Source organism: Martes martes (genome assembly GCF_963455335.1).
Source record: "Martes martes genome assembly, chromosome: 6".
Taxonomy (NCBI): domain Eukaryota; kingdom Metazoa; phylum Chordata; class Mammalia; order Carnivora; family Mustelidae; genus Martes; species Martes martes.
The window spans coordinates 70,626,949-70,699,037 of record NC_137893.1 but is presented as its reverse complement, the minus strand read 5'-3'; the positions used below and the strand labels follow the sequence as shown (position 1 = coordinate 70,699,037).

General features: G+C 37.4%; 1 protein-coding gene across 1 annotated transcript; it reads right to left on the bottom strand.

Moving 5' to 3' along the window:
- Window positions 1-29,342: 29,342 nt before the first annotated feature.
- On the bottom strand, window positions 29,343-54,185 carry TMEM244 (transmembrane protein 244; the record flags this gene model as incomplete). Its single annotated transcript, XM_080806881.1, has 6 exons — window positions 29,343-29,437; window positions 31,233-31,277; window positions 32,849-32,974; window positions 36,496-36,569; window positions 38,355-38,440; window positions 54,153-54,185. 6 exons carry the CDS (start codon window positions 54,183-54,185, stop codon window positions 29,343-29,345), a joined length of 459 nt encoding a protein of 152 aa, XP_080663007.1.
- Window positions 54,186-72,089: the final 17,904 nt, after the last annotated feature.

Sequence of the window (72,089 nt, the reverse complement as noted above, 5' to 3'; positions counted from 1 at the left end):
AAAGTCATAGCACCTGAAAATCACTTAAATGTGGTTGTCTCTCTAGCTGGGGAGAAGGAAGCATCCAGGATGGCTACTCGGTAGCTGGCTTGAGCACCTGGGTGGCTGGAGGTACCATTTGCTGAAGGAGAGGATCGAGAGGGAGAAGCAAATTTTAGGAGAGAAAATAATGAGTTTGTTTCTTAGGAACTGTTTAATTTCCTTATATATTAAAAAAAAAGAAAGAAATAAAAAAGGTAGGGCTACAAAGTTGTTGGATATGAAGTTCTGGAGTTTAAGACCCATAAAGCTAGAAATAGAGGCAGGAAAATTACTGACAAAAAATGATAAGGTAATGGGTGTGTATTTTGTTTTCTAGACTACTGTCTCTTCCCTTTCCTCAGAGGAACTGTGAGGACACTCAAGTGTTTTGGCTGGGACTCACTCTGCCCTATACCTCCCATAAGCGTGGGACCCAGACTGACTGTCTAAGTACCCCATCCCTCTGGCCACAGTACTTGGTTCAGGGTGAGCATGTGCCAAAGTGAGTTCATCAGAACTCTCTTGGGAAGAGCGGGAATAGATACGAGAAGAACGTAGGTCTCTTCCCTTCTAGAATCCTGGGCCATGTAAGTCTGGAGCTGCCAGTGCCTCGCCTGAGAAAGAGAGAAAGCCTGGCTGAGAATGAAGACAACATTGTGGAAACCAGGGCCAAAGAATGGAGAAAACAGGGCAGTTTCTTGCTGTCACTAGTCACCCTCCTGGATAAAGCTAAGTTTCATCCTTGGAAATCCCCAGGCGTGTGAGCTGATGATTTCCCTTCCTAAGAAGGTTTGGTTTGCCCCTGACAGTGTCTTGCCTTGGGGGCAGGAGTTGGTAAGGTTGCTGTATAAGAACGTGAGGGGTAAAGTAGACACATTATCGAGAAGAGCACCCCAAAAACCTTGGAACCGAGTAGATGAGGAGTTGCCAGGGGCGACAGAATAGACACTGCTGGGTAGATGACAAAGAAGGCAAGGCAATTCCATGAGAGTCATGAGAAGACTGTTTTTTTTTTTTTTAAAGATTTTATTTATTTGGGGCGCCTGGGTGGCTCAGTGGGTTAAAGCCTCTGCCTTCGGCTCAGGTCATGATCCCAGGGTCCTGGGATCGAGCCCCGCATCGGGCTCTCTGCTCAGCAGGGAGCCTGCTTCCTCCCTTCTCTCTCTGCCTGCCTCTCTGCCTACTTGTGATCTGTCAAATAAATAAATAAAATCTTTAAAAAAAAAGATTTTATTTATTTATCTGAGAGAGAGAGAGAGAGAGCAGGAGCAGGGGAGGGGCTGAGGGGGAGGGAGAGACAAGCAGACGCCCTGCTGAGTGAGGAGCCAGATGTGGGGTGCCATACCAGGACCCGAGATTATGAACAGAGCTGAAGTTAGACACTTACCCGACTGAGACCCTCAGGAACCCCAGAGAAGACACTGTTCTAAGAAGCAGAGAGAGATCAACAGTATTAAATGCTGCCCCAAGTCAAATCAACACCTTGAAAAATTAGCTTTGGCACCATGGAGCTGCCTTGAAGATGTTGATGAGAACAGTTTCGATAACGTGGAACCTGATGGAAATGGTTTGAGGAATGTGGAGGAGATGGAGAAATTGAGACAATGAATAGAGACAACTCATTTAAGAAGTAGATTTGTAGAAGAGAGATCACATAGAGGCTAGCAGATGACAGATCTAAGCAGTGTTTCTTCTTGTTGTTGTTTTTTTGTTCTAAGAAAAGAGAAGCATGAATATAATTAAATAGTGATGGGACAAACCTAATAAGAAGAGAGATACTGAAGTAAAGGGATCTAATAATTTGTGATGAGAAATCCATGAAACATCAGAAGTATGCTCAGGAGCACAAGTAGAAAGGGCACTTAGATAAGAAGTCAGAAGGTAGAGACATGGAAGGGTACAATGAAGTTAATTTTATAGGTTTGGTGAGAGAGTTCCTATCTTATGAATTTGTTTTCTCCATGAAGTAAGGCAGGGTAAGCTGCTGAGAATGAGGAGGGGTAGAACATCTGATTGAGGCAGACAAGATCTAAAATAGTCAGTGGGCTAACAAGAACCGTTGAGGTTATGTCAGAAAGAATCAATGGAGCATATTGGTTAAACAATGGGATAGAGAGTAGAAGGATAAATTTTATATCAGGAGAAATGAAAATAGGTATCAGACAGTGAGCAATTTATTTTATGATTCATCAACTCATTTAATCTTTATTACAACTCTAGAAAGTAGGTTTATTAAGCCCATTTTATGGCCGAAGAAATCAAGACTCAGAATTAGTGGCTTGCCTAAAGTCTCTCAGCAGAAAAATGGCCGACAGACTGTTGCATCATAATAGAGAAGCACAGTGTCTGGTATCAGACACATATGTAAATCCAGTTACTTCATGTTCTTTTCCCCATGGAAGAGCTATATTCGTCATTGTGTTTGGTCCCAAACACGCCTTGGCCTCCCCCTTCAGAGGGTCCCTCAGATCACAAACTTCTGTGAAGGAGGACATGGTCACCGCTTCTGTCACTGGCGATTTGTGAGCCACTCAGCGTTGACATGGTAGGACGCAGAATCCTAAACATCAGCTCTGGGGACTGACACTTTTCATCCTTGGATAAACACTTCACATCTCTTTTTTTTAATATCCTTGAGACAAATACTGATGCCACTGGATGCCATCAAGTTTTGTGCTTTGTGTCGCTGACACTGCTTCCCAGTGCACCGAAGACTGGGGATGTGGAAGCACTCAGGAAACAGAAAAGACAAATTAACCAGTTTGTTAAAACCTTCCTCTCAGATAAAAAGAAAATGGCATCAAATACCCTTATCTTTTCCTAGTCTTCTGCATTCATGGCGTTCATCAGTAATTCGTTGTTGCACGTGGCATGATGGCAACATTTTGCAGCAGTAAACAGTCTATATTACTCTTATATTCATGAGTGTATATATCTGTATCTACAACCACATATGAGTAAAGACATGAGTAAAGCATTATCTAAATTTTCTAAATGATGACTAGATGGACATTAAATGCAGGAATTGCAAAATAGTATTGTTCTTGTAAAAGTATTTAATGAGAGTTTATTAATTTTTGCCAAAATAAATAATCTAAGACTCATTTAAATAATTCACATTGAAGTTTCTATTGTTATAATTTTGTTCTGCATTTTAGTTTTTATAGACCATTCTGAATACTTTAGAACAGAACATTTTTAAAAAAGATTTTATTTATTTATTTATTTATTTGAGAGAGAGAGAGAAGGACAGAGAGCTTGAGCTGGGGGAGGGGCAGAGAGAGGGACAAGGGGAAGGAGAGATACAGACTCCTGACTGAACAGGAAGCCTAACACAGGGCTCAATCTCATCACCCTGAGATCCTGACCTGAACTGAAATCAAGAGTTGGATGCTTAACCAACTGAGCCACTCAGGCACCCCCATATAGACAAACTTTTATTTTACATTTTTAATGAAAATACATTCAAATTAAGTTCACTTTGAATATAATTGAATTTTATTTCTTAATCCTTTAGGTTAGTGAGAATGAGTTCATGCTGAGATCATAAGAGAAATAAAAAGTACCAAAGTAGAGCTCAGGGGGAAAAAGCTGAAAAACATAAAGAAATAGAAAATGTTCAAAGAGATAGCTTGCCTAAGTTTTTAAAAACTGGAAACAAAAGTGAAATTTATATTGATCATGACCCACATAAAATTTGCAAACAGGATATTATAAATTCTTTATTAGATTCAGATTTAATTATTGACCAAAATAATGCAAATGAACTAAAATGGTTTTTTTAATCTAAAAAATATATTTTATTTATTTGAGAGAGGAAAAGCATGCGAGAGAGCACAGCAGGCAGGCGGAGCAGAAGGCAGAGGGAAAGGGAGAAGCTGACTTCCTGCTGGGCAGGGAGCCTGATGCAGGACTGAATCGCAGGACCCTGAGATCATGACCTGAGCTGAAGGCAGCTGCTTAACCGACTGAGACACCCAGGTGCCCCTAAAATTGTTTTTATTAGACAAACAACTTGAACAAATCAAATGAAATCCTTGCAATTTTATATAAATTTGTGAAGATAGTACTCTAAGAGACAGTGAAAATCATTACGTAATGGATAGACATTTACACAATGAAAATATTTCATAAAATTTTCTTTAATAACATTTACATTTTGTAAAATTTTTGTTTCATTCCCAAACATATAGATTGCACATTTTATTAATAACTTTATTGGCGATTCCTCAGCCGAGCAGTTTCTAATTAAAAATAGTTTAAGAGCTACAATGACTTGATATGACATTACTGTTAATAGAACACAAATTATGAGAAAATCCTGATTTTAATAACTAAATGAAAATTTTTTTTCTGGAATGAAGGCAATAAATAAATTATATGGAATACTTAATAATGATTAATGAATAATGAAATGTTTTCATTTTGTTACTCACTCAAATATTTCCAGCAATCAACAAAGCACCCAAACTTGTATAATAACAATAAAATTACATTTTCGTGAAAGCTTATTCTCTTTCAGTTATATAAAATCATGGTTCACATATTTTGAAAAATTTTATTGTCAAGATAGGGAGTAAATATACTGAGCTTAACAGTTTGATACCTTGATTTTAACATTTAAATTAGTTACATTGTATATGGGTCTTCATTTGCACTATTTCCACAGATAGTTGAATAGTTAGCCTTGGGCTAGGGACCGGTCCACAGTTATTAAGTCAGAATCCATTAACTTAACCACATTAATTTAACCATCATTAATTTAACCAAGGGATTTGGGAGAACTACCCAATAACCACCCTTAATACCGCACCAGGATCATTTGGAAAGCAACAATGCAAGCAAATTAACCTAGGAGATTCAGCTAGGGTAAAAGAAATCGGAAAGGAAGGATGCATATAAGATGATCTCACAATCACTGGCTCACATCAAAACCTTCATGAAACACTGAATCAAGTTGACAGGACTCATTACAATTTTCACCTGGAAAAGGCTTAGGCAAATTATTTTTAGATCATATGCAAATCTGGAGTGGCAATAAGTTGCTTATTTATTTTTGTTATTATTTCCCCCTCCCCCCCAAAAAAAGAAAAGAGGGGTGCCAGGATGTGGAAGCAATTGTTCGAGGGCGTGCTAGATGTGACTTAGTGGTATCATCTTCTCATTGAAAAATTCCCCAACCTCATCCTATCTGTAATGGAAATAGAGTATTTCTTTAGTGTCTATAATGGAAAAAAATTACAGCTGTCAGAAATGATAGCCTGGACTACTCTTATAAAGCATTTCCTTAAAGCTGTAAATCACCAGCGTTAGCACAATGTCATAAATTTTCTTCTCATTCCTTTTCTATTCTTCTCCCTGTTTACATTTCCCCTCCTCTTTATTTCTTTTTATTGTTCTCCTTATGAATGTTTATCCATGCTGTCATTTTGAGTAATACTTCTCATTAAAAATTTAAACTTATTCCTCACATTTTGAACGCATTAGCCCTCAAAAATTTGGGGTCCTTGTGATATAGTAATTTCTGTTTGGATTTAAAACATGTTCAGGGGAAGGATACTTTCAGTTCTGGCATTTGAGAGAGTTTTTACCATGATTAAAACATGTGTGATGATATTTATTAGGATTTTTATATCAACATGAAAAAATAAGAACAAAGAAAACAAAAGAGCAGCCTCAGTGGAGAGCACTGGTTTAGGTCAAATAGACCTCAAGATGTGTGACACTGGACATTGGCTTAATCTTCATACGACTGAATCTTCTCGTCTGCCAAGTGGGTATAATAATGTTCCAATCTCATAAAGATGTGAGAATTAAGGAAATTATCTGTGTAATGTACTTAGAACTGTGTGAGCTGTGTCTGACCTTCTTTTGTAAAATAAAGGAGTACCTACCCACAATAGAAAATGTAGATAAAATAGTCTTCTTCCCTTTTCTCCGCCATCCCCCACTCCATTAATAGCTTCTCATGTGTCCTGTCCCCAAATTAGTTTGGGAACCAGTGTATATGCAGTCCTTTCTAAAACTACACAGAAAGATCCCATACCCTTAAACCCTATCTTGTACTTTTGTCACTTAGTATTTTATCTTTAATGTCTTTCTCCATCAACACCTATACATCACCCTCATTCTTTGTAATAACCGTGTCATGTTGCACTCCATAAATGTACTGTAAGTCATGTAACTGATCTCTTTTGCGTTTTTTTGTTTTTGCAATTGTTTTAAGGAAAAGTCCTAGCAGTAGAGTTTCTGAATTAGTCCCTGTGTGTTTTTTACTTAAGTGTATTTTGCTGAACTACTCTTCGAAAAAATTTGCACTAATTTACTTATTGATATTTTGTGTGTTTGGACACAGTCCTGAAAACATGTATATAAATATGTTGTTTGAAATAAATGTACCGGGGATATAGTTTATGTTTTCACAGTGTCCACGACCCTTTTTGATCATTTCAGAAAAATGTGGTTGATGTGCATTCAAGAAAATGGTCATGTGCATGCATGTTAGAGGAAACCCGTCTACGGTAGGCTGAACAGTAGTTCCCAAAGATGACCATATCCTCTCCTTGATTTTCACCTAATGAAACTTGTCTCTCTCTCTTGGACTTTTGACATCCCCAAAGAAGATACTGAATTTGTGTTGTGTTAAGCACTGTTGATGGTCATTTGTTACAGCAGCAATAGGAAACTAATAGACCATACATGTATCCCAGATGAGGCTCCAGCTCTGTGGGGCCTTGCAGTGTTGGAGTAGATGAGGGCATAGTGTTAGAAAGCAAAATAAAACAAAATCCTTTAATACACAAAGCAGTAGAAACTTGAGCGGGCCACTCCACTTCACCTGTCCTCCCACTGGCATAGCCCTAAGCATCTCCATGGAATCCCCAGTGTTCCAAGAAGCAGATTAAAAACTACTTCTTTAGAAAATTAAATAAGCTTTCCTCCATGATTTGAGAATGTATATATAAATCATATCTTTAAAAAAACATGTATTTTTCAATTAGTAAGTATTTATTGCCGGGTACTTCAGAGTAGCTACTGTGCTAGACCCCAGGACACAGCTCTGAACAAGACAGACTTAATCCTGCCCGCACAGGTTATAGTATAGTACTGAAGGTAGCCAGTTTCAATGTAATGTGACAAACGTTTTGATGGGGAAAGACTAGGGAGCTGTGTGGATGCACAGAAGAGGCACTATCGGTAGTCTGATATAAGGAAGCTGTAACATTTGGGGAGGGGACAAACAAGCTAAGAACAAGCAGAGTTACCCAGCCAAAGGAGGAGCCTGTGTAGCTGCAGAGGAAGGCATGGGGTAAAGATAAGAGGCATGGCATGTGGAAAATCATTCTTTTAGAAGGTACAGCGTTTCTAAAGATATAAAAGTGAGAGAGTGGGATAAATTTGGAAAACTACAGGTAGTTCAGCATGGATGAAACATAGAATACCATGGAAAAATGGAAGGAAATGAGGCTGAAGCTCTTGAGGGGTCTTGCTGTTCAATCTCTAGTCCAGGCAGACACACCCCAACAAGTCTAGGAGGGAGATCCATTCAAATTGATGAGACTTACCCTGGCCAGAATGTGGAGGACAGATGAGAAGGTGTAACACTGGAGGTTATTGTAGGCATCAGGGCCAGAGCCATAATGGCAATGGACATAGACCTAGGAGGATGAACTGAGATATTTAGGTCACCTGCTTGACAGGGCCTGGTGATGAGTGGATATGTGGGGGATGTGGCAAGAAGAGAGAGGGGACTGTAGAAAGATACTCGGATTCCTGGTTTGACGAAAAAGCCAGGAAGCCTCCGTCCTTAAGTGCTGAATTTGAGGACCAGTAAGGTTTGTCTTGGAGAGGTCTAGTAAATGGATGCATAAATAGATCTTGAGCCCCAGAAAGTAATTTGGGAAGAAGATAGAGATTTGTGAGTTACTACTTTATACTTGTTAAGTGTTAAGTAAAGTGAAGTGAGTGGATAAAATCTCCCAGGGAAAGGGTATGGGATGGAAGAAGGTTTAGGACAGGACCCAGAGGAAAACAAATCTTAAGCCAGGAATGAAAGAAGAGAAGTCCACCAAGAGGCTGAAGAGTTGCTGTCAGGGAGGGAGAACGAAAGGCAACCAAGTGTGAGGAAGTGGTCAGCCTTGCTGATGCAATGCCATGCAGGGTGTAAGTGAAATTGTTGCTAAAAATGTCTCTTGATTGTACGACCGTAGAGGGTCTTGAGCTTATTCATCAGAATAGTTCAGTAGTGTGATGACTGCAACAGACTGAAAAGTGACTGGGAACATGAAATCCAGACCCACGTGGAAGGAGGATCCTCAGATGAGACAAGGAAACCGGTCCCACTGCAGAAGAAAGAAAAAGATGGATGCATGTGTGTTTTCGTGAAGAGAACATTTAGGCGTGTCTTCAAGTATTAGAGAATGACTTTCTGATACCTAAGTTATAAGAAAGAGCAATTAGAACTCTTGAGTTGTCTCCCAGGACAGAAACAGGATGAATGAGGAAACAAAGGAGGAACTTGCCAATAATTATAGAGACTCAAAATGGAAGGCTGGTGTTGGTAAATTGTTAGTTCTCGGTCATCTGTATGATTGAAGTGGAGACAATAGCTACTGTGATAAAGAGTAAAGAATAAAATGGAGGGTAAAGGGAGGGTAGGAAAGAATTAACCACCTGCTTTCAAATACTCTCTTCTGTCCTTGGTATTCAACTCTGTAAACTACAGCAAATCTATTATATATTGAGTATTGCCCCTCCATTCCTTTTTGCTAGAGTACTGTCCAATTGATGTTGGTAAAAATTTCATACTGCAGACTCAGCTTCCAGATCCAGAGGCAGTTCCAAATATATCAGACCTAGGAACTGCACTGGCTCCAGAGGGGAGAATGGAATGGGTTTTTTGACCCATGCCTAGTTTTCAACGTGTCTGCATTGAGACATGTTGGTTCCTGAGTGGCCGTGACTCTCCTATTAATCATCATATGTGCCCATTACAACTAAGCATCTTTTCATTTGTTACTGAGCACTTGCTATGTTCCAGGCATCATGTTAGGTGCAGAATATATAACAATGAATGTACATTCCATAAAGGTAGAGTTTTGTCTGAAAACAGTTCACCAATGTATTCCTAGCACCTAAAACAGTACCTGGCACAATTCAAGTCTCAATAAATATTTGTTCAATGAATGGTGGGCTCTGTTTTTAAGTTGCTTGAATCTAATGTACAAACAAACATACAATATGACCATTTCAGGATGATGTTGCAAGTACAGTTATGGAAAATTGCACAGGAAGCACAGAAAAGGGCACCTTCCTTGGCCTGGAATACTTGATTTATTTTCTGATTCCCAATCAGCATTCAAGTTCAGCCTGACCTCAAATCTGTCAATATTTGCCATTCTTCTCTACCTCTAAAGCTGAACCATATCACTCTACCCCAAACCAATGGCAGGGACTCTAGTTCAATGAAGCTACTTCCACCATCATGACCTTGAATGGATATTTCTCCTAACAAGAGGTAGAAATTACATCTAGCAGGCCATAGTTTTTAGAGAGGTATATGTCAGTCACAATTGTACCTTATTAAACATTGTACCTTGAACAGCTAGACAAGGTCTCAGAGGCCGAGGCATGCTGCCAAGACAGTGCCTCTAGGACTATCTACACTTCTGCCCCCTATGCTGGCTGCCTTAGAATCCCAGTATGACTCACAAGGTGTTCAAGCAAGTTCTCTAGGAATTAACAACCCAGATGTTAGCCTAGATCATTCCCTCTCCCAAATGTATTACTACAGTACAGAAATGTCATCACAGAGAGTTGGAGAGAGATATGCTGGAAAGAGCATGACTCTGAGCCCCAGAAAGCTTCTTTGCTTCTTTTGTATAATTTTGGACAAGTCACTTAAATTCTCTGATTATCCATCTCTCTTTTCTTTTTTAATTTTTCTCTATTTTTAAAAAGATTTTATTTTTAAATCTCTACACCCAACATGGGGCTCATACAACACTGAGATTAAGAGTTGTATGCTCTACTGATTAAGGCAGCCAGGTGCCCCCCATATTTTTCTCTGTTTTTACATATCAGATTCACAGAAAATTTGCAAAATAGTGCAAAGTGTTTCCATATGCTCTTCATCTAGATTCCCCCAATGTTAACAGTTTCTAGTTGCTTTACCCTTTTCTCAGTCTCTGTGTGTGTACTTGTATATGCACATATCATACATACAAAATTTTCTGAAACAGTTAAGAATAATTTGCAGGTACTATGCTCTCTTTCCCATAAATACTTTAGTGAGTATTTTCTACAAACAGGGAATACTTTGTTTTCAAACAAGGAATTCTTTAATTATAGCACAATGATCAAAATCAGGAAATTAACATTGAAACACTAGTTATTATATAATCTACGGACCTTAGTGAGATTTTGTCAATTGTCCCGGTAATGTTCTTTATAACAAAAGAAAATCCCAGATTATGTCTTTTATTTATTTTTTAAAAGTGAAGCATAATTGAGATCTAACATGATAGTACAGCATAATGATTCAACATTTGTACGTATTGTGAAACATTCACCACATTAACTATTTACCATCTGTCACCACACACATTTACAACATTATTTCTTGTGATGAGAACTTTTAAGATTTATTTTCTTAGAAGCTTTCAAAATTTGTGACACAATAGTATTGACTATAGTCACCATGTTGTACGTTACATCTCCGTGACTTACTTATTTTACAATTGGAAGTTTGTACCTCTTGATCTCCTTCAACCATTTCCCCCACCCATCAACTCTCCTTCTCTCTGGCGATAACCAATCTGTTCTCTGCATGTATAGGTGTTGTTTTGTTTTGTTTGCTCCTTTTTTTTTTTTTTAAGATTCTAGATAGAAGTGAAATATGGTACTTGTCGTTCTTTGACTTACTTCACTTAGCAGAGTAACCTCAAGTCCATCCATGGTGTGACAAAAGAAAAGATCTCATCATTTTCTATAGCTGAGTGATCTTCAATTGTATATGTATATCATATCTTCTTTTTAAAAAAGATTTTATTTATTTATTTGACAGACAGAGATCACAAGTAGGCAGAGAGGCAGGCAGAGAGAGGGGGAAGCAGGCTCCCTGCTGAGCAGAGAGTCTGATGCCAGGACCCTGGGATCATGACCTGAGCCAAAGGCAGAGGCTTTAACCCACTGAGCCACCCAAGCACCCCTGTATATCATATCTTCTTTATCCATTCAACTATCAATGGATGGTTGGATTGTTTCCATATCTTGGCTATTGTAAGAATATGGCAATAAACATGGAGAACATAGATCTCAGATTACTGTTTTTGTTTTCTTCAGATAAATGCCCAGAAGTGGAATTGTTAGGCAATATTGTTATTTATATTTTTAATTTTTTGAGGAAACTCCATACTGTTTGCCATAGAGACCACATCAACTTACATTCCCCTCAATAGTACATGAAGGGAACTCCCTTTTCTCTACATCTTCACAACACTTTTTATTTCTTCTCGTTTTGATAATAGCCATTCCAGATGTGAGGTGATATTTCATTGTGTTTTCAATTTGCATTTCCCTAGTGATTAGGGATGTTGAGCATTTTTTTATGTGTCTGTTGGTCATCTGTATGTCTTCTCTGGGAGTATGTCTATTCAGATCCTCTGCCAATTTTTAAATCAGATATCTTTTTAAAAAAATATTGAGTTGTATGAGTTCTTCATATATTTTGAATATTAACCCCTTGTTGGATATATGATTTGCAGATATCTTTTCCCATTCAGTGAGTTGTCTTTTTATTTTGTTGATGGCTTCCTTCTCTGTGAAGAACCTTTCTAGGCTGATGCAGTCCCATTTGTTTTAGGCTGATGCAGTCCCATCTGCTTTTTCTGGAGCCAGATCCAACAAAATATCATTAAGACCAATGTCAAGGAGATTACCACCTAACTTTTCTTCTAGGAGGTTTATGGTTTCAGGTCTTACATTCAAGTCTTTAATCCATTTTGAGTTAATTTTTGTATAAGGTGTTAGATAGTGATCTAGTTTCTTTCTTTTGTATGTGGTTGTCCAATTTTCCCAAAACCATTTATTAGAGAGACCGTCTTTCCCCCGTTGTGTTTTGTTGGCCCCGTTGTTGTAAATTCATTGACCATATGTGCATGGGTTTCTTTCTGGGCTCCCTATTCTATTCCATTAATCTATGTATCTGCTTTTGTGTAAATACCACACTGTTTTGAATACTGTATCTTTTTAGTATAGTTTTAAACCAGTGAATGTGATGCCTCCAGCTCCCCTCCTCCCTGTCCCTGCCCAGGACTGCTTTCACTATCTGGGACCTACAACAGTTCCATACAAATTTTAGATTGTTACATTTCTGTGAGAAATACCATTGGAGGTTTGATAGAAATTGCATTGCATCTGTAGATTGCTTTGGGTAATAAAATATCAACATTTTAACAATATTAATTCTTTCAAATCATCTTTTCAGTATCTTTCCATTTATGTGTGTCTTCAAATTCTTTCCTCAGTGTCTGGTAGTATACCAGGCTTTCAGTGTACAGGTCTTTCATCAGCTTGGTTAAATTTATTCCCAGGTATTTTATTCTTTTTGATGCAATAATAAAGGGAATTTGTTTTCTTAATTTCTCCTTCTGACAATTCATTGTTGGGATACAAAAATACAATAGATTTTGTACCCTACAACTTTACTGAACTCATTGATTAGTTCTAACTAATTTTTGGTGAAGTCCTCAGGGTTTTCTAGATTTAAAATCTTGTCTTCACAAATAGTGACAATTTTACTCCTTCTTTTTCAATTTAGATCTCTTTTGCTTCTTTTCCCTGCCGGATTGCCCACATCATGTCTTTTAAATCTCTTGTAATCTGTAAACATTTCTGAGGATTTCTTTGAATTTTATGAAATTGGCATTTCTGAAAAATACAGCCCAGTTATTTTATAGAATGTGTCTAAATTTTGGGTTTGACTCTTGTAACCTTAAGATTAAATCCAGATTATTCATTTGTGGCAGGAATGCCGCAGATGTGGTGCTGGTTTCTTCCTGGTGCATTGTAAAGGAAGTACATGCTATTAATTAGTCCCATTACTAGTAATGTTAACTTGGATCTCTTGTCTAAGGTGGTATCTGCCAGTTTTCTGTATTTTAATTATATTATACCCTTTGCAATTAAAGAATGATCTTGTGGGGATATCTTTTTCTCCTTAAACTAGATGAATCAATTATTTTTATGATGGCTGGCAATGGCAATTTAAAAATTCTATCAATCCTTCTAGATTTATGAGTTGGCTTTTTCCTGTGAAGAAGAGTTTTGCTTTTTTTCCCCAGTTTGCTTGCTTGTTTGTTTGTTGATTTTACTCATGGAATCTTATTTTATTAAGAGTGTATAACCCCGGGGTGCCTGGATGCCTCAGTGGGTTAAGCGGCTGCCTTCAGTTCAGGTCATGATCCCAGGGTCCTGGGATCAAGCCCTGCATCACTGTCTCTGCTCAGCTGTCAGAGAACCTGCTTCTCCCTCTCTCCCTCTGCCACTCCCCCTATTTATGTTCTCTCTCTCTCTCTGTGTCAAATAAATAAATGAATACAATCTTTTTTTTTAAGAGTGTATAATCCTTAAATCTACTATCTTTATTTTGATACTCAAATTGTCCTGGATTTGGACAGTGGGGGCCCCTTCAGGCTGGTTCTTGTGTCTTTCTGATATCCCCATTCTCTTTTGGTTATTTTCTTATATTTTGGCACCACAAAATGTTTCAGGCTTATCTTATTCTTTCTCTGATCCAGTCCTTAATCAACCATTTCCCCAAAGAACACTGTTTTCTTTTAGTGAAGAATGGTATTTAGAAAACAAGATCTGGGGAGTGCCTGGATGGCTCAGTCAGTGAAGCTTCTGCCTTTTGCTTAAGTCATGATATCAGGCCCCTGGGATCAAGCCCCACATTGGGCTCCCTGTTCAGCAGGAAGTCTGCTTCTCCCTCTCCCCCCTATTCCTGCTCTTTCTCTCTCTCACTCAAATAAAATAAAATCTTAAAAAGAAAGAAAGAAAGAAAGAAAACAAGATCTGGTGCTAAGTGTTCTCATTGCTATTACAGTTTTGTTGCTTCTAGGCATCTTAGAGGATAGAACTGGGAGATATACACATACACATCACACACACACATATGCATGCACAGTTTATCATATCATATATACATACAGTGTGCATTTATATGCACAAGACATGCACATATACATGTACAGACCCATACATAGCTATACTCATTCATATCTATTTATATCCCCATGAGTTCACACTAATATCTACAGTTCCAGTTCCACACATCAGGGTTTATTCTATCATTTCCCTTCTGTATTTATCGTTATCTTCTACAACAGTGAGAAATCTGGCTTTCACTATCAAAAATGTGTGTGTGTATGTATATATGTATGTGTTTAATCCTAGAATATATAAAAAATAATTTCAGAATTACTAACCTATGTTTCTGGGGAAAAAAGCAGCAACTCTGGTCATTAATTAGAGTTTAATATCTTGCATGTTTATTTTTATATATGAAGTTTATTGATATATTTTATTGAGATTGAGTTCCACTTATGAATTTGCATAGGGGACTGACATTTTCATAATGGTGAGACTTACCATCCAAGAATAAGATTGTTTCTCCACTTTTTCAAATTTACATTTATGTCTTTCTTTTTAAAAAAAAATTTTTTTAAAGATTTTATTTATTTACTTGACAGAGATCACAAGTAGGCAGAGAGGCAGGCAGAGAGAGAGGGGGAAGCAGGCTCCCTGCTGAGCAGAGAGTCAGAAGTGGGGCTCCATACCAGGACCCTGGGATCATGACCCGAGCTGAAGGCAGAGGCTTTAACCCACTGAGCCACCCAGGCACCCCTACATTTATGTCTTTCAAGAGTGTTTAAAGTTTTGCTCATGTAGGTTTTGAACATGTGTTTTTAACTAGAGGGTATTATGCTGAGCGAAATAAGTCAATCAGAGAAAGACAATTATCATATGATCTCTCTGATATGAGGAATTTGCGAGGCAAGGCAGGGAGTTGTGGCATTAGGGAAGGCAAAAAATGAAACAAGATGGGATCGGGAGGGAGACAAACCATAAGAGACTTTTAATCTCACAAAACAAACTGAGGGTTGCTGGGGTTGGGGGGGTAGGGATAGGGTGGTTGGATTATGGACACTGAGGAGGGTATGTGCTATGGTGAATGCTGTGAAATGTGTAAGCCTGACGATTCACACACCTGTACCCTGGGGCAAACAATACATTTTATGTTAATAAATAATTTTAAAAATCTATTCTTAAGTATTTTATCTTCTTTGTTCTATTGTAAATGAGGTTTTCCCTAATAATACCTTCTCTTCCTGACTGTCATTTTTATAAATAATTGTTATTGATTTCTATGTGTTAATTTCATAGCCTGCTAAATTCTTTGATTGTTTATCATTAGTTGTCTAGGGTTTTCTGGTTATAGGATTGTAACACATGCAAGTAGAGATAACTTTTTTTCTTCTTCAATTCTTATACCTCTGATTTCTCTATCTAATTGCTTGACTGACATTGCTGGCACAATATTGGTAGCAGTGGAAACTAGCCAACTTCTCTTTGTTCCTCTTCTATAGTGTTTCCCCTTAAGTAAGATGCTAGCTTTGGGACCAAGGAATGTATATTTTATCATCTTAAGAAGGTATTTATCAAATCCTATTTTTTTTTTACTATTTTTATCAGGAAAAGGTGTCAATGGTTTTCAAGAGCTTTTTTTTTTGACATTTATGGACATAATGATACAATTTTTCTTCTTAAAAATTTTGAGTGGCACATTATACTAATAAATTTTCTACTTTTGAAACAACCTTGTATTCCCCCAGATAAATTTTATTTGGTTGTGTTGTATTTTTTAAAATGTGTTTTAGATTCTTTTTGCTAATATCTAGAACTTGTGTATCAATATTCATAAGTCATATTGGGTTGCAATTTTCTCTTTTTGTACTGTCCTTCTTAAGGTTAAGTGTTAATGTTATACTTGCTTCATAAAAATTAGGCTGTTTTCCTTCATTTTCTTTTTTTTAAAAGATTTTTATTTATTTGACAGAGAGAGAGAGAGATCACAAGTAGGCAGAGAGAAGAGGGGAAGCAGGCTCCCTGAGGAGCAGAGAGCCCAATACAGAGTTCGATCCCAGGACCCTGAGATCATGACCTGAGCCAAAGGCAGAGGCTTAACCCACTGAGCCACCCAGGTGCCCCTGTTTTCCTTCATTTTCAATGCTCTGTAACATGTAACAATGGAGCATTGGGACTATGTGATCTCTGAAGTTTTGGTGGTGTTTTTCAGCTCTCTAGCACAAAATGAGATCCGTTATAATATTTCCTTCCAGAGAGTTATGAAATCAATTGTTTTGATGAACTTGGAAATGCTTTGCAAATAGCACATCACTAGCCATATGTTAATTATTATAATATGGGTAAGAACAAAGTGTAATGCAGAATGGGTAATTGAATCTGGCTCGGTTGGGAAAGAGATAGATACTTAAGAAGGTTTCATAGAAATTGTGTCTTAGTTCAGTTTTGAAATAGGATTTTGTTGAACAAAGAAGTAAATAGTCTAGGCAAAAGAAAGAGCATAAGAAAAGACATTGAGTTTTATGACTGTAAAATTTACCAATTTTATGATATATAGCAGTGATACAACAGTTGACACTTTTACATATCGTTTCTTTGATTCTAAGTAGGAGATAGGGTGGGTGTTATTTCGGTCTTAAGGTCACAGAGAGCAATGACTTTATGAGTAAGCGACAGAACCTAGCACAGGTCCTGGCACAGAATGGGTGTTTAATAAATATTTGGAGCATTTTCTGATGATACGGAATTACAATAGAATGTTCTGGGGATTTTTTTTTTGGTACTTCCTTCTGTTCCTCTATTATTATACATTTCATAATTAAACAATTATTACCAACATGTAGTATTGTTTTATAATACCATATTGTCCATTCATTGTTTCATTTATGTTTAATTTATATTTACAATAAACCTGTAGCTCCCTTTGCTAGGTAGGCTACATATTAGCTATTTAAACTTCTTATTTACAAAAACCCAATTTTCATTCTTGTATTCTATTTCCATCAAGTAGCTCATGAGTTTCAAGGGAAGCTGACACTCTTCTTCAACTCCCCTATTCTCCAATGGTGAGCTCAGATTGTCTGATGCCAAACAATGCATCCCATTGCTCCGGCCACAGTGATTGGTTCAAGACACAATGTGAGCCAATAAGACTAGAGATTTCTGGGAAAGAAACACCCTTGCTCTGTTCCACTGTGTCTAACAAGGAAGAACAGCCAAATAGGAAACATGAGGTGAAACCTGACAGGAATGGATCCTCTACAAGGGAGCAGATGAGAAAATAGAGAACAGTAAACTAAATGTTGAGCTACAATTTTAAGCCTTACCTGAAGCCAGCATAGTTTTAGATTTTTCAAACATGTAAGTGAGTAAATAACAATTTCCTTTGTGACCAGAACTCATTTGTAGGAAAAGTATCAGTTAATAACCATGAAAATGAATTCACATGACCAATCCAAATGACAAAGTCAAAACTTTGTACCACTTATCCAACCTTTTTCTTTACATAAGTTGGAACACACACGCAAAAATGAACATTTTAATTTAAACTTTCATAAAATTATCAAATCAGATTCAGTTTGGATTTTATAAGTGATCAGAAAAATACCCAAGTCTTTATACTTCATTATATTTCATTTATACAAATACATTCTGTAAAAATTGAAGTGTGTTTAAGCCTGGCTTCATAGGGCCAAGCAATGTATTTGTCCTCATAGCAAAAGAGAATCACATGATGATGACTGAGCTTCCCATGATGATGATGAATTTCACCTATGTTTATTTTAAACAATATGACATATAATCTACCTTGTTTGTGTCATGATATTTTGAAGCTGTATTTGGAGCAGAAATTCCAAAGAATTAGAATCTTCAGTGAGTCGATAAAACTAATAAGTTTTCAAATTATGACAGACCCCTGTGAATTGTCTTTTTATTATAATAGTTTGATCATTCATTATTAACTTTAGATTCACAGGCAACATTAGAAATGCTCTTTGAAATAGGCTACCTGAGACTTAACTTCATATGTCCAGTCACTAAGTATTTCCATTTGAAAATCCTGTTTTCATCAACCTCATAAATTTAGTCATTAAAGAACTTCATTAATTATGTGCAATGTCTTGTGCAGGCTCTCAACATCATTCTCCATGGGGTACAATTAACAGGGAAATGGAGAGGCATAACTGTTGGTCAGGATGTGGGGGCACAGTCACCTTCATGTGTTGTTAATGGAAGTGCAAATTGACATTGATGTGCCATTTGGCCATGTCAAGCAAAATTGAAAATAGACTTTGATTATATCAAATTTTTATTTTAGGCATTTACTCATTTAGTAAGAAGTTATGTTTTATAACTATTTAAATTTACTTTTCCTTGATTTCTAACACAGTTGGATATCTTTTCATAGGCATATTGACTTTCTTTTTTTTTTTTCCTTAACTTCCAGTTCATATTCTTTTTTTTTTTTTTTAAAGATTTTATTTATTTATTTGACAGAGAGAGACACAGCGAGAGAGGGAACACAAGCAGGGGGGGAGTGGGAGAGAGAGAAGCAGGCCTTCCGCCGAGCAGGGAGCCCAAGGTGGGGCCCGATCCCAGGACCCTGGGACAATGACCCGAGCAGAAGGCAGAGGCCCAACGACCGAGCCACCCAGGTGCCCCCAGTTTATATTTTTTGTTCATTTTTTGTTAGGTTACTTGTATTTTCTTTCTTTCTTTCTTTCTTTCTTTCTTTCTTTCTTTCTTTCTTTCTTTCTTTCTAAGTATGTCCAGTGTGGAGCCCAGTGCAGAGCTTGAACTCACAACCCTGAGATCAAGACCTGACCTGAGCTGAGCTCATCAGTAAAATGCTTAACCAACTAAGCCACCCAGGTGTCCCTGAGTTACTTGTATTTTCTTACTCAAATGTACAAATGTTTTCTATATTCAGATACTATTCCTTTATATTTTTATAAACTGCAAGTAACTTCACATTGTATTATTTATGTTGCTAGATATGTCTCCAGAGGTAAGGGAAACAAAAACAAAACTGAACTATTGGAACCTCATCAAGATAAAATCAAGATAAAAAATTTCTGGGGTGCCTGAGGGGGCTCAGTCAGTTAAGCATCTACTTTTGGCTCAGGTCATGACCATGGGGGGTCCTAGGATTGATGCCTCCATGGGGCTCCCTGCTCAATGGAGAACCTGCTTCTCTCTTTCCCTCTGCCACTCCCCCTATTGTCCTCTCTCTCAAATAAATAAAAACAATATATTTTTTTAAAAAAGATAAAAAGTTCCTACACACCACAGGAAACAATCAACAAAACTAAAAAGCAGCCCATGGAATGGGAAGAGATATTTGCAAATGACATATCAGTAAAGGGGCTAGTATCCAAAATCTATAAAGAATTTATCAAAATCAACAATCACAAAATAAAACATTCAGTTAAGAAATAGGTAGAAGACATGAACAGACATTTCTCCAAAGAAAACATACAAATGGCTGACAGACCCATGAAAAAATGCTCAACATCACTCATCAGGGAAATACAAATCAAAACCACAATTAGATACCACCTCACACTGGTCAGAATGGCTAAAATTAACAACTCAGGAAGCAACAAATGTTGGTGAGGAAGCAGAGAAAGTGGAACTCTCTCACACCATTAGTGGGAATGTAAACTGGTGCAGCCACTCTGCAAAACAACGTGGAGGTTCCTCAAAAAGCTAAAAATAGAACTACCCTATGGCCCAGCAATTCTACTGCTAAGTATTTATCCAAAGGATACAAAAGTGGTGATTTGAAGGGGCACACGCACCGCAATGTTTTATAAAGGCACTATCCACTATAACCAAAACATGAAAAAAGCCCAGATGTCCATCAACTGATGAATAGAAAAAGAAGATGTGGTATATATCAACAATGGACTATTACTCAGCCATCAAAAAATGAAATCTTGCCATTTGCAACAATATGGATGGAACTAGATGTATTATGCTGAATGAAGTAAGTCATTCAGTGAAAGACAAATGCCATATAATTTCACTCATATGTGGAATTTAAGGGAAAAAAAGATGAACATAGGGGAAATGAAGGAAAAATAAAATAAGATAAAGACAGAGAAGGAAGCAAACCATAAGAAACTCTTAAATATAAGGAACAAACTGAGGGTTGCTGAAGGGAAGACGTGTGGGGGGATAGAGTAATTTTTCAGTGTCTTTTTATTTATTATTATTATTATTATTATTTAATTTATTTGAGAGAGAGAGAGCATGAGAAGGGGGAGGGTCAGAGGGAGAAGCAGACTCCCTGCCAAGCAGGGAGCCCAATGCCGGACTCGATCCCGGGACTCCAGGATCATGACCTGAGCCGAAGGCAGTTGCTCAACCAACTGAGCCACCCAGGCACCCTTCAGTGCCTTTTTAATATACTTCAGTATAGTTTTACAAGTTTTACACATAATTGTTTAGTTTTATTTCTGATAACTTAAGATTTTATTATTATATTTTTTATTTAGAGGGTGGGGGAGGAGAAGTAGGGGGATAGGGAGGAGGAAAATCTTAAGCAGTCTTCACGCCTAGTGCAGAGCCTGATGTGGGGCTTTATCTCACAACACTGAGATCACAACCTAAGCAGAAATCAAGAGTTGGATGCTTAACTGACTAAGCCACTCAGGTGCCCTGATTTTATTGCTATTTTAAATAAGATCTTTATTTGAAATATTTTCTAATTGGCTCTTGGAGGGGGATACTATGAATTTTTTTTATGTTTATCTTGTTTCCTACAACTTTGCTGTATTCTTTCAGGGGTTCTAATGGAGCTTTGTGGCTCTTAAAAATGAAAAGTTTTCATTTACTTCAGGTTCTTGGGGGATATCCCAAATGACACACCATGGGTGATTGGAATGGGGGGAGGTAGATTAACCCTTTCATGGGACTGAGACAGGGAGGCAAGCCAAGGTCTTTAGAAGATCCTGTACCTACAGAAACACCTACAATGACCATCCATTCTAGGTAGAGTGAAGCTGTTGATATGCAATTAGATTTGTCCCAAATATACCTGTGACTTTTGCTAACCTAGACTGTCAAAGGCAGCTTGTTCATAGTTCTGCTCTTGATGCTAACATCCTCCTTTATGACTGGAATTTTCCACAGTGGCTGAGATCCGCTGCCGGCTTTGGCAAAAGTCGTTCTGGCATTTGCCAAGACCAGAAGCAGGCACTAATCTACTTGGGAAAGAATAATCTTGCCCAAAAACCTGGTACCAAAGGATGGAATAAAGAAGGGGTGAGCAGTAGTCACTCACTGGATCAAATAAATATAACAATTCCACAGTGGAAGGATGACACACCTTGGGTTAGAAAGCCCAGCTTGGTCCTTGTATCTGTCTATAAGCAAGTTCTTGTGTCAGCGCACTTATCAACAATGTCAAAAATGGTATGTTGTATTCAGTGCTTACCATATTCGGTAATCAGAAAAACCTCGGCATTTTTCAGGAAGTTTTAAAAAGCACCAAATACTAATTTTTCTGCCTAGTGCCAGCCCTCATTCTATTAGCATCTTAGTCATCTTATTACAGTACTTTCCTAGAAAGAGATGCCTATAATTTACAACCAGGTACCACTGACACCCTCATTACAAGACTTGCTGACTACTTCGGATTGCTAGAAAAGAAACTGCAAGTCCAACTCGATAGCTCCGATATAAATCTTAATTTACTAAAATTCTTTTTTAGTGTCAAAATAAAAGACTGAAAATATCTGATCTAAAAAGACTGTAAGAGCAAATTAAGAAAACGTTATAAAACATTTTGGAGGAAAGCAAAGAAGGTAGTTATTACAATGGGATCAAATATATTTGCCAGTCTCCTCTGGAAACAACCAGTTAAAACCTAAATTATTCTTAGAGCTAATTTAAGTCCTCAAACCATTCAAGATATAGAATGATACACGGTGGTGAAAGCCACTGTGACCATAAAAATAGTTACATAATATGGTATGCCATCCCTCGTCCAATTCCTATGCAGTTTTTTCCATGACTCTGTTAATCCAATTGGAAGCTGATAGCTCGTAATACACTGTTACTAAAGTGCTCCTCACAGTCTGAAAACATGGTATTAGTCATCCAGGGGAAGATCAAGAGGCTTTTAAAGGGAAGGGAAAGAGGAGCTAGGTTTCCAGATTACACATTTCTGTGATTTTTTTTTTTTTTTAAAGCATGGCCAGCACAGTTCCACATTTAACAGTTGTTGATACTAGACACTCATGAAAGGACCAAAAAAAAAGTGAAATCAAATTTCAGTCATAGCTCCAAGATAGAAGTTACATTTTTTATGTGAAAGAATATATAAACACCAACACATTGTATATGACTGAACAATGTACACACGGCCTTTGCGTATACTGGCCTGGATGACAAACTCTGGGCTTTCTATACACTTTCTCCTTTGGTTCATCCTGAGTTCCAGCAAACTGGGCTGGGTTCCATTCCTATTCCCACTTAGGCTTTGCTTATTTACAGTGCTCTGAAAAATGTAGTACATGATGGAAAATGACTTTTCACAAGCAACTTCAAGATTGCTCGGCAACCAGTATGTTCATACCAGACCATGGCAGAGAACATATTCTCCCCAATACCAAGATAGGGTTCAGTTTGTATATTTCCGTCTGTTACCGTGGAACTGATGGGTTACTTTAATCTTCTGAATTCCCAGTGCAATCAAACAGTTGATTACCAGAGAATTGTGGACATCAGATCTAGTGATAACCATGGAGGGAAGCATGTCCTTTACCTCTAACACTTCTTTTTGTGAATGGATCTTTCTATCCTTCATAATAACTTAAAACTCAGCCTGATTGGGGCACCAGGATATCCCAGTCGGTTAAGCATGACTCTCAGTTTTGGCTCAGCTCATGATTTCAGGGTCCTGAGATCGATCCCCACTTGGGGCTCCATGCTCAGTGGGGAGCCTGCCTCTCTCCCTCTCCCTCTGCCCCTCCCCTCACTCCTGCATGTGCAAGCTCTCTCTCTCTCTGTCTCTCTCGTGGGCTCTCTCTAAAATAAACAAATAAATCTTAAAAAAAGAAAAAACTTCAGCCTGATTGGGAGTTATAATATCTACAGATGGTACTATTTTCCCCTTGTAAATGGAAAGGAGAGAGATCTACATTGTCTAGTACAGCCACCATTAATTTAAATTTAAAATAATTAAAATTAAATTTAAAAAATTCAGTGCCTAGATCTCTGTAGGTATATTCGAGAGCTCAATAACCACATGTAGCTAGTGCCTATTATACAGCTCAGCACTGATCTAGAAATGTTCATAGAACATGGAAATGGAAATTTTTGTCATTGCAGAAAGTTGTTGGAACAAACATTCTAAAACATACATACAACATTTCCTTTCCAGCAGCAAAATTTAGCCGTGAGGAGAGATTCAATGTCTTCTGACGAAGTAAAGATTTTGCAAAGCCATTTGGGAGAGTTTAGGGTGATAACCAGTAGGAACATGTGAGGAGAACAAAGGATAATTGTTCTCCAAGTAACAACATGGATTTTATTTTGATTGCTGGTATATATTCTCCGTGATCAGAACCTGACTGGTATATCGGACATTTTTAGAGGCTCTGTGGAGAGAAGGTGAGGAAGAAAAGAGACTCCTAGTCATTGGCAACAGATAGGGACAAGAGCCAAGATGTCTAACGAGGGGATGAGTAAGCATGCTGTGGTGAGTGATATACAGCCCTCTTCTCCATCTCCTCCCAAAATCTTGTATAAAATACACATTACTCACCAATACCTTGGGAGTTGAAAATGTTTTTCTGAGTCTGATTTAACATGAGTCTGGTGAGGGTGTAATGTGTCCAATTATGTTCAGCTTAAACATTTTATTCTCTTGCTACTGGGTATCCTCTTTCTCCAAGGGCAATCTGTGGACGTCTTTTCCTTTTGACACTAAAGACTTTGGCTGGATCAGTACAACGATCAATCCCACCCCAGGTGTGCTGGTGTTGGACACATTCCCAAAGTCTTCCAACATGCAACTAATTTGAAATGAACTTGTTTTTTTCTTCTCATTTAATAAATATTTATGTGCACATGATGTGTCTGATACGTCCCCAGCCCTATTCTAGTTGCTGGCTATAGGACATCGAACCAACCATATCCCTGCCATCAAACAGCTTAAATATCCTCTTCTTTGTGCTGTCATCTACTCAACAACAGTTAAAAACATAACAAGTGCTAAGTATGTTGCTTTACTTGTGCTGCATTTGATTCCTTCTAGTGCCTAGCATGACAATCCCAAGACCTAGCAAAATATTTGTGGTCTGGTTAGAGGAAAGGAGAGATAGCTGTGTAACTGGTGTCCTGTACCCAGTAGGCATTTGATCTATATTGGTTGTTAAAGGCTACTCCAAAAGTAGGATGAAATGAAATTCCTCTAAGTTGGAATTGGTTTACTGATCGTCTTAATTTAGGTCTCAATGACAGAAATAATTTTGTTGTGATAACTGAGGCATTGATATGCATTATAAAAATATCATTTTAATAGACATATACTAAATAGTGTAAAAACAAAAATTTGGGGGTTGGAGGAGTACAGCAAAATTGGGACTATAGTCAAATATGGACTGCGTAGGAGTAGAGGAAAATAGACATATATTAAAGTATAAAAATGACAATTTTTGTGTTGGAGGAGTTAGTTGGAGGAATTAGTAAAATAGGGCTTTTGGTGGGAGAATAAGTAAGTTCAGACTTTCTGAAAGGCAATTTGGAGATATTTTTCAGTAATTCAAAGACATTTATACCATATGACCTAATAATTTCACTTCTAGTGACCCAATTTAAAGAAATACTGTGAATGCAAGTGAAAGTCTACCTATTTACTCAATGTGAGAGAGAATTATAAAGAACTGAAGCATCAAAAAAAAAAAAAAAAGAACTTAAGCATTGATAATAAAGAAATGGCTGTTGGGGCACCTGGGTGGCTCAGTCAGTTAAGCGACTGCCTTCAGCTCAGCTCAGGATCCCTGGGTCTTTGGATCTAGCCCTGTGTTGGGCTCCCTTCTTGCAGGGGGTCTGCTTCTCCCTCTCCCTCTCTCCCCCCACCCCACTCATGTTCTCTCTCTAACTCAAATAAATAAAATTTAAAAAAATGGCTTTATAAGTTTTTATTCACTTAATATTACACACACATACATACACACACCAAATTCTGAATTGAGATTGTGAATTATCTTTATTTCCTTCCTTCAACCTTTTATATTTTCCTATTTTTAACAATAAATAATATACTACAGTGATAATTTCTAAGAGTGCTAACATATAAGAGATATAAGAGATATACAGGAATACTAAGAGATAATGAGCTCGGTTTTAAGTAACTATGATACCAGCTAGATTAACAAACTGATACTTTGTGCAGGTTTAATTTAAGGTAATTATTGGAGTAATATTTTTAATTCCTTCCTGTTTGAATTATTGTTCATATGAGAGAGAGTGAATATTCTTAATCAAGAGGAGACACAGTTCATAATTAACTGTGTTTTTAAGGATGCTTTTGTCCTCTTGTCACTGAACTACCAGAATATTTAGATAGGATAAAAGAAAATCTAAAAGAAACCACTAAGATAAGGAAACCATAATACTTGGAAAATTTGTAACTTTATTGTCCTCTATTAAAAATGTGAAACATTCTCACATTTTTACATCTTTTATGAAGCTTTTTTCTGTAGTAGAAAATTTCCGTAGAAGAATTACATTATCTTCATATGAACCAAACTTTCCTCCCTTTTCTGAGATTTTACCACAACTATATCTATGGATGCTCTTGTTACAGACTTATTTACCTAGCAATTCAGGTTTCCAAAGTTTACGGAGCAACAACTTTAGGAAATGCCTTTGTTTTTCCTTAAGATGTTTGTCATAAAATTCTCTATCTCATAGCATATATGTTTGTATTTCTTTAAATAAAAGAATTTATTTATTTATTTACTTACTTACTTACTTACTTACTTATGGTGAGGGAGAGAGGAGGGGAAGGGCAGAGGGAGAGAGAGAATCTTAAGCAGGCTCCATGGCCAGTGCAGAGCCTGACATGGAGCTCAATCTCATGACCTTGAAACCCTGACCCTGAGATCATAACCCTGAACTCATGACCTGAGCTGAAATCAAGAGTCAGATGTTTAACCAACTGAGCCACGCAGGTGCCCCTGTTTGCATTTCTATAGAATAATCATCATAGATTTATTTATTTTTTTATTGTGTTATGTCAGTCCTTATAGATTTAGAGTGATAGCAAACAACTTTTGAAATTATCAATTCAGCTGCTAGGGTACATTGGCTTAACAAAGCCCATTAAATTGTAGATCAGAGTCTAATCTTTACACTAGAACTATGAAAATAGTCCTTATTTATATATATTTTGGGATCTTTATCAGCAAAGGTAAAGATATTGTTCATTCATTTGGAAAATAATTCTTTTAAGTAAAACATTATTAAAGGAAAATGCAAATTGATTTACATTATACCACAGTGGTGTAATAACTGTAAAGGATGTTTATGGAAAGGTTATGCATGACACATAAGTATTACCTTTTAAGAAATATTTAAGTAATTTCTGGGTAGGATTTCACCTTCTTATGATTCTGTGAGGGACACTGGAAAAGTATGTTATGTGGGCATGGCTCTTGGTCTTTGAATTAATATACAGTTCAAAGCAATAAAAGCTAAAGTGGATATTTAGTTGCTGTGTCTGATATACAATATATTTAAGCTAAAATATGTACTCTAATTTTATTTTTATTTTTTGTGTGTCAAGTGGTGTCATCAAATAGATAACGATAATCATTTTAATGAGTAAGTGAAGAAAACCACAGATTATTCTTGTGATCAGGAGAAAAAAAAATAAAGAGAAGGATTCACACAATAGTAATTACCTGAGCAGATGGATTCCTAATCCTAGAAATAAACATGCTAATTAAGCTACACTACAGAATGACAAGATATTATGGTCTTTGGAGTCTGGAGAGATTGTTATTCTAATTTACTAGTATAACTTAATTCTCAATATATTAAAAAGTACTTAATCAACCAAATCTTTTTTTAATTATCAAATTTACTTAGGCAGTTTTAATGTTTCTGCAAATTTCTTCCATGTGTGAGTTTCTATAGGGTCAGACTTTCTCATCAGTGATTCACTGTTTGATATTTGTATTTTTCATAGAGCAGGATTGAGTTTTGCTATATATATAACAAGATACTCTTTTCTGTATGCTGTTAGTGGGGTTTTAATTGGAGAATCAAAGATCATAATGCTGACTTGTTCATAGCTATCTTACGCTGCCTTCCTTTAAAGATGAAAGTCTCTATTATAATAGGAATTTATAATCCTTTGACTGATTTAGATGAGCTACATATTTTGTTACTTCTATGACTAAATATTTTGGAAGAGAATAATGGGAAGATTGAGAATAATGGATGGAAGACAAAAGTTTGTGGAAATAAGTAAATATGAGAAAGAACCAAGAAAGAAAGTATCATTATATTCATATTTACATATGCATGAGAAGTTTGAATTATCTAACCAGTAACTGATCAACACAAAGTTGTTTTTGGAAGGTTTTTTGGAATACATATAATTGGCATGACATTTTTTTATTGGTTGGATGCAAATCTTTATGGAAGACATAGATCTTTTTTTAAAAGATTTTATTTTTAGGTAATCCTACACCCAATGTGGAGCTCACAACCACAACCCCAAGATCAAGAGTCACATGCTCTCCAAATGAACCAGCTAGGCAACCCAAGAGAAATAGATTTTAGAGTAAAAAGAGTCATCTAGGAAAAAATTCCAGAGCTGGTTTAATTTAGTTTTTAATTGTTTCTCAAAATGTTCGTATGTGGAAATATATGGATGGAGGGGAAGTGGTGTATGTTATTTTCCTATCCTTTTTCCTATATTTATATTTTAGTTGTAAACATGGTATGCACTTCTTCTATATCAAAAGATATTTTAACTACATTTAAAAGTGGTAAATATTTAAAACAATTAAGTAAGTGTAACTCACCTCAGTTTTAATCTAATTCAACAAACATTTATTGAATAAACATAGGACTGGTAGTACAGAGCTATATAACCTTAAAAAATATCTGGTCCAACCCCTTAGACCTTTTACTCCAACTGTGGTCCATGGACCCACAGCACAGGCATTTTCCAGGAATTGTTAGATACACAGAATTTTAGGGGCACCTGGGTGGCTCAGTCGGTTAAGAGTCGGCTCTTCATTTTGGCTCAGGTCATGATCTCAGAATCCTGGGATTCAGCCCTGCACTGGGCTCCATGCTCAGCTTGAGGATTTTCTCCCTTTTCCTCTGTCTCTCCCTCTGTGAGCTCTCCCACTCTCTCTCTCTGTCCTTCTAAAATAAATAAATAAATCTTAAAAAAAAAAAAAAGATATACAGAATTTTCGGCTTCATCCCAGCCCTTCTAAACCAAAATCTGTGTTGTAACAAGATTTCCAGGTGATTCAAATGCATACTAAATTCTGAGAAGCACTTTGTCATAGAACATAATCTAAGGAAAGAAATAGACACGAATATTTTTTAAAAGGTGATAATTTTACAAGCAATGTGCTACCAGAGAAACAAATACTGTGCGACAGTAATAGAATCTAATTCTGCTTATAAAGATTTGTAATCGTTTTAACTCCACTCTCTTCTATGTTATACCTTCCACAGGATACATCAGCATTTTCTAAGTGTGTCCCTGGGTCAAATACATCTGAGAAATGGTGCACAGCTTTGAGATGCCCTGTTCATAATAGTATGTCAAAGATTCTGAGAAGTCCCAAAATAAACGTCTGTTTTACGTAAACCCAGGAATCCACAAATATACTTAAACGAGCAACTTTCTTTTCCTTGCGTGGTACTATTAACATACTACAGAACTAGTGTTCTATGGAGAACACTTTGGTAAACACTGCCTTTTATGAATTGGCAACATTTGGCTCATGAATACCTTACTAGTATTCTTCTGCTCTCCATTAACATCTCTTTTTCTTTTTATAGTTATCAAGGATCTAGAATAAATTCAATCTTGAATATAGGTATGAACAAAAAATGCGATTTAACTCCAACACAATGTATATAATAATATAGAAATTCTGAGGCAAATTAATTCAGCTGTTCTGTTAAAACTCATCCAGATCTGGATAGATAAAGTTGTCTTTGAACAAACAGTATGCAAAAGCCTGGCCTCCACATATCATTGAAATTAAGCCGGATCCTGCAAGTAATGAAAGGGGAGTTTTGGTTAACTACCAATAATGAATAATTCATTGGTGAGATTATGAATAAGAACAATTGTCATGACTAAAATAATGTTCCTGAAACTGACACAGCATTTGAAAGAGGGTAGTTTATAGATTCAGCTAAGAGACAGTAGGTATATATTCTGTGCTGATAAATTGTTGAAATTCAAAACTTCCTTCAGGGAATAGATGCGTGGTTCTGTCAAATTAATAGTAAGGAGCTCTTAAAACTCAGAAATTCAAAGGCAATGGAGTCAAAGCACATGCCAACGGTTTTACAATTCTCAATTCTTTTAGCTCTTCAGACCTGCCATTTGTTTGTGTTGTTGTATTTAAAAATATTTCATAAAGTATTTTCTCTCTAATTATAAAAGGAAGATATGCTCTCCTCTAACTTGGAAAATATTTTTTAGTGAAGAAAAGATTTTGAATACAGAAGTCTACCTACCTGGGCTGTTTGGTTGTATGAGAATACTTTTAGCTCTGACTTCATCGGCCCAATGATTCTTCTTTTTTTTAAATATTAATCCAGCCTAACAGGGCTTTCATAAATCTGTTATTCCTTGTGTGGCAGAAACAGTATGACTCCCATGAAAGGTAAAGGTCCCTAAGGTAAGAGCCCCTAGTGGATCAGAGGCTTAGCAGGACTGCACAATTTCCTCACACAAACGTGTACATCCAGTGTGAAACCAGGAGATAAAATTTCCAATATGTTTAGTCACTATTATTTTGTATCTAAGTTTTTTGACTCAAAGAAAATCAAGGAAGTTTCCCTCAAACATCATTTGGCAACCCATTCTCTGTGTAATCTAACCCTAGTTCTCAAAGCCAAAATAGTGACCGAACTATTTTAGCAAATTGTATTGGCAACTCCAGTATGCCAACACCAACTCTCCGTGTCATCAAGGTGGCATGTGCTAGGTGACTGAATTGCCTAGGGCTTAGTAAATTTTGTGGTATTGTGAGGAAGATCCAAGAGATAAGTTGTTGTTTTCATTTCTTCCTATACTGATAACCTGTCTTTCAGGTATCTTCTTTCCGATTCATTAAAAGTGTGCATTTTTGAAAGCATCATGCAAAATAAAATATCAGTACATTCTACATGTATTTTCTGTATGAACCAAACAATATTAGAAAAGAGTACACACTAAGACTTATGTATACGTAAAGGAAGTAGAAAATTAACCTGTAATGAAGGGAGCTAATGAGTAATATAAATAATACTGACCTATTAAACAGATGACTTAACTTTCAGGAAACAACGTGGTGAAATGTCGCCTTTCCATTTCTCATCATTAAGCTTGACAATACTTAAATAAAAACTATTGCTAAATTTACTGAAAAGGGGAAATGTAAAAATATCTGTGGTCAATACCTAGCTTAAGTTAAAGAAAAAGCTTTAGAAAAGTCCACTTCAACTTGGTTAGTTTTGTTACTAGATGTATAATTGATGAATTCAGTTGTTCCACTTGTGGGAAGAAAAAAGTAAATGAAATGAAATAGTGCTACCATAAAAATAGTAACACTATTCATGTTGAAAGAGAACCAAAGGAATATGTCACAAATATATATTGTGTTTTATTCCCTATAATTGTAGAATTAAAATTTATTTTATTTTATTTTATTTTTATTTATTTGAGCAGTCTTCTAGTCCAATTACCTGACTCACGTAAAAATATCTTGATGCTCCCACTTTATGTATAAATATTTATGCTGAACATAATATATACACATACGTGTATAATATATTTGGATATCATACGTATATACCTAAAGCAGCCCACCAATGTGATGTCAAGGGGAATTCCAACATAACTGGAAAAGAAAAAAAAAAGAAAGTGTTGTTCATTTTTTAAAATGCATTATTTTTTACACATGAAGAAATATTTCTGTTTTGTCAGATCATATCCACATGACAAAGAGAAATATTTTTCACATTCATGAAATCAGCTAGCCCCAAAGCTATACTTAGATCATAGTTTACAAAGTCATTTATTAAATAAGATACCTGAAGCTCCTGCTCTAGGAGATGTTAGGATGTTTTGAATTGTCAGGTTCTTGGGTCAGCTCACAGAATTGATTTGAGTGTTATATAACAGATAATCCTAAGGCCATCCCGAATTCTCAACACCTGACTTTCTCTGGAGTTCTGAGCCACTTCACTCTGAACTCTATTTAGCTGTACTTATTAAGTATTTTCCATGTGCCATTTGTTAGACAATTACCTTGTAACTTTTCTGGGTCTGGAACCTATACCTTGTCTCAACCTTGAAGATTCAGCCACCCTATGCCTCAGAGCCCTTTTGCAAATATCCCATGGCTGTCTTTCATGTAAACTTAGCCCCAAAGTAAAATAGAGAAATTGAGATATGGGGTTTAGTAATTCTGAAAGTTACTAAAGGGGAGTGTGTGTCTGGGGACAAGGAGATTGATGTACGAGAATTCTCTAATAAGAGTGATGCTAGGATGTAATAATTCATTTGGAAATTGTGTATTCTTAAATTGGAGACTGATGAAGCCATAAGTAGACCACAGCACTGAAAAAAAAAAAAGAGTAATTTAAGTTGCTAATAAATAAAAATAACTTTGAATTTTAGCTTGTGGTTGATTCCCACCCATCCTTTGACTAGTACCTTTTTTTTTTTTCTTAAATAATGGAAGATAGGAAGGGAGAAAAATTAAAACAGAAGAGTAAGTTTTGAATAGATGAATGAATGAATGGATTAAACTGTCATTTACTGAGTAATTATGATATGCTTAGACACTATGTCAGACAATTTCTCATTCTCATGGAAATGTCCCTAGGTCTCCCTGCTCCATAGAAGAGGCAACTAATGTGAATGATGTTGTGAGTTCCCTTAAGACTACACACTTCATAAAAAAGTAGGATTGGAATTTGAATCCATTTTCCTTTGACTCCAAAGACCGCAGGTAGAAATAAAACCCCTTGTTTAAGAACATAGTATTCTTGGTAAAATAACTATTGTTGGGAAGTTCGCAAGCCTGCCAGTATGGGTTTCCTTGGGGTCCAGTTCCCAGTCTTTGGTCAATTTCTGCCTCAAAGAAGGGTTCTGGAGGAAAAGTATTCTGAACGGAGGCAAACTGTGTACAAGCTGATGACAAGTTGAACATGAGAGGAGAGTAGGAAACATCTACATTCAGTACAGTTTTGAATCGGAAGATGCAGCCAATCAAAACCTCTCCCGGGACGTATAGAATTTAGTTGGGGAGAAGTGTGGGGATGGGGGGAAGAACTAGCTCATCAGTTTTGATGATTAAGCCATCAGAGGACACTATGCTAACAAAATTTTACTCTTGTGAAGCAATTTAGGTAAAAAATCAGATTTAACATATTTTCTTTGTTTCCTTTATTTTATTTTGCTTACCAGCGGAAGTGATGACAACATGGAGAATAGTTACTGAAACAGCATAATCCCAGACCCATTCTTCTACAACTAGAACGAAGAGCAATCCGCAAACAAAGTAGGTGACCTGTGTTGAGACTAGAAGAACTGCAAATAGAATGAAGAATATCATTATTTGGAACTTAGAGAAACTAACAGTTCTGAAACACAATTAGTAAGATTGTGCAAAGAAATTTTGGTAAGAATTTCCAAAATATCCCATCTCTTAACAATCCCCAAATTTGGATAAGAACTTTTTAACATATTCTGTCCCTTAATAATCATTTGACTCACAGAAAAATTACAGTATATAATTTGTTTCACTTTATCTTTACTTACCATTTTTAAAAAATTTTATTTTTTCACTGTTCCAAGATTCATTGCTTATGTACTTATCATTTTAAAGGTAAAATACAATAAAGAAAAGTTACTATGTAACCAATACATGCTGGTCTGTAATTGGATTTGCAATTCTCTATTTAAGCTATATTAAAAACTAACAAAAAATTCAGTTCTGAGTTTTCAGAAATGAAAAAAGAAATGTAAGAATTCAATGACTTATAACATTTCTTTGGTCCCAATTATTGCCTTTCTTGGAAACGAGTTCCTTCGTGTCTTTATAACAAAATGGCTTGTTCAGATAGTCATCTGGGACACATAACCAATAACCCTGGATGAAAGGAAGCCTCAAAAATGAGTTGTGTGGATGGAGACACTCTTCTAAATCCACTCAGTTGTCTCAGAGTGGTCTCCACAACATGTATCAAGAACTAGTAACTTACAGGTCAGGACCACAAATCTCTAAGAGCCTTGAACATGTGAAGGGTCAACGTTTTACGTCTTGGCTTTGATATGGATCTTTAAGACTGTAGTGGTTTCGAAGGAGAGACCCATCAAACATGTGCAAGATATATATGTGGCATACTATCAAGGTCCCTTTGTAATGATTTGACTTTCTGTAAAAATTATCTTTCTTTTTTTAATAATAATGCAGCAAATGATTAGTATGTTCTTACAGTTCAGGGATCAATGAATCTAGACAGGCAAACTCTCCATTTTTCAAAGCAAGAGGTAAAATAATAATATTCTATCCTATTGTGCACAAATAATTTTATTAACCAGCAAACCAGTGATTGTTTTGTGCTGAGCTAGGCACTAACCAAGCGAGCAAGTCCCAAGTGCCACCCTTTTGAAAAGTCTTACAGTTACTCCTCCTCAATTTGATTTAATTTTACTTACCGGGTTTCAAAAAGTTGGAGGGAGAATTCATACCAACTCCTTTTTTATCATATGGGAAGAAAGTTCAGTTCAGCATGTCCTGTTCCCTAGAATTGAAGCTGTGGAAAGAACTCCACAGCTGTATCACACTGACACCACCTCTTCCCACCACGTTTCCACTTCTACCTCTATCAGTGGCTCACAGAGCCTCCAGATTATTATAGGGAAACGGAGATGCCTCTTTTATCAGCATTGACAGATTTTATAGGTTAACTCGCAGCTGCTTGAAGACATTGATTTTAGTCTTGAACAGGCTGTATTTGCATATATTGATGAAAAAGGCTTATGCTTTGTTTATAATAGGAAAGAAAGCATGATTTAGAAGAAGTAATACAAAATTTAAACTCAGGATATCAGTGTTATAGTCTTGCCTTTGAGCTTAGGAGTTATAAAACCTTGAGTACAATTTTAACCTCTGGGTCAGTCTTGTTTTTTTCTCCATAATTGGGAAGTGGAGTGCTTACTTATCTACCTCAAGAAATTGTTGGGAGGATTTTAATTTGAAATGAAAGCAATTTGTAGCCTATTTTCTGCTATGCAAAGGAAAGATATTAGTAATCAAAATGTTTTAACTAGACTTAAACTTTCCAGTGTCCTTGCTAAACCTACTCTCCTGGGTGATGAAAATCATTGAAACAGACAAGAAACTTGACCCTAACTACATGCCCAAGGCTCTGAGATTACTCTTACACTTTATCTCTGAGATTAAAGTCTAAATTCTCAAAGTAACAACTTTGAAGAGTTATGGCAGTTATCTCCCCAAGCCCAAAATTAAAGATCTAATAGGCTAAGGCTTTATTGATATCTTTGTACAAATGTTAGTGTTTTGTGAGAGGAGAGAAGAATATAAACTGTGCCAGACATCCTGGGATCTTCACTAATCTCCACTATGTAAAAACACAGCCTTTCCAATAACTGTGTCATTCCTATCTTTCATGGACTGACCCAAAGGCAAGAATTAAATACTAACAGTTGAGTTTTCAATCCCCTCCCAAAAAACACACATATAGCTCTTACTTAACTCTTTACTGTGACTATTTCCTTATCAATTGTGGACAGTTTTTTTACAAAATAAGTTAATTCTATCTTCAATAGGAAAGCACATAAAGAGAAACTTAAGATGGACTGTTAGACCTCTTGTGTCTCATTAGAATGAAAGTCTCTTTTTCCTAACATATTCCTTGTCTATCTAAAATTCAATTGATAACAGTACCAAACAAGGTTACCCATTTGAGGAGGTTGTTCTAAAGCTTTTTAATTTGAATTCAGTAATTTTAACTGACCAAGTTTCCTGTACAAGTCATATTCAAAAATCTGGTTTCTCTGGCTTGAGGCAATTTTTGTACATTTGCCTATTTGTTCCAAAAAAAAATGTCCGGTGGTTTTCTAAAGAATTGTAATGTTTAAAAAAATCCACAATTCATTAAAAAAAAGAGTAGGAAGAAATTTGATAGACTGTTAAGAATAATTTTGTTTAAAAAGTAAGTTTGTGATTGAATTTCTTCTTTTTCTACTCTCTACTTGTAGGTGTTTTATAAGCTTTCATTAATTTATGTGTATTATTTTATAATGGAAATAACATTAAAATCTCATTTTTCTAAAGATGGGACGAACTCACCACGAATCCCCCCAAACAAGTATGTTTGACATATATTCAATACAAGTAGCTCTTATTATTAACATATATAAGGCTTATGAATACAGTAGGTATTAATTAATAATTATTTTTTAACCAATATTATGAATTTTAAAGAGATAAATTTTTTCTTAGTATACTCTCACATATTACTTTTCCTTTGGAACGTTTCCCCCCCTACTTTGGAAAGAAAAATCAAACTAAGCAGAAATGTACAAAGCAGAAAATGAAAGTCCTCTGTCATCCCAGCTGGGAGATAACAGTTTGTTGCATAATTCTCCAGATTTCTTACCACTGACACCATGTATTTTACTCTGTTCTACAAAATGAATAATTACACTACACAAACACTATTGTCATCTTCATTTTCCATGCCATATCTCATGAGCATTTCTTTCTATCAATATATCAAATCAGTCTTCTTTGAAAAATATTTAATGTACAAAAAATTTACCTACAAGATCACCAAACAAAAATTCCTATAATAATTCTATTCAATTATTCCACTACTCCATTCTATCCCATCTTTCAGGAATAGCCACTTTAAAATTTGGGATGGCATTTTTCCACATTAATTTTTGAAGTCAGATACAAGATACAGATGGCTGAGAAGAAGGCTTGATATGTTGTAAATTTTTACAAAACAAAAAATATTTTGTTTTTTTGAGGCATTGAACTCGCTAATTGACAAAGATTGGAAATTAAAACCAATTACCTTTATAATTTGTGTTGAGCCATGAGGGGTTTGTTTTGAAATCAAATGGTGCCAGGACATCCAGCTCATACACCCTGAAGATGTTACAAATGAAAATAGTTTACTCCTGGGGAGGCAGTTCATAACTTCCCACATTAAGGCTTTGAATATAGCTCTTCACATGATAAGTCATTAGCTTTAGCCACATTGTGGCACATGTAGAAGCTGGCAGCCAAATAATCGTTTTAACTCTGTTGTCTTATATATCTAGTGAAGTCCCCTGGGGGGGGGTAGTTAGCCCTTAGCTGTCATCTTGAAAGTCCTTTCCATCAAACACGGGAAGAGAACGTAACCTAATCCTGTGGCAAGAGCATCAGCACGGAAATCAGCCAGACCCAGGTTCTAAACCTGATGGTGTTGTGAAACTGGGAATTCGGGCAAGTCAGTTCCATTAGAAGCTGAACTTTCATGTCTTCTCTGTAAATTGAAAAGGTTAATCTCTGAGATCTCTTTTGGTTGTAAAATCAGAGTCTATAAATATACACCCTCTATGGTGCCTGTTTGTAGTTGTGTGCAGCTGGTCAATCCGTTAGCTGCCTCCTGGAGCTTTAAGGCCCAAGAATTTAAAATTCCTCTCCTCTGACTCAACGTTAACTACAAATCCCTGAAATCAGGCTCAGAGAGCCCTGAAGAGTCTTAGCTCTTCCCTGCTCCAGGCATGGCCTCACTGTCTCCAGTCCCGGGAAGAGTTGAGACTGTGTGTGAGCACAGATGCTTCCTCAGTGGGTTTGCCTGCAAGCACGCTGAAAAACATTATTCCCATTGCAAAACTTGGTATAATTATTTTTGGTTACTAATCTGCATATTGAAATCAAAGGGTCCTAACTCTTTTCTTGCACCATAAAATTAAACTATGTAAACACTTGGCTTCTGAGAAATTATTTGTAAATCTACATAATGTATTTCAAGACAATCAATTTATTGGCGACCTAAATTTGTAGAGGCAAAATGCAACCATAGCAAGACAAAAAAAAAGAAGGCAAAAAAAAAAAAAAGCCCCGAAAAAAATGCTTCACATTTACATAGAAACAACACTGAAAATACACATTTTACTTTGTCTTCATAGTAACCCTCTTTTGATCAATTACTTCCATTTGACAAATGAAGACAATTAAGAGAAGCTCTATGGCTTAGTTAAGATGTTTCCAGAAAGTTAGTAAGAACCTGGGCTAGAAGTTAGGTTTCCTGGTTTGGGTCCAAGAGGTATTTCCAGTACATATCAGAAAATATTTAAATTGGATGTAGATTATCTCTAAATCCCCTTCTCATTCAAATCTGCTCTGTTTCAATACCAGCTCAGGGAGTAAGAGCTTCACTTTCTTTCCATCATTATCTTCCAAAGAAGAGGAACAGTCCTGTCTGGTCCTATCCAACCACATCATTTCATGGTTGTGGCTTTTATCATTTTCGAAGATGGCACATTTGCTATCTTTCCTTTAAAAAGGTGTGAAAATAGACCATTTTTATTTTTTTAATTTTTTAATTTTTTTTATTTTTTAAAAGATCTTATTTATTCATCTGACAGAGGGAGAGAGAGAGAGAGAGAGAAAGATCACAAGCAGACAGAGAGGCAGGCAGAGAGAGGGGAGAAGCAGGCTCTCTGCTGAGCAGAGAGCCCGATGTGGGGCTCGACCCCAGGACCCTGAGATCATGACCTGAACCAAAGGCAGAGGCTTAACCCACTGAGCCACCCAGGCACCCGAAAATAGACCATTTTTAAAACATTGCATCCTCTATTCCATAAAGGCACATCAGTTGTCAAATATAAACTCCTTTCAGATTCACTCTTAGCTTTTTAATTCTGTTGGAAGGCAACTTACTTGAGCATCATGCCACACATGCCCAGAACTGCATAGTACATGGTGTAGAAGAGGATCACACATATAAGAAGATTCTGCAAAACAAGCTGCAGAGAACGCAAGCGTGAGCTCCAAGAGCCTAGGATTTTTCATACTGTTGTTGGTAATGAGTCTGACAAACAAGAGGCTATGGCCACCCAGTCCATAGTGTTGGCTAGCTTTGTTTTGCTTGGAGACCCATAGGGTGGAAAGGACTTCAAAGTCCACAAGGAAAGTTTCTCTGACTGGAAAGGCTAGCGTGGTCCACATTTGCACCAAGGATTAATGCAGTAGAAAAATCCATATCACTTGCCTTCCCTCTCCCACAACACACTTCCTACATGCTAACATTTACAATTTAATTTGACAAAATGATCATAATTACAGCTATCATAATAGTCAAAATAGGAGAGCAGCTGAGAAATTTTGAGAAGTATGAACAAAAAAGTACATAATAACACAGTAATAATGGAACCTGTGTGCACGAGTTTACAGAGCTATTGACTAAAACACAATAGATGGTCCTAAAATGGCCTCTGCCACATATGAGACTTTGGAAGGAAGCATTGCAGATTAATGGGGACCAGATGGATTACTTAACAAACAGTGTTGTGAAAATCGTCTAACTTCTAGGCAGAAAAACCCCATTAGATTCCAGTCTTGTACCAGACACCAAAATAAACTTGAAATGGATTAAAGGCTTAAATGCCAAGAAGTAAAATGGGATAAAATATTTGCAATATATATTAGGAGCAAAGGGATTGATATCCACAATACATAAACACATACAAATAAAAAAAGACTCACAAACCAAGAGAAAAATGGACAAAGTATATAAATAGGCAGTTCACATGAATAAACATTTAAAAAGCCAATAAACAATTGAAAATGTCTGAACCTCACTATTAATCTTCTGAAATATATTCTTATGAATATAATAAAAATGTCAGCATTTCACATGGAAATTTTCCAGTGTATTCTTTTCTCTTTTTATCTTTTCAAAAGTCTTCTTGTTTGGTCAATGCTTAAACACTTTAGCATTATTTGTTTCCTCTGAATGACCAATTCACCAAATTTATCAAATCTTTTAATTGGTCTGGGTACAGAGGAGCCCTCCACTAGATGCAAGAAAAGAAGAGAGTTAGCACAGAGCACACCACAACCATTTGGCTGAATGGACCAAGTTTACAGACTTACCAAAACTTACTTCTTCTTCTTTTTTTTTTTTGTCCTTATGGAGCTTATATTTTTTTCTCTTTTAAAAAAAATTTTATTATGTTATATTAGTCACCATATAGTACATCATCAGCTTTTGATAGCAAACCATGATCCATGGTTTGCTATAACACCTAGTGCTCCATGTAATACGTGCCCTCCTCAATACCCACCACCAGGCTCACCCAACACCCCATTCCCCTTCCCCTCTAAAACCTCAGATCAGACGAACCATGAGAGACTATGGACTCCGGGAAACAAACTTACTTTTTTCAACTATTTAAAAATGGGTGATTGTCTGGTCTAAGCGAACCAGAGGAGATCAGGACTAAAGGGTTCTAGCACCTTCAGGATTCTAGCCCCCCAACCCCCACACACCCATGTCGTCCCTAGGTCCTCCTACTTTTTGCCTGTAGTCTTCCCTTGGCCAAGTCTCTTCTCCCTGTGCCCATCATTCTCATCCCCCTTTTGCCCTTCAGTATCTCCCACTCCAGGTTGCCTAATCACACCTCCCTCGTGACCCTTTGTCTCTTCCTAGCCTTATTCTTTTATTTATCCATTTATTTTATTTTATTATTTTTAGTTGAAATATATTTGACATATAATATTGTGTAAATTTAATGTGTACCACATGCTGATTTGATACATTTATATACTATAATTGGGTGCCATTGTAGTGATAGTTTGCACTTCACCCTGTCTCGTAATTATTTCTTTTTGCGGTTGGAACAATCAAGATCTAGTCTGTTAGCAAATTTGATGATTATAATACAATATTGTTGTCTATATTTTCTTATTCTGTGCACTCAATATCTAGGACTCATTACCGGTTGCAAATTTGAACCCTTAACACCTCAATCTGTCTTTAAGACCTGCATAGCCTTGTCATTTCATGATGGCTGACACAATCCTTTTTAAGGGAATAAGTAAAAGGATGAGATCTTCTCATAGCTCTCTTTCTTTTATTAGAGAATAAAAATCTTTCCTAGAAACCCCCATCAGATGTCCCAATATGTCTCACTGACCATGACCTGGGGTCATGTGCTCACATCCTTAACAATCACAGACAAAGAGTAAAGGGGTCTACCATGGTGGGTTTAGAACATTGGGACTTTGCTCCCAGGGCTTGGCACTGACTGCTATAAAATAAAAATTATTAGCAAGGAAGGAAAAAGGAGAGTGGGGTCTACTACAAGGTAGGCAACTCATGATGTCTTCCAGGTGGTGGAACCAATATGGAAACACTGATTTGTAGAGAAGATTATTTAAAGGTCAAGAGAATATGTGAAAGTTTTACCTAAGTTGAAGGTTTAACTACCATGCCCACACTTAATATGCCCACATTCCCAACTGTAGGGATAAGAATCTGCTAATGGAAAATGGGTATGTGATAGGGAACAACATTGGTGCTTCTACAGCCTTAAAAGTTTCTTAAGGGTCATGTGTCTTTGGGATTGCTTTATTCTTTATTCTACATTTTAACATCAATTTGTTTTTCTTTTAATTTGAGCATTAATAGCCTCTAGTTGAAATATTTCTAGATGATTCTTTTATTTTAATTCAATCTAAAATAAGATAAAAAATATATAGTATCTATACTAATACAAAACATGAAATTATTTTTATTTCTATGTTAATACCAAAATTTAAATATTTTAAAATATACTCACTTGCTGTAAAATTTTACTTTTATAATCTAAACAGACAATTGTGATGCATATGTATAAGACATTTGTAGCTATTCTATTAAAAATGAAATCATAATTTGTGGGAAAACATATTTATTGACAAATTTTACATATAGGTATGTCTACTTTCCCCCCAAATTTACAAAACACTATAAATAAATAAAATTACACATTTTAAAGTTATTTTAAAAGAAACGCTTTGAAAAGCAAGGCCTAATTTTTTAAATAATTACTTTTTTTCCCACCTGAATACTATATTTAGATTTTCAAATAATAATTTTCCTATGAGCAAATTCAGTTGCCTCTAGTAACTTCTTCCTATAATCTATACTCTATGCAGCTTGCAAACGTAACTTTCTAAAAGGTAATCAGACCATGACATTCCCCTGTTGGATATCCTCTGATGGCCCCACATCATCATCAGGATTCATTCATCCATTCTTTCATTTGACAAATAATCACTGGGCTGAGTGGTAATGCAGAGTGAACGGGATGTGGTCTCAAGCATAGAAACTCAGCCTAGCAGTGTTTTTCAAACGGATTAGTATCAGACTCACCTTGAGACCTGTTAGGACACAGATTTCTGGGCCCCAGTTCTGGAGTTTCTGATTCAGTAGGTCTGAGATAGGATCCAGAAATTTGTGTTTCTGACGAGTTCCCAGGGGATGCTGGGTGCTCTGTTTCTATGACCACACTTTGAGAACCACTGATCTAAGGGCACGAATGATGAGTTAATAGATAGCTACCTACAGAGAGAGCTCTGGTTGGGGGAATTTACAGAGTGCTGCTTTAATATTTTATTTAGGCCAGTATAGCCAACATATTATACTGTCAATTCATACTAAAGATTAAAAATTATTAATGAGATTTTATGGCTTTTGTTCATACTACATCTTGGAAACTCGGAGTACTTATTACAACACAACTCAATTTTGAGTAGCCTCCTTTCAAGTGCTCAGTAGCCATGTGTGGCTAACAGCCACTTTTTCAGACAAGGCAGTTCTAACCACTGCCATTGCCTTTCCTTCCAACCTCATCCCCTCAACCCTGTCCCAAATGGCTGATCGTGTGACTCTATTTGCTATTTGTTGTTGGATTACTATGTCTCAAGCCCTATCACCATAATTTCTCAATTCATCCACCCTTCCCCATCCCCCACCATTATGTGCACACATGAAAATCTTTCTGGATATGTGGAACTATCATCTGCATTTCACAGATTTGGTAACTGAGGCAAGAGAGGTTAAACTTAGCTCAATGGCCTGTCTGTGGCAGGGCTCCAGCTCAGAGCAGCTGGATGTCAAAGCTCTTCTTTGCCATGTACTGTCCTGCCTCCCACCTGCTAGGTTCTTGATAAAAGAATTTTGAATAGGCAATTCTACTTCAACACTTTCTTTTTAAAATGATGGAAACTGATTCTTGATTAGGTTGAGTGAATGGCCCAACATCATACATTTATTTAGTGACAGAGACAGAAAAATAATTGTATTCAACTACCAAAGGAAAGATCATGCTACCCAAATGACTGAATATATAACTTCATTATGATACAATTATTTTTGTACTTCAGAAAAAACTATTATATAAGAATCGGAGTTCATAGAAGTCTAGATATTTAGCAAGTGCCAAAATCTTTATTATTCCTTCAAAAAACATATTTGGGTCATGAACCAAATAAAGTATAAAAAATATGACATTTGGCTCTTTGAACTTGACTGAATATCTGATGATGTTAATATTTTAGGGTGTTATAATGATTGGAGGTTTATCATATGTAAATACAGATCATTATAAATGTAATTACTTTATTAAAGAGCTCCCATGTTGTTTTATTTATGCATAATAACAAAACTATTTTGAGAATAGAATATATATGCATAAGTCTGCAAAATGTGCAAATAGGATATGGTAAATACTTTAAAAGTTGCTTTCAAAAACACTGTCTGCTAAAAGTCATCTTTACACTGCCATCTTTTTTGATGCAAAATATTGTGATGCCAGCTTTCCTGCCATTGCCCTAAAGACAAAGCATGTTTTTAAGGAGTTGAAATTAAGGAAGGACTGTACCTACTAAAAAAGTATAAAACTCTTTTAGTTTGTGGTCTCTGAATGGCCCAAACCAGAACTAGTAGATCCGGGTGGTGACTCCCGGGTTTCAGAGCTTCCATGGAGCCTGCGTGCCCCAGCTGCGTACCTCATTCGACTCTCTTGCCAGTTTCCAAACTGGTTTGACTGGTATAGGAGTGCTGACAATACTGACTCCATCTTTGGCTCTCCATCTTGTTCATGCCCACCCAATGACCTCCCTTAGGGCTATGTGTTCCAGGCCCTGTAGAGTGGAGGTTAAAGCGTGCTCGGACCAGAATGTGGGAAGGCTAGTTTGGATCTCCTCTCTGGTGCACAAATGGCGCCATGTTAGATAACTACCTAAAGTCTATGGGTGAAGGTTTGGGCTCGGTGGCACATAGCAGTGTAGCACCTGGATTGTTACCCACCTGATCCCCATTGTCAGTAGGTTACCTGGCATGACACTCGGTGTGAATGGTATAGAGTGGCTTGTTCCATTGTCGGTCTCAAAGAACCTGCCTGGTCTGGAAGAGACTTTGCTATTCCTTCTCTACCTGCTAACTCTGGGCTTAATTCAGAAAAGGAAAACCTGAGGGTGCCTGGGTGACTCAGTTAAGTGTCAGACTCTTGGTTTCAGCTCAGGTCATGATCTCTCGGCCATGGAATCGAGCCCCACACCAGGCTCCGTGCTCAATGCAGAATCTGCTTCAGATTCTCTCTACACCACCATCCCCTCTGCCTCAAATAAGTAAAGAAAATCTTTAAGAGGAAAAAAAGGAAAATTTCATATTCGTTCCATTCTTCTGGAGTCAATAGCTACCTTTCATCCTTCTCTTCATTATTATCTTTTGAAATTTTCTTGTTATATCATTTCATAACACCCCAGAGGGATCTCTTCCACATATCTTATGGTGTTTCTTCAAGGAATTAGCTAAAAGATATGGGGTCTAATTGTTCTATGATACTTACCCCATTTTATCTGGAGGAACGGGGTGTGTCCCGTATGCTCACTAATGTATTCACAGTGTCTGGTCTGGTTCCTGGCACACAGTTGACTGACTCATTACAGTATTAAGGGTTGAGGGAAGCATGGCTGATTTTCAGCCTGCAGATGAGTTAAGGAGTATCCATTATGACAGATCAGGTAACATGGAACAACACCTCATATAAGAGCAATCTTGACTGAACAATAAGATGGTAATCAGTCACCACATAGTTATGGAGTGTTGACATCGTGCCCAAAGTTATCACACAGAAAACAATTAGAACAAATAAATATATCCAATATTTACGTGACTGTTTAAAGTATACATGTATAGATCAGCTTACCCCTCAAAATAAATGGTAAGATTGACCTAGGATAATAATCACCTCTTTTCAGATGAAGAAACAGAGGTTCAGAGAAACAAAGTGATGTTCGCAAAGCTGTCGGTGGAAAAGTTGCAATTTGGCATCATGTTTATTAACTCCAAGTCAGAAAGTAAGTTTTTTGTTTCTGGTCATGAGGGAAAAACTACTTCACAGAAGGGAGATAACCTTGGCTGCGCAATGACACAGAGCTGTTAGTAAGAATCACAAGGGTCCACACTCTTCATATTTAAATCAGTTCACACGACCTGTATGTGAGTGGTTTTCAAATTTCATTATTCTTAAGAAACACCCAGTGTTTGTCTGTGAAAATACAAATTCCTCACACTCCATGTCTGATATTAGCATTCTGTAGATATTGGGTAGAGCACAGGTAACTGGATTTTAATGATCCTCTCAGATGATTCCAGTGCAAACAACTACTGAGGATGTAGGGACAAGTCCAGGTGATAAACAGAACGTGGGTTTCTCCTATAGTCTCCTCCTCAGGTAGAATTTCTTTTCTTTTTTTTTTTTTTTAAAGATTTTATTTATTTATTTGACAGACAGAGATCACAAGTAGGCAGAGAGGCAGGCAGAGAGAGAGGAGGAAGCAGGCTCCCTGTTGAGCAGAGACCGATGTGGGACTCGATCCCAGTACCCTGGGATCATGACCTGAGCCGAAAGCAGAGGCTTTAACCCACTGAGCCACCCAGGTTCCCCTCAGGTAGAATTTCTAAATGGGAATTGGATGAATAGTTGGGAGACCTGGATTCCTGAGCAAAATGGGCAAGATGGATGACAGAGAGATTTCCAACAGGAATGAACCAATACAATCTTCTACTTCACAGATAATAAGGAAATGCGCACTGAAACAGCAATAAGACACCATTGTTCTCCTGTCGGCAAGATATATATTTTTTTAAAGAATCACTTGTTCTGGTGAATATAATAGACATTATTCTAGACTGCTGGTGTGAGTGGAATTTAGTACAAGTCTAATGGGAAGCAATATATCAATATGTAGTTTTCAAAAGTGTGATTCCGAACCTAAACACATATTTCTGGTAGGAAATAGAAAAGTCTTAAAGGTGTCTGTCTTTACATGGTGAAATCATTGATGATCTCTCCCCCTTTTTTCTGTATTTTATAAATTTTTAATGGAAGACAGAGACCTAGTTTCTAGCAATCACAACTTACATGATTACAGGAAAGTTACCCTGAGTAATGTTTTTATCTGTAAAATAAGGCAATGGTGTTTTTAACCCTTGGGGGCTCATTATTCTGTGGGATGTCTAATGTAAACTATGGACTATGCAGAAAAATAGATATGCTCACAAATATGCAAGACGTGGTATGCAATGTCAGTGTTCTCACAGAACCTCTGAAGTCCATGCATGGATCCCAGGTTAAGAATCTGTATTCTTGAAGGAAATTCCAAGTCTAACTAAGTGCACTTCAAATCCTAGCGGGGAGTGAGTATCCCCATTCCCATTAGAAGAACTAGAGATCATCAGTCTAGTCATCGTATCTACAGCTATGGCAGATGCTGAAAACTCTAAAAATATTATCTGTAACATTAGTCATCTAAGTCATATTTCAAAATTCTATATGTTCATTAGACTCCTCTAGTTGAAGGGATCAGAAAAGCTCACTCTCTTAATGGTGATAATGAAACAGTGTCGGAATCAATTAAGGGAACTGTCTCAACAGCTGTTCAGCTGCACTTGGCCACCCACCATTCAGGAGCCACAGGAACTCGGTAGTTAGGTACACTGTGGTGCTGGAGACTTAACACGACTGCACCGATCTTCCCTGTCGGGACGAACCTCTTCCAGTCTCTGTTTCTCTCTTTATTTCTTCTTTCAACTCTTCTCCCAATTAACTACTTCTCTCTCATAGGCAAACACACAAAAAAAGAACCTGATTTGATAAAACAATCACTATCTGATATATGGCACCTGAGTTGGATAGAGCCCAATGAACAGGGACTATTCCACCAATGACTTCACCATGGGTGGTTGTCTTTGAGTCAGCCGAACTTCTCTAAAGCACCAGGGATGTCCAATTAGAGATTCCACCGCACACAAAACATGGTGACCTATGTAAAAGGCATCCCACAAATAGGGTTGAGGGAAGGGTCAGTACTCCCAAAAACTTCTCAGAAGGAGAAGGCTGCTGGCTTATTTCCTGTTATTTAACTATTAATAAGATAAGCATGGGGCAACCAAGTTCAGATGCAGGCTCTATTAAAACTAGTATCATAGAGTTGGTTATGAGGATTGGGGTGGTTCTGGGGGTGGGGGAAGATGAAACAAATTCTCTTGTTTCCAGGTACTGGTTAATGGTTTCCAGGTACTGGTTAACAGTTTTCGGTCAGTTCGGTCTTCAATACTTCTCCAATCTCTGAAGTTCAAAAGGATTGAAAATACTCTAGGACCTCAGTTGCCTTTTTGGTTTTCTAAATCCCAGCTATTATTAAAATAATATACATTCATTAATTCAGTCCCCAAAGTATTCAGTACAAAAGATAAAAATATAAACAAATCTGACTTTGAACCTAATGGTCATTGTGGAATGACCATTTTTGGAATACATAAAAACATGAAGCACAAAAAAAGTGAAAATCACCCATAATTCATTATTCAAACAAATCTCAGTTAAATTGCTATTCAGAGCTGTCAGGTTCTTTTTGTCAACATCCGTAGCTTCCAGAGATTAAAAGTAAGTTGAAGCTTTTACATTTCCCTCCCATACCCTCGAATCAGTTTCTAAAACCTGCAAATCTGATAGGAACTATAAACATCTTTAGAGTGTATGTCTTTAGGGGCGCCTGGGTGGCTCAGTGGGTTAAGCCTCTGCCTTCGGCTCGGGTCATGATCTCAGGGTCCTGGGATCGAGCCCCGCATCGGGCTCTCTGCTCAGCAGGGAGCCTGCTTCCTCCTCTCTCTCTCTGCCTACTTGTGATCTCTGTCTGTCAAATAAATAAATAAAATCTTTAAAAAAAATAGAGTGTATGTCTTTAGATGCTGAAATCACGGATATTTCCTTCTTCCTTTTCTACATTTTATAATTTTATAATTTCTACATTTTATAAATTTCTAATGAAAAATAAAAGACCAGGGTTCTACATTATATGCTACAATCATAGCAAGTCATTCTTAGAAATGTGCCAAATATACAAAAATGTATTAGCCAATAAACCCCAGGGTATTTATACAACCCGCTTTTGAAAATTTAGGGAGGTCCCACTCTCTATCAGCACTTTGATGAATACTTTGTGTTTGTCAGGTTTACTTGGAGGTTATCGCAATGATATCCCGAAGTCAGGATCAGTCATATTGACCAAATCAGTTGAAAAATTTCTTCATGAAGTGTGTGTGTGTTGAGGGAAGGGATAGTGCTGGTGGGGGGCTGGGAGGGTGAGGGCAGGGACAGAACAAGAATATGGGCTCTAGATCTGGGGTGCTCCCGTGATGGTATTTAGGTGACCGAGATTCCCAGATTGGGATATCTTGTTCACGTAAGGATAGTGACGCGTGTTCAATTTTGCATACTTTGAACAATGCTCATTTCATCAGTAAAAAAATAAGTTCTTTCTTATGCTCATTGACAAAGTCTCTGGTATGGGTTTCATTAATAACTTTTCTACTGCCTGAGAAGCTCTTCAAGTGTGGGTTCCTGATAAGGATATTTCACATGCTAATCAACAGCTAATAGAATGCAGATTGGCGTTAATCTACACACACATCTCTCACACTGCATTATACCGAAGTATTTTACATGAAATACCACATTTTCAAAATAGGTCTTTTTATATTAATATCCACATTTTTGCCCCTTTAAGTGGCTTAAAATTTAACTACAGCCTTTGCAAAAAAGTTGAGTAGGGTACTCTGAAAAGGTAGTGTGAAATTGTAACATATTTATTTCTCAAAGACCGAAAGTGAAAACAAAATTTTCAGTGACCTCAGGTATTTCTTTCCCCAAACTCTCAAAAAGAGCAAGGACAGTTCCTACATAATTACAAAACTATTATTATACACAAGAAATTTTACATGGATACACAATATTATTTATACAGAGTTCATATACAAATTTCCCAAATTGTCCTTAAAATCTAGAATCAATTCAATTTTCACATTAAGTTCAATTGTCATATCTCTTTAGTGCCATACACAAGATTTGTCTGATGGTTTCCTCATGATACTGATGAAACATTGAACACTATGTCAAAAACTAATGATGTACTACTCAGTGGCTAACTGAACATAATAAAAGAAAAAAAAGAATCTCTGGGGAAGAATTCTAATTGGTAATCTTGTATATTTCCCACTGTATCTCATGAGGAGACACATAGTATCATTTTGTTTCACCATGGGTGATGGTCAGTTTGATCACTAGGTAAAGGTGATGCTTGCTGATCTATTTTATTTTTTTTTAATTTATTTTATTTATTTTTTATTTTTATTAACATATAATGTACTATTTTCCCCAGGGGTACAGGTCTGTGAATCATCAGGCTTACACATATCACATACCCTCTCCAATGTCCATAACCCAGCCACCCTCTCCCTACTCCTTACCCCCCAGCAACCCTCAGTTTGTTTTGTGAGATTAAGAGTCTCTTGCAGTATGTCTCCTCCCTGATCCCATCTTGTTTCATTTTTGCTTTCTGTACCCCCCACGACTCCCCGTCCTGCTTCTCAAATTCCTCATATCAGAGAGATCATATGATAATTATCTTTCTCTGATTGACTTATTTTGCTCTGATCTATTTTAATTGCAGTCTTTATCCTTTGTTATTAATAAGTAATCTGTGTGGTGACACTTGAGATTATGTGAATGTCCTGTTCCACCCAAACTTTTCTATTTACTGACTTTAGCATCCATAGATAGACTTTGTCTGAATCAATTATTTATGTTGGTGTTATGAAATGGTAATTTTCTCAAGTTTTTTTTCTTCTACATATTATTATACGTTCTTCCATAGAGAGATTTCCCTTCTTACCTTGAATTTGTGTATTTATTATTTATTCATCTATTTTTTTTGGTAACTTGTGGGGTTTCTTTATTTTCCATGTGTTATAACACACTAATGTCATGCTTCTTGTTAATGATGCTAAGATTGTCCCAAATTTGAGCACTTATATTTCCTGTGTTCTTTTCAGACATCCCCACCATTTTCTTTGTATGCCCTTGCCCTTGTATGTCTTCTGACACACAACCTGATGTTCCAATGAGATAGTGCCTTTTTAAACTATATTTTTTATTTTATTTTATTTTATTTATTTATTTGACAGACAGAGATCACAAGTAGGCAGAGAGGCAGGCAGAGAGAGAAGAGGAAGCAGGGTCCCCGCTGAGCAGAGAGCCCGATGCGGGGCTCGATCCCAGGACCCTGGGATCATGACCTGAGCCGAAGGCAGAGGCTTTAACCCACCGAGCCACCCAGGCACCCCTTTAAACTATATTTCTGTATGTATTTTTGCCTATGTGTGAGCTTTCTATTCTCTTCCAATGACTTCTCTGTCTTTCTATCTATTCAGAGATCAATATCACACTGTTTTAATTATAGAAGCTTTGTAGTATGCTTTAATATAGGTGCTCCCATGGTCCTTTGTTAGGGATACTATAGCTATGTTTTATGTTTATGTTTGTTTCCAAATAAGCTTCAAAATCTACTTGAATAGCTCCGTAAAACAACTTTATGCTATTTTTATTGGGATAATATTAAATTTATTAGTAATATGGGAATAAATGATCGCTTTATAATGTTCACTCCTGCTATTCAAAAATAAACAAGATCCCCCAATTTATTCAAATTTACTTTTTTATCCCTAACCCTTTAACACACTTCTTGTTAACTCTATTCTTAAATAAATCCTGCTTTTGTTACTAGTGTAACAGAAGATTTATCTTGTGGTATCATCTGACTAGCTATTGTTCATGTACATAAAGACTTCTGGTTTGTGTTTTTAACGTTGCATCACTTTACAGAATATTTTTTTATTATGTTAGTGTTTTAAGTGATCCTCTTCTATTGCCCAAATACACTACAATATCATCTGTAAATATAGTTTCACTTCTTCTACTCCAATTCTTACGGCCCCATTGCTTATTGCAACCTGATTGCATTGGCTAGAACCTCTATATCATGAGACTCTTCATCATAGGAAACAAACTGAGGGTTGCTAGAGGGGAAAGGTGTGGGGGGATGGGGTAACTGGGGGATGGACATTAAGGAGGGCACATGATGTAATGAGCACTGTATTATATAAGACTGATGAATCACAGGCCTGTACCTCTGAAACCAATAATACGTTATGCTAATTAATTGAATTTAAATTTAAAAAGTTTTAAATTACACATTCTAATAAAATTTATTATTAAAAATAATAATTTATTTTCAAATAGTAGTGGAGTTAGTGAGTATCCTTGCCTCCTCGTTCTTGGCCTTACTGTGAATGCTTCTAACATCCTCCATCAAGAAATACACTGGTTTTAGGACTGCAACGTGTGTGTTTGTGTGTATGTTGTTATAGACATATATTGTTACCAAAGAAGAAATAATCAGTTCCTATTTTATTCAGTGTTTTAATCAGGAATGGTTGTCAACTTTTGTCAAAGGCCATTTCAGCATCTATGAAGAGGATTCTACAATTTTCTACTTAGATTTACAAACATGGTAAATTATGCGAATGGATTACCTAATACTGAACCACCTTTACGTTTCTGGAATAAATATTACTTACTCATAGTGTATGTTATTTAGATTTTTACTTTTATATTCCTAAGTAAGATTGAGCTATAGTTTATTTTTTGTATGATCTTCATAAGGTTTAGATGACAAAGTAATTCTTGTTTCATAAAAATATCTGTGGCTTTTCTTTTTTTTTCTATACTCAGAAATAATTTAAGTAGCATTGAGGCATATGATCTTTGGAGTTATGGAATTCACCTATGGGAATCCTGGGTCTAGTCCTTTTATAATAACTTTCTCTATTTATTTTGTGAAAACAGGAAACCCTTATGTGATTTTGCAGAGCAGAATGCTACCATTAAGTAGAAGAGATTTACCCTTCTCTACAGAGCAAATATATGTATATTCATCAAGGTCTAGTTCATATATCATATCACAACTCCATCCCTTACTGTAGGACAGAATCGATCCTTTCTTATTTCTTCTGCATCCACAGCACTGTGCATATTTCTTACAGGTCTAATCACATTGTTTGTAGCATTCCTATTTAAGGAAGTTCCCCTTTCTCCAGATTTTCAAAGAAAGAGACATGGATTTAATCATGTTTAATTCTCCAGCCTCAAAATTATTGTTCAGTTCTTGGTAAGTGGGCAATAAATATATTTTGAGTAATGATGAGTGAAGAGAACCAAAAATAGTAATGAAATTTCACTTCAGTATGAACTATAGTCTATCTGTAAAACAGGTAGATTCCAGGGTCAGAAACACTAGGGTTTCTTTCCCAGTTTCTTATTGGCAGGTCTATGACATTGGTCAATTACTCTGTGTTTTGTTTTACTCATCTATAAAATACAGGTAAAATCTCATGGATGTTTTGTATTCAGAACAAGTGTAAAACTCCTAGAATTGACTACGGTATGTACTCAACAGATATTAACTTGCCCTATTACGCCCCATGTGAAAATTTACTTTTTAGTTCTTCGGGCAATTCCAGAGAAATCATGAAATACGGCTCTCTCACTTGTAGGACCACAGTGCCTGATCCAGACTTCTGATAGTTGTTCCCTTCGAAAGTGTCTGTATGGATGAAATTCTCTAGTTCATGTCAATGGTCACATGCAGGAACACAGTGTTTCTCTGCCATTTTTAAATTCAACATTTGCTTTACAGTTGTAACTTTGCATTTAGTTCAATGTAGTTATGAAATATGTATCCTCCTGGAGTTCTGAACTACAATACATTGTATTCTCAACAACAATTTAGCAGTCCTCATACCTGGGCTTTCTTCCCAGTTCCTGTGCTGTTTCCCCAGACAGCAAATTAATTAAATGGCCTTTGGCCATGGCTCTTTCCCTTGAGTCAGCTTTTCTCTCATTTAAAGTATATGGACGGGGGGATTTAATTAGCCCAATGCCTGGCACATTGCATACACTCAATAAATGTTTGTTAAGTCTTGGAATTCTCTTTGGATAAAGGTCACTTTTGCTATTACTATTAATTTATGAGTATCTGAATAGTTCCTGAGATGATGATACTGACAATGAACAAGGACTTAAGGAAAGTTAACTCATAACTTACAGGGATGTATCATGAGATCGACTTTTCAGTAACTCACCAGTTTTGAATGAATTCACTGTTGGCCTAATGTTCTATAGCTGTGATTCGACACAAAAAGCTCTGGGATTCTAAAAAAGTGAAGACCTGCAGCAATTACCTGAATATTTACACTGGAAGGAGAGTGTGTGTGTGAGCATGTGTGTCTGTGTGTGTGTGTTTAAGCCCAAACTAAATATAGAGTCCCGATTCTTTATGTAAGCTACTTAAGGAAAAGGGTATTACCTTTTAATTTTTTTTCTCTTCAGTAAAAGTTATCATTGCTTGTTTAATTCCCAAATTCTATGTAAATTATGAATAGTTTAAAACACTCTTAAAAATAAATTTTTAAAAAATATTTTCCCTGAAATAATGTTTTCACTGACCTAGAAAATTTTTCTTAGCTGTTGCCATACTTAACATTTCTAACGGATGATGTATGTTGTGATGATGGCAGTGAGCAGAAAAAGCTTGAGGAAACACTCACAGTGCTGATATTTTACTAAAATGAATGGAGCACTAATTCATAAAACATAATTTAATTTTTAAGTAAAAATCTGACTTTCCAGAGTGTCATTCCCTTAAGGCTAGATCTTTATAGGCCCAAAGCCTGTATGAATTTACACAGCTGCTTTGAGGCTTTGCGAATTTCCTTGTTTTAGGTGCTTTGATTTTTTTAAAGGGGTATTTTTATACTGAAATAAAACACAACTATTAACACTAGCCTCAAGGGAAAAAGAAACTAACAAACGACCAGCTTAAAATGTTTCAATACTTCTCCTTCAAAATATTGCACATCTTTTAGAACTTGGAAAAATTAAAGCCATCCTCTGCCCCAAAAAGAGGAAAGACAAACTGTCATGAGTTCGGAACCAGAGAGCCAGAGGTGCAGGTGTTCATTCTAGAAGGTTTGCCTATGAGTGACACAGGCTCTGCTAAACGCCCCTTATCTGAATGCTTTAGAATCTTTTCTTGGGCACCGGTGTCTCTAGATTGCCACTGTCACCCCAGGATGCCAGGAGGGCTGCAGAATGTTTTCTGCCTTAGCTCCCAGCCAAAAGTGAAACAAGTTGCCTCCTGACAGAGACACCATTTATAGAACGTTTTTGCTTACACCAGTGCGAGGCGGTTACGGGAAGCCAACGTCAAGAAGTCATTCCTCTTTACCTTGCTCGGAGCGACTCTGGTCTGGAGAGCCATGGACGCATCCTCTGTCAGAAAGGTGGCGAAAGGCACACTCTTCCTACTGACGACATCTGGAAGAAGAGACAATTGCCGCTGTGAGCTTTTCAATTACTCCCAGAGACGAAGTGTGAGATGCAGCCGTGCAGGATGATTGGATTACACAGAATGAGACAGAAGCCATCTGTGAGCCACACGTAAGCTGCTGAGTGCCAGGACGAGCACCCTTCGGAGACGACCGAGTCCTCATTCCATTCGTAGTTTGGTCAAGTTTGAAAGATGAGTTGATTGTTTTTAGACGGCGTTGCAAATAGGCAGGGATTTGAAATACTCCCTGGCTATAGGAGTAATGACTGTCTCCTACTTAAATTAGAAACGTGGATTTTCGGTTAGGAGGTCCCGAGATGGTCTCTAAAGAACGCTGCTGGCATTCGTGTTGAAGCATGGCCCGTTCTCTCGCGCGTTGGGCCTGCCGAGGAAAGAAATCATTCGCCCCTTCACGTCAGGGCAAAGCAATACACGGGTTCTGGTTTGGGGTTGAGAAAGAGAGTGAGCCTCGTGCTGTAAGATAAAGGCCTGTACCCATCAGTGACGGGTTTTCACGAATTGCCAGGATCCATGTGATATTGGAGTTCTACCTCTCTGTGCCCTGAGGCTCCGGAATGAGTCCTTCACTTTCATCACCACCTCTTCTGACTGGCACCAGCTTCCAACTTACAGATGGGGATTTATTTGTTTTGGGGTCCTTTTCCAATGATAACACTTTCTTCGCCTCTTCTCAATCAATCACATTCTGCAGTACACGCCCCCATTCACAAGAGCATGGGCTCTGCTAAAAGGGAGAAGATTGTCTTAGCAAGCCCAGGGTTTGGTACCTTTCTTATGGAAATATTTTTAAATTTGACTTTCCTGGCGCCTAAGCGGCTCAGTCCTTAGTCGTTGGCCTTTGGCTCAGGTCCTGATCCCAGGCTCCTAGGTTTGAGCCCTGCTCAGCAGAAAGTCAGCTTCTCGCTCTTCCTCTACTGTTACTCCTGCTTGTGTTCCCTGTCTCGCTGTCTCTCTCACTCTGTTAAATAAATAAATAAAATCTTTAAAAAATAAAATAAAAAATAAATTTGCCTGTCATAATACATATTATTAATATTATCAATGCTCTTGTATTAATAGGATTTGGATAATTCCTTTGGTCCATGGGTGCCCTGCACGTCTGTTTGCATTATGAGTTCTTGCAGAAGAAAGTCCCTTTTGCCTGCCAGTAGGTTCGTAACAGCTCCCAGGGTCTGCTTTCAGATTTTGGCAAATGGGGAACCCTCAGTCAAGGCTTGACTATTCCAGTCCTGTGCTTTGCCCTGCTTGCGACAGCAATGAGTGAGGCTTTCTTCCTGAAGAGCCCAGAGAGAGCTTCCTGGGAGTCACAGCCCAGTACAGAGTAAAGGACCTGTGCCTCCAACACTTTCAGTGTTTTGTAGACAATGCTATTCCATCGGAATTATTCAGTTCTGTGGTAATTACACCAGACCTATCCTCTCACAAAGTTGGCCTCGTACACCGGGAGCCAACACAAATTTCAATAATAACCACTCCACTGGATTAAAATATTGAAACCTACTAATCTTCTATAATGACACTAGGAAAAGTAGGTGGCCAATGAAACATACTGTGTGGAGATGGTGTGTAAGTGTGTGTGGTTACACCTACAACAATAAATATCTTTTATTTGAACCACTACTATGATCTCTTGTAAGCGGAGAGTATGATACAGAGACACACACACACTCAATAGCTCTAACTCTGTTTTCCAAGTTTGCCATTAGATGGATAAAATATATCCACGTGTATGTATTATAAGTATATGTGTGTGTGCATTTCTTCTCATTCATTCATTTCATTACATCCATGCGGAAGGTAAGGAATAAAATGTGGAAATCTTTTTACATTCTTGTATTCTGACTTGTGCCCCTTGTTATTTTTTCATGTTTGAAAGTATTTTCAGTCCCTTCGTGTAACTTGTATTCAGAGTTCTTTGCTGAAACCCGACTTAGTGATTTCCTTCATAGTAGAGACATTCAGAAATGTCAAGGTATTAAGTAGATATTTTCAAGACAATGGTACATAATTGAGAACTGCTTTCTGATAAAGTTAAAGGAGAAAATATGTTCAGGTCCATGATCCTTAATCTTCTGGGCCAGATATGTTTCCAAATTCAGAAAATCCAAAATTTTAAACAGATAATAGAATCCATATAATACATTATATCATATGCCCAAGGGGTCTGGACCTTCATTCTGTGTTCAAACACATTGTTTGAGCAGCTCAATGTATGAATATTCACCCCACATGGGATAAACAAAAACTGTAAATGATTTTATGTTGGTTTATGTCAGGTTTTGACACCAAACTAGTTCAGGTCAAGTAATATTCTACCACCCTAAGAATTCTAAAGTATAGTTTTCAGAAATTTTAAATTTAAGGTTCATAGATAACAAACTATAGACAAGTACCAATTTAATCATAAGAATCTGAAGACTGAAGGTTGCCTGTCTGGCTCAATCAGTGGACCATGTGACTCTTGATCTCAGGGTCATGTGTTCAAGTCCCACACTGGGTATAGAGATTACTTAAAAATAAAATCGTCAAAAAGAAAAAAAAATCCGAAGATTGCTGTTGATGACAGAATTGCAAATACAATTTTAAATGATATGATGAAGCTGAAGATGCTGTTTTAACACCATCACATTATCCATAGGAAGTTAAAAAAAAAAGTACAATTCCTTTGCTCCCAGTGCCAGAATTAAATGAAACTGGTTCCCACTAATGCTTCCTGCTCCTTCTATTTTAGCCAGCTTGGCTTTGGAAGCCTGGTGTTGTATATTTTTAGTTTGACTGATTTTCTCTAACCCATTTCTCCCTTTCACGGCCTCCTACCACATCTGTTGTTCAGCGTGTTCTTGAAATTAAAATAAAGTACTCTACAGGATATCTCTAAATCATAAAAACATATTAAGAACAAATAGGCTCTCTTTCCTTTCAGGGAGCCATGGAAATACCAACCCAAGTTGAGGTAAATTTCTTTCTGTTTATAGCCTTCATGGAGTTTCCTTTAGGTTTGGGCACATGTTAAAGAGAAGATATAAGGATACATGCATAAGTACACACTGATTTCATTGTTTCAGATTTACTAGGTAATAAACTGTGTCTCGAAAGGTAAAGTCACAATAAGGGACAGCAACTCTAAACAGTTATGGCACAGAATCCAAAAACAGTTGGCACGAGCAAGTTGTTATGTCCATATTTCCTCCTGTAGACCTAAGCCAGGGCTACTAGTAACTGTAAACGTGGACACATGAGTTTCCCTATCTCTCGATTCCCTACTTTTAAGCTGGTTGACCACAGATCTGGCCCTACAGGACATTATAGAGTGGAAGAACATTGGGAGGATGAAGGGAAAACATCTGGAGAGAAGATACATTGTATCAACTTGAAATAATGCCTGAAAAGACACCTGCAACTTAGGGCAAATTCAATACAGCAATTACAGAGTTAAAATAAATACTGAATGATAAACTTAGAGTCCTGACTCAAAGAATGTGACCTGGATTTTCAGTAGGAAGGGGCTCTGGAGCAAAGAGGAGAGGGCAGCCATTCCGAAAAGAGAAATGGAAAATACAGAGGAAGTGAAAGCGAGCCAATGAGAGCGTCTTTGCCCGAAAGGGAAAGAGCCCAAGGCCACTGAGAAATGCTGGTTGCTGGAGGCCTCAAAGGATGAGCCAGAGAATTGTATTTTGGTTCAAAAGAGAATAGCACTGTTCTGGAGCAGCGGCATGGTCGATAAAGTCAGCACAGAAGGAAAATTATTCTAATTGCAGTGTGGAATCAAAGACTTACAGAGAGGATAATGGTTCGTTTATTGGAAAAGGCCTGGGATTTAAGTTTGTTTAGATCTACAGTACGTGAGGAAGATTCGATTTCTAAACACACGTTGGTGACAAAATGGGCTGTCCCAGTGAGAGGGCCTGAAGAAGAAGGCAAAACAAAGAAGGGGAAAAATGGCTTCCAGGTTTTGACAAGAAACCAAGGTGGTTGTGATGCTGTTGATAAGAATGCTCAGTGAAATAAGTCAAGCAGAGAAAGACAATTATCATATGATTTCAGTCCTATGTGGAACATAAGGAATAGCAGCGGACCATAGGGGAAGGGAGGGAAAATCGAATGGGAAGGAATCAGAGAGGGAGACAAACCATGAGAGACTCTGGACTCCAGGAACCAAACTGAGAATTATGGGAGGGAGTGAGGGGGTGGGGGGATGAGGTGACAGGGAGATGGGCATTAAAGGAGGGCGTGTGGGGATGAGCACTGGGTGTTAAACACAACTAATGAATCATTGAATACTACATCAAAAACTCATGATGTCCTATATGCTTGTTACTGAACATTAAAAAAAGGAGGGAGAAATTAAGGAAATATGAAATGAGAAACAACCAGCAACCTGTGGGGAGTCAATAGGTGAAGTTTCAGGGCCTGGGCAGGCTCCAGGGGTCGTCAGAGTCACCTGAAGTGCTCACTGAAGTACAGGTGCAGGAAGTCGTCCTTGGAGTTTCCCATTCAGTAGGTCTCAGGATGGCCCTAGGGCTTGCATTTCTGGGTACCACATTTTGAGAACCATTACTTTACACCACCTACTCAGGACCACCTGGGTAGCTCAGTGGGTTAAACATCGGACTCTTGATTCTGGCTCAGGTCGTGATCTCAGAGTCCTGAGAGGGGACTGGGTGCAGAGTCTGCTGGAGGTTCTCTCCCTCTCTCTCTGTGCATCCCCTTGCTATGTGCACTCCCGCGCTCTAAAATAAATAAATAAATCTTTAAAAATCCATCAATCAGTCATGTACTCACAGGCAGCGATGATGGAGGCAAGGATGGAGGGCTGGGGCCAACGGTACAAATGTGGGAATTATCCACATCCAGGTCATTGGTGAAACTATGTTGTGGGGATTTCTGATTTACAGCACCTTCCATCATTTTTATGCTCTCTATCATCTGTTTCCTTAATTATACTGCACGCATTAAAGTGAAATAAGTGTTGGGTCTCTGGCAGCTGGAATAAAAGGGACTGAATGTTTAAGAAATAAAAACACTTGTTCTGAAAATAGACAAGGAGCGCAGAAGGGAAGATTCGAGCATAGCTTTTGAAGGAGGCGGCAGAAAGAGATTCGGCAGCAAATTGCAATCAGGCATTTCATGGAGGTAGGAAGAAGGACCTCTAGGTGCTTGACAGTCTACTGGAGAAATGTCCTCTCCCTCTCTGTGAAAAAGCAAAAAGGCAGAAAGTTTGGAAGGAAAGTTAATAAGTCTACTTTGTATTTTAATTATTGTCAAGTGCCCAGGTGCTTCAGTGAAGAGTTTCGTGTACATATAAATTACTTCTGTGCCCTAGCATATTTGCAGAAATCTAAATGAGATGTTGTTCCATTTAAAATTTAAATAACTCCCTTGAGAAAATGCCAACCAGATTGCTTCAACTAGAAGCCAATGCATAAACATGTATTTGTTATTTACTTGTTAATGTGTTCGGCATCTTTACGTATTTTGGTCTTTTTGCAGAAATCTGAAGTCCTCTGTAATGTGATTTGATGACCCTAAAATGAAGTAGAAAGAACTAAGCAAATAATATTATAGTAGATGCAGGGGACTTTAGAGAGACCCCCCCCCGCCCTCATTTCAGAGGTAATGATTACAAAGTGTGATACTCCATTGTTCCAAAAGAGTTCAGACGTGCATCAGCTTGCACTGTTTGCAAAATGGCAGAATGTGATCCACAAGTGCAACTTTTTTTTTTTTTTTTTAATGGTGACTCAGCTGAGGGAAGTTCGCCTGAGACCTAAGAGCGCTGAAGGCGATTAAGGGGCGCCCTTGGCTTTGTTCAGCAGGCTCAGGCTGACTCAGCCTCAGTCCTGGCAAGGCGGCTGCTGGCAGAAATGTGCAGGCATTTTACATGTTGTCTTCTGACTGGAACTTACCTCTTACAGGAATAATTTGAAGTTAAAATGGGGGTGGGAGGAAGTTCAAAGTCAATGCTTAGTCCTTGAAAATGCACAACTTCCATCCTCCAACTGGGGAAAAATTGGACTGAAGACAGATTATACTTAAAAAAAAATGCCCCTAGGGTTTCTTGGATATAAAACTGTTTTTTGAAAACAACAATATGATGAGTTAAGAGTGAATGAATCAGAAACATACGGATTAAATTTTCCCTGAATTTGCATGGTTTTGGAAGTCATGGAGAAAAGGGCACTTGGCAAGATGCGTTTGAGATTTTACCCAACCAAAAACATTTGGGAAATAATGTGAGGTGCTTTGGTGGATGCAAAGCTGTGCCAAATTCTTTCATTTTTATAAACTGCACTACCATAGAAAAAAAAAAAAGGAATAAAAATGACCTAATTGTAATTTAATGAAGACACAGAAGACTGTCTGTAGAGCAGCGAGCAAGTTCTACAGATAATCACCCGCTTTTCAAGGGGTTAGGTTCAGGGAGTTCAAGAGTAAATCTCAGTCAAACAGGGACAGTAGTTGTGTGAAATACATATGTTCTCTGCCCACGGATACCGGGGGGATACACCTGATGCTGCTAAGATGGTTTTATTGGCGGGCCATTTTCCTCCCTCACCTATGTGAAATTAAAATCAATGACGAGGACAGTAATTGAAGCATGATTTGAAGAAAAACACATGGTAGTGCTTATCTGTATGTATTATTAGCATTTTTTTTTTTTTAAAGTACACAGCATGTCAGTCGCTGACAGCCTTGGGCTGAGAGTGCTGTAAAGGCCTTCTGGTACATCTAATATCAGGTAAGACAGCCAGATTTATACAAACTTTGGCACTTCAGCAGTCCAAATAAGCTTCAAGTTGCTTTATAAGCATTTACAAAATCATTTACAAATGATTTATGGGAAAAATATGTTTTTAAAAAAACTCAGCTCTATTGTCTTCATTGTGCTAAATACTTTTGGGTCTTAGAAGAGTTCTCAGGGTAAGATTTTTTTCCCCCAGTGCCTTTCTCCAGTGGATCAAATAAAAAACAGTCATGTAAGATCTTATTCATTAACTACTTTCGTGTAATAGCTTAGAGAGTGGCCATGTAGATAAAGACATTTTCCAAATATTCACTGTTTAGCTGGAAAAAAAAAAAGAGGTAAAGAAGAGGAACAAAAGGCACAGTGAGTGCTTCTGTAGAGACAGAGACCGGAAAATATGACCATCTTGGTAGTACTTAATCCACGGACCTAAAATTTAAACTTATACCATGGACCCATGCAAAGATATTTGAGACATAGACCTACTCCCGATTTGCTCTTAACTCAGGGAAAGGGGGTTCCTGATTTCCTCACTTTGCAGATGGGCTCTTGCTTCCTACAAGGAAGGTTTCTATAATCATAAGAGCTGCCGTAAGCACTTCATTTCCTGACGAACAAGCTAATAGCAAGGGCAACTTTGAAGCGAAACGCAAGATGAGCTGGAGAATCATCCAGAGAGCAGGTCTTGCTGGGGTGTCCATTATTACTTGAGTAAAGTACACTGCTTGTGTAAATAATATTTGAAATAGATGACAGTCCCTCCGTCAGGCATCTTAACTTGGGCAATATCATATGCATGGAAGGGGAGCTTTGAAAGGGCCAACAGCAATGCAAAAATGGGGGCATCTACTCAGGAGATGTTAAGAGAGACCCAAGACGCAAATGTCGGGTTTGTTTAAGTCTTTCTGTACAGAAAGTATCTATCCATTCAAAGGGGATTGAGACCTTTATGTTTCCAGAGAGGAGGTCCTGAACCCTTCGTGAATGTCCAAATTCGTGAATTCCACCATAATATACTATTTTCCTGAAAACAAAATAAAACCACAAGTGAACATGTATGTACCTCTTCAGACACATGATTTATTTTTCTCATTAAATGAGCACATTTTTACTATTTCTGGAACTTCCTGAGTCAGTTTTACAATTTGCTTTTACTTGTTTCCACATAGAACCCACAGGGAAACTCAGTTGCCTCACAGAGCTAAGCCATTGTGGACCCTAATACATCACTTTTCAATATATCAGAGATTTCTATTTTTTTTGGCTCAAAGTCATTAATTTCTCATATCAGCTTACTTCATTTTCACTTTCATCAATGGCCTTCACAATTGACTTTTTCTCCCCCCGGGGCCTTTTTAAAGAAACAGACAGTTTCTCTCTTTTTATCAGACTTCCTGCATGTGCCATGTTAGAGAAAGAAAAGATGCTGCGTTGAGGTGTGGCTGCTGCATGAATGGCTGGTTGCCCCCTTAGCAAAGTGGCCAAGGCTTACAGATGAATTCCAGAGCATCTGCAATTTAAGTTGGGCACCTCAGCCTGAAGGTCACCTCCTCCAGGGAGGCTTCCAAGGCCTACCCCAAGTTACCCAACTTCTTAGTTAGTATTTCTACGTGTGTGTTTCTCTGGTACCCTGAACATTGCCTGTGATCTTGTCGTTGTCCATTGTGATTACCTGGTTGCTTATTTTTATACCCATTAGATTGTAAGCCCTAGGAAGGCAAGTACTGTATCTGACCTAGTTTGTTTATTTCTATCACCAAGGCACATAGAAAGATTCCCAGAATATAGCAGGAACTCAATATGTCCACATTACATACTGAGTTCCATTCAGATTTGTACAGTCCTTCAATAAAATGTGATATTTGCTAAAGGACTATGTACATTTGAAAGCACAAATTAGATTAAGAATGTGCAAAAGTTGACCAATAGACTTAAACATGATACAAAGATTTCCAGACTAAAGATATTTTAAAAACTACTTTAAAGTATACCTTTTCTTTTAGAAAGAATTTTCAACAACGCAATGATGTATCTTACACAAGCGTTCATTTTCTTCTGTTTTCCAACATCGAATATCCTGTTGGCCGCTTTAGATGTCATTGAGAAACCAATGGACACTGAAACTTGTTGCTTTCCAAATGCCTAATGATATCCACCTTTGTCTTAAGGTACTCCATTCAAGAGACCCGTCCTTTTTGTCACCGATACCAACATTTTCACTTTTTCCATTTGCATCTTTTTATGAAATAATAAGGGGTAGGCCAGTGGTGATTAAAATGACTATTTCAACGGTGGTGGACAGGCCAGAAAATCTCCAGGGCCAGAAGAGCTGAGGTCTGGGAGGCCAGACCTCTGAGAGCCCCCCCCACCTGCGGTTGGTCCATCAGCAAGAGTGTGCTTGCATATATCTACTTCCCTCCCTCCCTGGGACCACTCCGCAGCCGACAGCCAGAGCCCCTCCCTCTCCTACTGTACCAATTTCCTAACAACTCCCTGTTCTGACTTTGGCCCCAGACAGTACCCCAGTTTTCACAGAGCAGCGGGAAGGATCCTTTAGAAATAGAACTCAAATCACTGGTTTAAAATCCTCCTTTGGCTTCTCGTCGCTTTTAGCACAAGGTTCTGATTTCTTATTCTAGTGCACAAAGGCCTCCCGGACTGGGCTGGTCTATCTCTCTGACCCCATCTTGTACCACCCCGTGGACTCTTACCTGCCCACTGGCCTTCATTTCATCTTCAATACACCAAGCTCTCCCCCACCTCATGGCCTTTATAGTCTGCTCCTTCCACCTGTGTTTCCTTTCATTTGTGCTTTTTCTTTTTTTCCTCCAGATCTCAGGCTATGTGTCCTTTAAAGCAGTATCTTTGTATAGAAGTCACTGCTCTGTGGCAATTTTCTCTCTTTTGTTTTCTTTCTTTTTTTTTTTTTTTTTTGGTGATTATCAGTTTCCTCTCAAGAATGAAGCTCTTTTGAGAGCAGGAGCTTACGTCTCCTGGGGAAGCTGAAGCTGTTGGTTAATGGGTAGTTCTCAGATTTTCTTTCCCCACACCAAAAGCTGATTACATCTTTAAAAAGAAAATCATGTCAGGAAGATTCTAAATGCTAACAAACCCCCTTTGTCCCTGAGATGACCTTCTTCCGGAGTACAGTGGGTTCTTGGGAAATCAGATGCATGGCAAGTACTAGCAAACGTGCTGCACAACTTCAAGGGGGGTGGTGGTGGGAGTGGAGGCACGGAACACGAGCCGAAAACATTCGACATGGTACCTGATACATGGTGGGCAGCAAATGTTCATGGGCTCATGCATTTTTCACCTATTATTCCCTAATCCCTTTATTCATTTTGTAGCTAGATGCGTTCACCACACCCCAGGGGGCACCAGCAGGGACTGATTGTAAAAGGGACCTGTCTTCAGACAGGGATAAGAAGTAAATCCAGTAAAGCAGTTAAAAGGTAGAGAAGTTGGGCCTGGAACTGGCTGCTTTGCAGCTTTCAGTATTAGGCAATATCAAAGGGGGCAAGGAACTTACCGGCCTGGAACTGAACACGCTCAACAGAGAAACTTTCCTAAGAAGATAAATTTGATAAAAGACTGTAGGAGGATCTCAGTTTGTACTTGATCTTAGAATCACTATAGACTTTTATGTCCTCACAGGTAAGAGTTAAATCTACAAATTTGCCAAATACATTGACAGTTAGATACCACTTTACTTACGGTGATTGTGTATGAAGAACTCCAAAAATTCATGCTATAAAATAATAAATTACTATGCTCACAAGTTCTAGGTCAGCAATTCAAGATAGGCACTGTTGGTTAGTAGTTCTCACTTAGGACTCTCTTGTAGTTACAGTCAAATTTTGGTTGGGGTGATGGTCCAAGGTCTTGACGGGGGCTTGAGAATGTACTTCCAAGGGGGTTTCATCCTCCAGAGAGAGTAATCCAAGAGATCGGGATGGAAGGTACAACGCCTTTCACGACTTCGACTGTCACCACTGTCACTTCTGTACTCTATTGGTCACACCCAGTCAGCTTGGATTCAGTAGGGGAGTAGAAGCTACCGCGGTGTGGATACCAAGGGTGAGGATCATATGGGGTCATTTTGGAAGCTAGCTAATGCACATATCGTGGAATACTAACATTTGGGGTAAATAATACGACTACAGAATGCCCAAGGACCAAAAAAAAGATTTCTTCCATGACTAAAGTTAAGAAAAAATAATCAATTTTAGCAATTGGTAATATAGTTTGTAACTATTGTGTATACTTTTAAATTTTAAAATAAAAAAATTTAAGGTAGGATTTTATTTTTAAAATGAAAACATATGATTGTATGTGAGTATACAAAATTGTATTAATCATAGAAAATTCTAAATATCTTTGTAGACAAAATTATTATTAATCCATTCATTCATCCAAATACTCATTTTACTAAAATTTATTGGATAACTTCTATATACACAATCTTGTAAAAGCAGCAATGAAAGAAGGATTTCTTTTAAAGCAACTTAGGCCAATAAAGATATTGGTGCTTTGACCAAGAAATTTCAGAAAGGAATGATTCTCTGCATAAATTGCTGCCTTAAAAAAAAAATTCCAAAAAAAAAAAAAGTTTTGGAACATTTGGATCCATTTCCTGATAATTTTCCACTATTCCTTCCAGTGCAAACCCACAGTCAGTGTGGGGTGGGAGCCTGAAAACTAGATTTCAATAATCACTAGGCTTGACATATAGTTTGTTTTTTGTTTAGAGACATATATTTTTATGTACACACATACCGGCACGCACACACACACACACACACACACACGCACATGCACATCCCCACAAAGTGCTGGGCTGACGTTAAGTCGTGCAGCTGAATTTTGAACTTCAGGTTCTTCCTTCTGAAAATCAAGTCCAGATGACTCTAAAAAAAAGCTAACCATAAGAATGAGAGAACAGGTTTTACCAAATTTAGAACCACGCAAAGCCTCATGGAATCCACATTTAAATAAACCAAGTTTTCCAAATTTCTCTGGGTTTTGCTTTGCTGAGCACTAGTGGGCCCTTCCAGTAACTTAAAAGGAGAGGAGGAGAAACAGCAGCAGTGGTTCCTGAAATAAGTTCTGCAACTTCTTAGAAATTGAACGGGGACGATAAAACACCACCCTGAGAACTTGACTGTTGACTTCACTCCCAGATACCGGAGGATTTGGTTACCCTTTAATGTCTGAATAGCTCCAAACAGGTGGGAGAAGGAGGATGTTTCTTTTGAGTTTTACCAAACCCAAAGCATTTGAAAGGTACCTGGAAATAAATGAGACCAAACTACCCCTGGATTTATAACAGATACTATGTTACAGAGTTGGGCATATTCAAAATTCATGAAAAGAACCATTCAACCACACCCTTTGAGACTGCCGTGTTGCAGACAGGTGTTCCATAAACAAGTCCGTAAGCTCTGTATTTACATTTCTAGCCTGGTGTTCTTGTGAAATTCAACCATAATGGCTCTTGAATCCAACAACTCAGCAGAGCATAGTTGAACAGATACAAATTTACATAGAACGTTTTGTGCCAACACAGGATATTTATGTTTGAAGATAGCAATGACATTCCTGGAAAATATGAAGTTTTGCATAAAAACCTCAGGTGAGATAACACTTGATATACTAATGAAATTAGGCCAGCTTGAACAAATTGCTATGGTATAAATTCACATAGTTTCTTCATCAAGGGGTAAAAAAATAATGATCTATTACAGGAAGTGAAACCTGATTGCATGAAACTGAACCCACGCAAAACTGAAGCTATTCAGATAAACAAAATTTCCTCCAAGAAGCACGACAGTGCCCTTCTCTAAGACATTAAATGTTTAATACTACATTTGAGATTTAAACTTAACCATCAGAAAATTTAAAAATAAGTACTTGGTTTACAAGAAGCTTTTGTCCCTTTCAATTGCAAGATCACTTTGTTCTTCATGCCTGCTCATTTGGGGCAGCACATTTATTATGTAAGAAAGATTTTGGAGAAATTTTTATTATTATATTCACCAGTCTCTTAGTCAATGTTAATGTAAATGGTCATTCACGGACCTGGTCAGCCCCATGACTTACTGTACCTGACATATATAGTGCTAGTAAAAATGATTTGAGAAAGATTTTTCTTATTTTTCAGTTGCTCCAAAGTTTTGCTTTGAATAAATTATTAATCACTTAACTCACAGTGATGAGTAAGATGCTCAGAGACTACCGAAAAGAAAAAAAGACTTCTTTCAGGATTTCCCCTTGGCCTTACCAACAGAAGAATGATGAAACAACAGAAACCAAAACCAAACCCAAACCAAACAGGTCACACTGAGAGCAGGCGAGAGAGGGATGGGTCCTCATTGCCAAGGACAGATGCAAGGGCAACAGTGCCTGGATAGGGTGGGAATCCAGAGGACATAGAAGCCAAATTTAATGGCAACTTAGAGTCAGGACTTAGAAAGAAATAAGACTGGGAAATGTGTCAGATTCATTTAGGAAGTTAGGGGAATTTGGAAATTCACAAAGAAGAATGCAAAAATCTACGCAAAATTTCACCCCTCAGATATAATCTTGGTTAAATTTCAGAGTATTAATGTAATGGTTTTGGTTGTTGTTTTGTAACAATAGAGATTATATTTTGTAACTTTTCTTTTACGAAGGTATAATTGATGTACTACATTAGTTTCAGGTGTACAACATAAGGAGTTGATATTTGTACATATTGTGAAATGATCACTACAATAAGTCTAATTAACATCCATCACACACACAACTACAAAATTTTTTTTTTCTTGTGATGAGGACTCTTAAGATCTACCATCTTAGCAGCTTTCCAAATTGCAATACATTACTATTAACATATAGTCATCACAAATGTACATCACATCCCTACAAGTTATTTATTTTATAACTGGTTTGTACCTGAACCCAAATTCTGTAAACTTCTTATTAACATTTCCATGTTCCAATAACTAATCTGTGTTTAGAGGGCTATGAATTACCACATGGTATGGAAGTCTCATTCTCCTTAACAAATCCCTAATTGCTCGATTGACCACATAAGAATGTGGCTGGAACTGTTGCTCTTGTACTATTTTAAATGATGCTGTGATATGGATTCTTTTGTGTTTCTGAATAAATCTTTGCATATGGTAGATAACTAAAAGTGGAATTTCTGGGCCCATGAGTTTGCACATTTTCCAGACATCCACGGGGTACTGAGTGTTCCTGTAGAAAGACTGTAAAACTGATAACCAGCAGTACAGGGAAGGTGAGGCTGTTTTCAAACCTTTAGACCCAGTTCTTGCCTCAGTGGGTCTTACAGGGACAATACCTGGGGCCTAGAATTTGGGAGAAAGAGGGAAAAGCCCAGTTAAAATTGGGATTGTGTGCAACCGTGTTTTGTCCGTTTTCTCTGCTTATTTCATACCATCTTTTTCTTCTTTTTAAAAAATTTAAATTCAGTTAATTAACATAGAGTGTATTATTGGTTTCAGAGGTAGAGTTAGTGATTCATCAGTTGTATATAACACCCAGTGCTCATTACATCACGTGCCCCCCTTAATGTCCATCACCCAGTTACCTCATACCCCCACTCCCCTCCCCTCCGGCAAGCCTCAGTTTGTTTCCTATGATTAAGAGTCTCTTACAGTTTGTCTCCCTCTCTGATTTCATCTTGTTTTAGTTTTCCCTTCCTTCCCCTATGATCTTCTCTTTTGTTTCCTAAATTCTGCATGTGAATGAGATCATATGATAATTATCTTTCCCTGATTGGGACTTATTTCGCTGATCATAATATCCTCTAGTTCCATCCACTCATAGCAAATGGCAAGTTTTCATTTTTTTGATGGCTGAGTAGTATTCCACTGTGTGTGTGTGTGTGTGTGTGTGTGTGTGTGTGTGTGTATACCACATCTGCTTTATCCATTCATCTTTTGATGGGTTGATGGACATCTAGGCTCTTTCCATAGTTTGGCTATTGTGGACGTTGCTGCTATATACATTCGGGTGCAGGTGCCCCAGGTAAATAACCTAGTGGTGCAATTGCTGGGTCATAGGGTAGCTCTATTTTCAACTTTTTGAGGAACCTCCATACTGTTTCCCAGAGTGGCTACACCAGTTTGCATTCTTACCAACAGTGCAAAAGTGTTCCCCTTTCACTGCATCCTTACCGACGTGTCCTTTCCTGAGTTGTTAATTTTAGCCATTCTGACTGGTGTGAGGTGGAAACTCATTGTAGTTTTGATTTGTATTTCCCTGATGCTGAGTGATGTTGAACATTTTTTCATGCGTCTATTGGTCATTTGAATGTCTTCTTTGGAGAAATGTCTGTTCATGTCTTCTGCCCATTTACTGATTGAATTATTTGTTTTGTGGATGTTGAGTTCGCTAAGTTCTTTATAGATTTTGGATACTAGCCCTTTATCTGATAAGATATTTGCAGATATCTTCTCCCATTCTCTCAGTTGTCTTCTGCTTTTGCCGACTGTTTCCTTTGCTGTGCAAAAGCTTTTTATCTTAGGAGAACACATTACACATAAGAGCACCGTTGGGCAGTGCTAAGTAGCAGAAAGCAGGATAAAATTAAGCTTCATAATTTTTATCTTAAGACTGGGAGAGATTTATGGACTTTTTGAAGGTTATACAAGCAACTCAAGACATGACCTAAGAATAAAACACAGACTAGTGACTACTCAGATAATTATCAAACCAATTTTTTTCTAATAAAAGTAACTCAGTTTAATTTCTAGGTTAATTTAAAATTAATAAAAGATGTCAGATGAATAGCTCAGAAGATTCCTACCTTCTTAATCTATGATCCAAACAATAGCTTGCTTCTAATAACATCATTCACAAGTGAGCTAAAATTGTGTCCTCTCCATGACCATAACTCAGAACTATGGCAGAATTATACGTGTCTAAGAAACTTAAGTCAGTATCTTGAGACTTTTTTAAATGCCCTGATGAATAGAAAACTGGGGGTTGGGGGAAGGCACCATGGCAGGGCAGAAGTGCTCACACAGGAAATGTAAATTGAAATGATTAAATCACTTTGGTCATGTTTAATTATTCTGTGGTCATTTTCCCACAGATTATCTTTCTAAATTTACTTTCTGGCTTTCTTCATATATCACATAACTGGGAGGCAGCACAGTTTGAAGAGCACAGTGGACTGGAAACCAGGATTCTTGGCTTGACTACTAACTAACTCAAAGATTGGGATAATTCCCTTACCCTTTCTGGTCCACAGTTCCTTAACGTCATGTAGCAACTTGTATTTATGATAAGCAAAGACCACTAATGAATGTAGATATGAGCCAGCTGAGCCTATATGGTGATTAAGGTATTTGACTATGAAGCCTGATTGCAGGTTCAAATCCCATCTGCCTACCACTTAATAACCACACAACTTCGGGAAATTTGCCTAACCTCTCTGTGCGTCAGTGTCCTCATCTATAAAACATGAATAATAACAGCTCCTACCTCTGACAGTTCGCGTGAGAATTCAGTTACAGAGTTCTTGCCTGTCCTATGGTAAACACCCACTACCTGTTGGCTGTCAATAATACATACTCATCATAACGTGGCAGAAATTTATTACATAAGACCCTTCCATTCACTCGGTTTAGGAATCCTTTGGAGATTAATCTTTTTACTGCATCTCTTTGAGCACTAGTGAACTCAATGTCTTTCTAGCAGTAATGATTTTTTTCATTCTCATGGCTTGATCTTCGTTTTCTGAATAACTTTTTTCTACTTACAGAGGCCTTCATTTCCTCTTTATCTTCTCATTTGGGATCTGCTTTCAGAAAAACACGAAAAGAGCTGTTTTTATTGATGATTTAATTATATTCAGTTAGCTCTTAAAATACGCTGCAAATGTCATGAGAGCCTCAAATTTGTTATCTTGGTTTTTCAAAGTTATTTTGAGTCACATCAGTCATTCCGTTGAATGAAAATTCAGATGAGGCGATCGACTACAGTGTTGAAATTTATCATTGTGTGTCTCCATTTGGGTCCTCCTCTAAGGGAGCTTAGTTATTAGAGAGGCAGAAAAACCTCATGACAATGTGATTTACCCTGGAGAGGTCCTTCAGTTTTTCCCAGCAGTGAACTGGACTAACAAGCAAGCCTTTTGTGTAAAAAGAATTTTTATTAGTAACCAAAGTTTATTACCAAATATGCAATTACTTTAGTTCCCATGTGATAAAAGCAAAATCAAATAAGCGATCAACATAAATTCAGATATGGCCTTGCACAGGCTACAGTATTTTCATGGTGGAAGAGTCTTCCATGTCAAGGGAAAATACGTAAAGCACACAAGATGTTAAAACGCTCCATTATTTCAGTTCATGAAAGGGTGACAAGCAATAAAATATATGCAAAAGAACTCTATCTATGTTCCCTATCTATGTATCCATCTATCATCCACCATACCAAAGATGCAAAGATTAATCAATCACTATCTTAAACTTGTGATAGTTTAGGGAGTTGCAGTTTTTCTTGGATTTATATTAATAAGATAAAGAAACAAAACCATTCTTGAAAAAAAAATCAATCCTCCTTGCCCCCACTTTTTAGAGAAGAGATTTTTCCCCAAAATATTGTGATGCTCATTTTTAAGATGAGTTATTGAAGTGGTTGCAATTTATGATTATCTGTTTCAATCCAAATGCTAAAAGGGGGGGACTTTGTGTATTTTAGCTCGCTTTTTAACATACCTAAGTAAACTTGGGGATTATTTTAAATTTCAGATGTAAAACACACAATGTAGGGAAATCAGAGCAATAACTAAATTTTAACATCAAACAGTCTGATGAGGATAGCACCTCATCAATTTGAAGTGTTTTCTAAATATGCAAAGTGATTGGGAGCCATAAATTACCTTTCAATCCCGGTTTTTGATGGCGAAGCGTTTCTGAACTACCCGCAATAAAGGGGTTCATTTCAAGAATGAGCAATGTCTCCATTTCACTATATATTCTAATTTCAATCATGTCTGACTGTCCTAAAGTCAGGGGCTTGGGCCATGTTATTTTACTGACCCATGTTAT